The sequence below is a fragment of the Oncorhynchus gorbuscha genome, linkage group LG11 (assembly GCF_021184085.1).
Source record: "Oncorhynchus gorbuscha isolate QuinsamMale2020 ecotype Even-year linkage group LG11, OgorEven_v1.0, whole genome shotgun sequence".
In the NCBI taxonomy this organism is placed as follows: Eukaryota; Metazoa; Chordata; class Actinopteri; order Salmoniformes; family Salmonidae; genus Oncorhynchus; species Oncorhynchus gorbuscha.
In genome coordinates this window covers 44,117,152-44,174,645 of record NC_060183.1, presented here as the reverse complement: position 1 = coordinate 44,174,645, position 57,494 = coordinate 44,117,152, and the positions used below count along the sequence as shown (strand labels likewise).

The 57,494-nt window shown below is 42.3% G+C and overlaps 3 protein-coding genes across 10 annotated transcripts in view; 2 read left to right on the top strand and 1 right to left on the bottom strand.

The window, feature by feature from the left end:
- The first annotated feature begins 8,826 nt into the window (after positions 1–8,826).
- LOC124048712 (protein PBDC1-like) lies at positions 8,827–12,794 on the top strand. Its single transcript, XM_046369748.1, has 6 exons — positions 8,827–8,921; positions 9,217–9,282; positions 9,480–9,539; positions 10,432–10,572; positions 10,668–10,779; positions 10,915–12,794. Exons 1-6 carry the CDS (start codon positions 8,892–8,894, stop codon positions 11,004–11,006), a joined length of 501 nt encoding a protein of 166 aa, XP_046225704.1. The 5' UTR covers positions 8,827–8,891; the 3' UTR covers positions 11,007–12,794.
- A 112-nt stretch (positions 12,795–12,906) lies between these two features.
- LOC124048711 (exportin-7-like) lies at positions 12,907–44,159 on the bottom strand. 4 transcript variants are annotated; one of them, XM_046369744.1, is made up of 29 exons: positions 44,003–44,159; positions 38,146–38,292; positions 37,915–38,008; positions 37,747–37,828; positions 37,573–37,657; positions 37,398–37,466; positions 35,749–35,853; positions 35,315–35,480; positions 35,153–35,226; positions 34,950–35,069; positions 34,435–34,581; positions 34,090–34,262; positions 33,817–34,010; positions 33,197–33,302; positions 31,874–32,009; positions 28,010–28,083; positions 27,853–27,933; positions 27,698–27,761; positions 27,488–27,596; positions 27,206–27,401; positions 26,880–26,987; positions 23,556–23,638; positions 23,224–23,438; positions 22,961–23,099; positions 19,646–19,710; positions 19,447–19,539; positions 16,853–16,957; positions 14,407–14,534; positions 12,907–14,320 (listed from the first exon to the last, which is right to left on the bottom strand). In XM_046369744.1, the coding sequence occupies exons 1-29, from the start codon at positions 44,093–44,095 to the stop codon at positions 14,227–14,229; spliced, it is 3,345 nt and encodes a 1,114-aa protein (XP_046225700.1). In that variant the 5' UTR covers positions 44,096–44,159; the 3' UTR covers positions 12,907–14,226. The 4 variants fall into 4 exon arrangements, with proteins under 4 accessions (XP_046225700.1, XP_046225701.1, XP_046225702.1 ...); XM_046369745.1 differs by having other exon boundaries at positions 37,398–37,463; XM_046369746.1 differs by having other exon boundaries at positions 16,859–16,957; positions 44,003–44,158.
- An 11,802-nt stretch (positions 44,160–55,961) lies between these two features.
- The window catches only part of rasgrf2a (Ras protein-specific guanine nucleotide-releasing factor 2a), a 73,758-nt gene continuing 72,225 nt past the window's right edge, over positions 55,962–57,494 (top strand). For 2 of the 5 annotated variants that reach the window (XM_046369742.1, XM_046369739.1), the window contains exon 1: positions 55,963–56,658. In XM_046369742.1, coding sequence (XP_046225698.1) covers positions 56,380–56,658 — 279 coding nt within the window. In that variant the 5' untranslated portion in view covers positions 55,963–56,379. Of the gene's footprint in view, positions 56,659–57,494 lie in introns of all 5 variants that reach the window. The other 3 variants (XM_046369743.1, XM_046369740.1, XM_046369741.1) reach the window with 2 other exon arrangements.

Genomic DNA, 57,494 nt, shown 5'->3' with positions numbered 1-57,494 from the left:
TCCCAGTACGAAAAAATATTACAAATGTATGCACTCACTACTGTAAGTCACTCTGGATAAGAGTGTCTACTAAATTACTAAAATGTAAAACATAAAATTCCTATTCCCAAGAAATCTAAGACTTCATGCCACAATAACTATCACCCCATAGCACTCACATTTGTAATCATTAAGTGCTTTGAGAGGCTGATTATGGCACACATCAACTCCATTATCCCAGACACCCTAGGCCCATTCAAATGTACATACCACCCTAACAGATCACTAGACGACATAATCTCAATTGCACTGCCCTCAACCACCTAGAAAAGAGGAATACCCATGTGAAAATGCTGTTCATTGATTACAGCTCAGCGTTCAACACCATTGTCTCCTCCAACCTCGTCACCAAGCTTAGGACCCCCGGACTAAACACCTCCCTCTGCAACTGGATCCTGGACTTCCTGACGGGCCGCCCCCAGGAGGTGAGGATAGGCAACATCATCTCCGCCACACTGACCCTCAACACGGGGGCCCCACAGGGGTGTGTGCTTAGTCCCCTCCTGTACTCCCTGTTCACCCACGACTGCGTGGCCATGCACGATTCCAACACCATCATCAAGTTTGCTGACGACACGGCGGTGATAGGCCTGATCAACAACCTCTCCCTCATCGTCAGTAAGACGAAGGAGCTGATCGTGGACTACAGGAAAAGGGGGAGGGCAGCGCCTCTTCCCCCTCAGGAGGTTGAAAAGGTTTTGGCATGGGCCCCCAAATTGTCAAAAAGGTCTACAGCTGTACCATTGAGAGCATCTTGACTGGCTGCATCACTGCTTGGTATGACTATAGCACCACCCTCGATCGCATTGGTGTAACAGAGGGTGGTGCGGACCGCCCTGTACATCACTGGGGCCGAGCTCCCTGCCATGCAGGATCTCTATATCAGCCGTTCTGAAAGAAGGCCCGAAAAATCTTTAAAGACTCCAACAACCCAAGCCATAGACTGTTCTCTCTGCTTCCTCACGGCAAGTGGTACCAGTGCATCAAGTCTGACACCAACAGGCTCCTGAACAGCTTCTATCTCCATGTCATAATACTGCTAAATAGATAACTATATAGCTAACAAAATGGCTACACAGACTATCTGTATTTTATTCCTATTTTTGCCTCAGCTTCATGCACACTCACAGAGCCCTTACACACTACGGACACTGATACTCCAACACACATACAAACACTCACATAATATGCACATACAATCATCCTATATGCTGCTGCTACTCTGTTTCTTTTTACCTTTATTTAACCAGGCAAGTCAGTTAAGAACAAATTCTTATTTTCAATGTACCTTGTCAGCTCAGGGGTTTGAACTCACAACCTTCCGGTTACTAGTCCAACGCTCTAACCACTAGGCTACGCTGCCGCCCCTATCATATACAGTTGTAGTCGGAAGTTTCAACCACTCCACAAATTCCTTGTAAACAAACTATAGTTTTGGCAAGTCGGTTAGGACATCTACTTTGGGCAGGACACATGTCATTTTCCAACAATTGTTCATAGACAGATTATTTCACTTATAATTCACTGTATCACAATTCCAGTGGACCAGAAGTTTACATACACTAAGTTGACTGTGCCTTTAAACAGCTTGGACAATGACAGAAAATTATGTCATGGCTTTAGAAGCTTCTGATAGGCTAATTGACATCATTTGAGTCAATTGGAGGTGTACCTGTGGATGTATTACAAGGCCTACCTTCAAACTCAGTGCCTCGTTGCTTGACATCATGGGAAAATCAAAATAAATGAGCTAAGACCTCACAAGTCTGGTTCGTCCTTGGGAGTAATTTCCAAATGCACCACGTTCATCTGTACAAACAATAGTACGCAAGTATAAACACCATGGGACCACGCAGCCGTCATACCGCTCAGGAAGTAGACGCGTTCTGTCTATTAGAGATGACTGTACTTTGGTACGAAAAGTGCAAATCAATCCCAGATCAACAGCAAAAGACCTTGTGAAGATGCTGGAGGAAACAGGCACAAACGTATCTATATCCCAAAGTAAAAACGAGTCCTATACCGACATAACCTGAAAGGCCGCTCACCAAGGAGGAAGCCACTGCTCCAAAACTGCCCTAAAAAAGCCAGACTACGGTTTGCAACTGCACATGGGGACAAAGATGGTACTTTTTGGAGAAATGTCCTCTGGTCTGATGAACCAAAAATAGAACTGTTTGGCCATAATGACCCTTGTTATGTTTGGAGGAAAAAGGGGGAAGCTTGCAAACCCAAGAACCGTGAATCACGGGGGTGTCAGCATCATGTTGTGGGGGTGCTTTGCAGCAGGACGGACTGGTGCACTTCACAAAATAGATGGCATGATGAGAAGGAACATTATGTGGATATTTTGAAGCAACATCTCAAGACATCAGTCAGGAAGTTAAAGCTTGGTCGCAAATGGGTCTTCCAAATGGACACTGACCCCAAGCATACATCCAAAGTTGTGGCAAAATGTCTTAAGGACAACACGGTCAAGGTATTGGAGTGGCCATCACATCCTATATATAATTTGTGGGCTGAACTGAAAACGCGTGTGTGAGCAAAAAGCCTACAACCCTCACTCAGTTACACCAGCACTGTCAGGAGGAATGGTCCAACATTCACCCAACTTATTGTGGAAAGTTTGCGGAAGGCTACCTGAAACATTTGACCCAAGTTAAACAATTTAAAGGCAATGCTACCAAATACTGATTGAGTGTATGTAAACTTCTGACCCACTGGGAATGTGATGAAAGAAATAAAATCTGAAATAAATCATTCTCTGTACTATTATTCTTAATTTTCACATTCTTAAAATAAAGTGGTGATCCTAACTGACCTAAGACAGGGGATTTTTACTAGGATTAAATGTCAGGAATTGTGAAAAATTTAGTTTAAATGTGTTTGGCTAAGATTTATGTCAACTTCCGGTTTCAACTGTATCCTCAACTCAAGCCACCTTAGTACTGTACAGTTGTAAGGGAAATGTTAATGTTTGTGATTTTCTTATAACTATTTTCTGTCTTCTATTCATGTGCTGTTCAAATAACCTATAACCAATTTCTGTGTTCATGCAAGTGGCTGACTGGAACAAATCCTCACTTGCAGCAGTAGCTGCAATTTGGTAGTACGCCCAGACCTTGTATTGAGAACGAACAAAAAATATCTCAGTTTCAAGGTCTCAGTTTACAGAGAAAGAAGCCTCGTGAGGTGTTGGTCTCTCACATGTTATGAAACAGTATTGGTCGGTCACATGAATTAAACAAAATGGTAATGAATAATGAATTATGCTAAATCATGCAAATATGACTTGTCTATGTATAGCCGTATATAAGACAACTGCTGGGTCTACAGGGAGAGCTCCTTATTGACATGTGTACTATGGTGCATTGAGTTGGTTGGAACCTCTCCAATGCGCTGACAGTAAACAATGATTCATTTAAGATTGACTTCGAGTGTCCCCGTGTAAGAATTTCCACGACACAGTGCCTTCGGAAAGTTTCAAGACCACTTGACTTTTTCCACATTTTGTTACGTTACAGCCTTATTCTAAAATATATAGATTTTTAAATAAAAAACTCAGCAATCTACACACACAACCCCATAATGACAAAGAAAAAATGTTTTTATCATTTTTTGCAAACCCTTTGCTATGACACTCGAAATTGAGCTCAGGTGCATCCTGTTTCCATTGGTCATCCTTGAGATGTTTCTACAACTTGATTGGAATCCACTTGTTGTAAATTCAATTGATTGGACATGATTTGGAACGGCACACACCTGTCTATATAAGGTCCCATGGTTGAAAGTGCATGTCAGAGCAACAACCACTCCATGAGATCAAAGGAATTTTCTGTAGAGCTCTGAGACAGGATTGTGTCGAGGCACAGATCTGGGGAAGGGTACCAAAAAATGTCTGCAGCATTGAAGGTCCCCAATAACGCAGTGGCCTCCATCATTCTTAAATGGATGAAGTTTGGAACCACCAAGACTCTTCCTAGCGCTGGCCGCCCAGCTAAACTGAGAAATCGGAGAAGGGCCTTGGTCAGGGAGGTGACCAAGAACCCAATGGTCTCTCTGAAGGAGCTCCAGAGTTTCTCTGTGGAGATGGGAGAATCTTCCAGAAGGACAACCATCTCTGCAGCACTCCACCAATCAGGCCTTTATGGTAGAATGGCCAGACGGAAGCCACACCTCAGTAAAAGGCACATGACAGCCCACTTGGAGTTTGCCAAAAGGCACCTAAAGGACTCTCAGACCATGAGAAACAAGATTCTCTGGTCTGATGAAACCAAGATTGAACTCTTTGGCCTGAATGCCAAGCGTCATGTCTGGAGGAAACCTGGTATTGTCCCTACGGTGAAGCATGTTGTTGGCAGAATCATGGAGTGGGGATGTTTTTCAGGATCAAGGGAAGGATGAACGGAGCAAAGTACAGAGAGATCCTTGATGAAAACCTGCTCCAGAGCGATCAGGACCTCAGACTTGGGGGAAGGTTCTCCTTCCAACACAACAATGACCCGAAGCACACAGCCAAGATAACACAGAAGGGGCTTCGGGACGAGTCCCTGAATGTCCTTGAGTGACCCAGCCAGAGTCAGTGGCAAGAAAAACATTGTGAATCCTTTGGAATTATCTGTACTTCTGCATAAATTGGTCATAAAATTAGATCTGATCTTCATCTAAGTCACAACAACAGACAAACACAGTCTGCTTAAACTAATAACACACAAATTATTGTATTTTTCTTGTCTATATTGAATACATTGTTTAAACAATCACAGTGTAGGTTGGGAAAAGTATGTGGACCCCTGGGCTAATGATTTCTCCAAAAGCTAATTGGAGTCAGGAGTCAGCTAACCTGGAGTACAATCATTGAGACGAGATTGGCGATGTTGGTTAGAGCTGCCCTGCCCTATAAAAAACATTTACAAAATTTGTGTTTGCTATTCATAAGACACATTGCCTGATGTGAACCATGCCTCAAGCAAAAGAGATCTCAGAAGATCCAAGATTAAGAATTGTTGACTTGCAAAAATCTGGAAAGGGTTACAAAGGTTTCTCTAAAAGCCTTTATGTTCATCAATCCATGGGAGAAACTTCAGCACTGTTGAGTTGTTTGGAAGGAAGGAACATACAACACTATGTGTGGAGGAAATAAAGGCACAACACACCAACATCAAAACCTAATCCCAACTGTAAAGTATGGTGGAGGGAGCATCATGGTTTGGAGCTGTTTTGTTGCCTCAGGGCCTGGACAGCTTGCTATCATCAACGGAAAAATGTATTCCCAAGTTTATCAAGACATTTTGCAGGAGAATGTAAGGCTATCTGTCCGCTAATTGAAGCTCAACAGAAGTTGGGTGATGCAACAGGACAACGACCCAAAACGCTGAAGTAAATCAACAACATAATGGCTTCAACAGAAGAAAATACGCCTTCTGGAGTGGCCCAGTCAGAGTCCTGACCTCAACCCGATTGAGATGCTGTGGCATGACCTCAAAAGAGCGGTTCACACCAGACATCCCAAGAATATTGCTAAACTGAAAAGTGTTTTGTAAAGAGGAATGGCCCAAAATTCCTCCTTACTGTTGTGCAGTTCTGATCTGCAACTACAGAAAACATTTGGTTGAGGTTGGTGCTGCCAGAGGAGGGTCAACCAGTTATTAAATCCAAGGTTTCACATACTTTTAGTATGCACTATAGCCTTTTTCAACACTGCTCAAATAAGTTTTACTTTTCATATCCGTTTTGGAATACTGACTGTCCACAAGTGACAAGTGACAAAATCGGATTTGTGTGTTCAGACAGCAATCATTTGCTGACATGGCTACACTAGGTGTCATAGTAACAACCCATGTGTGCGCAGTGGTGTAGGCTGATAGAAGCTGGTAGAAGTGCTTGCTATCACTCAGAAGTTATGTAGCAGGGTAAGGTGACAATGCCTGCCATGTACGTTCCCCAGTTGTTTTAAATGTTCAAAATCACAGTATAAGAACACTTAAAGCTTCAATGGATAAGACGGTCCAACTTTCAAAACGAGTCATTTTTGGCTAGCCACAGCAGTCAACTATACTGAGCAAAAACATAAACGCAACATGTAAAGTGTTAAAAGATCCCAGAATTTTTACATTATGCACAGAAATCTTATTTCTCTCCAATATTGTGCACAAATTTGTTTATATCCCCGTTAGTCAGCATTTCTCCTATACCAAGATAATATGTCACAACAATGTCACAACACAATGCCATAGATGTCTCAAGTTTTGAGGGAGCATGCAATTGGTATGCTGACTGCAGGAATGTCCACTAGAGCTGTTGCCAGAGAATGCAATGTTCATTTCTCTACCATAAGCCGCCTCCAACGTCATTTTAGAGAATTTTTCAGGAAGTCCAAACTGCCTCACAACTGCAGACCACGTGAAACCATGCCAACCCAGGAACTCCACATCCGGCTTCTTGACCTTCGGGATTGTCTGAGACCAGCCACCTGGATAGTGGATGAAACTGTGGCTTTGTACAATCCAATAATTTCTGCAAAAACTGTCAGAATACATCTCAGGGAAGCTAATCTGTGTGCTCATCATCCTCACCAGGGTCTGGACCTAAATGCAGTTCAGCGTGGTAACTGACTTCAGTAGGCAAATGGCAGCCGTAGTTTGGGCGAGCGGTTTGCTGATTTCAACTTTGTGAACAGAGTGCCCCATGGTGGCAGTGGGGTTATGGTATGATAAGGCATAAGCTATGGATAATGAACCCAATTGCATTTTATCAAAGACAATTTCGAATGCACAGAGATACCGTGACAAGATCCTGAGGTCATTCATCTGCCACCATCATCTCATGATTTAGCATACACAGCCCCATTGTCAAGGACAAGATGAAGATCACTACTAGGAAAGTATTATGTACAAGAGAAGACCAAATGCATAAATAAGTCAACAAATAATTGTTAAATAAAATATGAAACAGTTAATGAAAATGTTACATTTCCTTTTGGATCAAGGTAGATACTAGCTAGCTTGCTGACAGCAAGGCTTTGACAAGATATTACATGCAAGAGCTTGCAGGGATTTGTAGTCTTGCATGATGTCTAATTTGATGTTAATTAGCATTTTCGAATATGAGAGTAAATAAAGCTGAATACATTGATAAATGTCACCTTGTCCAAGAGAGAGTTACATCTTTTTTTTGTACAGATTTGACAGTGCTACTGATAGTAGTGGTTGTGCTTGGCTTGCACTTGCAAATTCAGCATACACCACATTCTAGAATAGAATTGTGTTATTTGACGTGTCAAATTAAAATCTTATTTCACACGTCAAATAGTGCTTTTTTTTACATGCAAAGACCCAAATGGCATTCAATGTGCCTCACTCTAACAATTTAGTCTATTTTCATCTCTTAATTTCGCCTAGTGTTCTAACTTGGTGGTGCACATGTAGCATATAACCTGTTTTAGAGAAATGTAATCATTGAATATTATAAGAGCTTTCATTGTCTGTTTATATGCCCCCTGTATTTATCCTACGGTTCTGACTTGTACACTGTAAGAACCGCCCATGTTCTGAATTCTGTGCTGTACATTTCAAAAGTACTGAACAAATAGTTATATTGACTTTGTCCGTCATCGCTTGCTCATTAATGTCTTAATTGAAATTACAGATAGCCTCTTACCCGGTTGTCCTCCCCATATGCCATAGTTTGTACATCTCAATTGGCAGTATAAACCACATTTGTTTAAGCAAGACTGCCATATCAGCTGTGTTTTTTTAAAGGCAGTAAATGAGACTGAATTAACTGTTTCGCTGTCAGACAAGGCTCCGCTGATAGCCAGGTGTAGCAGTGGTAACTCATGAATCAATAGAATTACAAGGACCGTAATCTTCAATGCAAACGTTTTCAATGTTACCGAACAAATATGGCTAACATTAAATGACGAACCTCATTGTTGGGGCAGCTTTATGTAGGCCCTAATAGTTTGTGTGCACCGTTTGACACCGTTATAGTGCAATTAATGTATTGTTTAGTGTTGTGTTGTGGCTTTGCTGGCATGTGTGGCACATTTTCTTTGTTTGCCCCACCAAGATTTACATGCTAAAATCGCCACTGGACCTACACAGTTTCTTCACTGTATACAGCTCTCTAATAATCACCAAAATTAAAGCTAAACAGTCGGAGAGTATCAAACATTCCAAAAACAATGGATAGAGGAATATCTTTTCCAAACATTGAAAAATGTGATTGACACCTCTGCTCTAAAAGTGTAACGCGTCGAGAGTCTCTGCATTTTGGTACACCAGAAATACATTACTTTCCAATGCTGCGTTGCCTTGCAGCATTGTGTTGCAGATACAGCTCGTTCGGTGTGGTTACATATGTTGGATTTACCGAACGTGTATGAGTAGATGGCTTGACAAAAATGGTATGATTAACTTTTGTTGCGCACATATCCAGATGACGCTGCATACTATTTTTCAAAGCGTTACGCTTCGATCACACCAACAGTATCATTGACTTTTGGTACACCAGAATTACATTAATTTCCAATGAAACGCCGCATTTGCCTTGCAACATTGCATTGCAGTTGCAGTGCGTTCGTTTGTTGTGCATACATTGAATTTATCGAACGTATGCCAAACTCTGTGCGTAGACGGCTTGACAGAAATAGTAGCAGAAGGTGAATGTTGATGATGCTGCGTACTATTTAGCGCAAATTCGCTATCGTAGTGTTCGAAGCGTTATTACATTTTGGTACACCAGAATTACATTCATTTCCAATGAAACGCTGCGTTTGCCTTGCAGCATTGCAGAGGCGTAGACAGCTTGCGCTAGAACGACGTGACGTCATTGGGTCAAAGTTTACAGCTATGGCGTCGGGAAATGGAATTGCTTCTCTGGTGAGAATCCACAATATTAAATAACAGTATTTTAACTTAATGTACATGTAATATACGGGTATATTGTAGCTGCATATATAAGTGAACTGTTAAAGTATATGATGCATGTTTTATTTGGACTGATGCCGGCCTGCTGTTTAAAATGCCGCTGGTTAAACGAGGACAACGTTGATTGAGTTAAACATGTGCTTGTCATTACACTGCAGCAATATTGAATTACTAATGACATTTTGACGTTATATAGGGCGTGATATCAATTGTAATACTTTTCTTTTGTAATGGTTATGTTATTCAGGGCGTGGAGGGAGCTACAGCAGCCGCCCAGGCTCTGTCTCTACCAGCTGAGGCTTATGGGAACGATGTGAGTAACACACCGGTGCTATTTAGGTTTCCTCTCTGACACAAACTCACAACACAATAGTTTTCTAGTGTGTTAGTTTCCAAGTTTATTCGCCACGTGCACAGGATACAACAGGTGTAAAACAGTCAAATTAAATTCTTACCTAGATAATTCTTTCCCAACATTGCAACTAACCTGTGTGTGTGTGTGTGCCTCAGCCTCAACTGGAGGTGATGTGGGCGATGAAGGCTTACAATCATGCAGAGATCTACTTTAATGTGAGTATCTCTCTCACAAGCACCTGAAATCAGGTAAACTACCCACATGGAAGAAATACTAGTTTACTATAGAATAGTACAGTATTATCCACAAAAACTGTAGTAAATACTACAGTATTTATATACAAAAACACTACAGTATTTAATTTGCATATACTCTGCCCATTTCCCTCCCCCAATATCCCAATTTTGCCACCCATAAGTGAGAAACCTACATGCTAAGTATAACCATATTGTGTGCCATACAGGTTATAGACAACACTACAATAAATACTACAGTATATTATTAGTCCTCAAAAACACTACAGTAAATACTACAGCAGTGGATCTACAGGTTTTGCCTCAGGACCAAAATTGAACCAGGTTTCCTCAGTCGCGACCCAATATACAATCTGGGAAACTATATTTAATGTTATATTGATTGTAAATGTGGCAATTATGACAAGGGAACAACATTCTCACCTCATTTTCAATAAACACATTTTGCCCATATTCTTCAAGAATGTTAAACTTACTGGCTTGAGACCACAAAATCAACCAAAATAGTGCTGCTAATAGATCTATTTTGAAACATTGATAGTTCATATATTCTTCCAGGTTTGTAGTTTTCATTAAAATATAAACTGTATGTATATATTCAAAACCTCCCCGGACACGAACTGGGGTCACGACCCACCAGTTGAGAATAGCTGTACTACAGTATAAAACAGTCCACAAAAACACTACATTAAATACTGTAGTAAACAGTAAAGTCTGCAAACGCACTATAATACTACAGTATTTAGACCATAGTATGTTTTATGTGGGTAGGTGGAGCATAATACCAATACTAGCAGCCACATTGCACTGATCTAGTCCTTCCCTCCAGCTAATCGTGTCTGTGTGTGTGTAGCTGATCTCGTCGGTAGACCCCAGTAATCTGAAGCTGACCAAGGTGGATGACCACATCTATACGTCCTTCAGAGAATCCTTCTCAGACCTCAACATCAAGAACTTGGACCCAGACATGCTCAAAACGGCTGATGCCAAAGAGGTAGGGGACTGGGTGTGTTATAGGTGTCAGAAATACAAAAAGGGACTGCGGAAGAGTGAGAGAGAAACTAACTTAGTCTCTGTGTTTGTGTCTAGAAGTGGCGCCCGTTCTGTAACCAGTTCGACGGGGTGGTGGAGGACTTTAACTACGGGACTTTGCTACGACTTGACTGTGAGAAGGACTACACAGAGGAAAACACCATATTTGGTATGTTCAGCGAGTCACTATTACACATACAAAACGTTGTCACTGTTAAAGTGGCATTAGGAGCATAGCAGTGTAAGGGTCCTCTGTAGCCGAGTGACTACACCAGTGTTAACCTCGATCATGTTGTTCCTGCAGCCACCAGGATCCAGTTCTTTGCCATCGAGATCGCTAGGAACAGAGAAGGATTCAACACCCCTGTATTTCAGGCCAAAAAACAGCCTTCTTAACCCATACCCTATAACCTTCTTAGCCGTCTCCAACACCCTTGTAAACCCAACCAAGGAAGAGTTTCAACAGCCCTGGTTTGACACCCTACCTTTTGACCTCTGTATGGGATACTCTGAACCCCACATCACCTACAACCTCTAACCCAGGAACAGATAACATTTCAACAGCCCTGGTTACCAGGCTTAACATCCCCATTGCTTGACATCCATCTCCTTACACTTTTCCTGTGATCGTCGACTGGATACTAGACCAGTGGCACGTTCAGCAGGGCACCACGTTGTGGAACGTTCATAGATATAAAGGACAATGACTTATCTGCAACGTTTGGTTACTGAGTGTGGCCCAGAGGTCCACACTGCAGCCTGCATCACACTGTGCATGAGTGCGTGTACTGATGTCCAAACTGAGCATGGTAGCTACAGAGCCTTCAGAAAGTATTCACACCCCTCGATTTTCCACATCTTGTTACAGCCTGAATTTAAAGTGGAAGTTGTGATTGTGTCACTGGCCTACACAATACCCCATAATGTCAGTGGAATGTTTTTAGAAAATCTAAAGCCTTGAGTCAAGTATTCAACCCCTTATATGGCCAGCCTAAATAGGTTCAGGAGTAGAAATGTGTTTAACGACTACCTCATCTCTGTAACCCACAGATAATTGTAAGGTCCCTCAGACGAGCAGTGAATTTAAACTCAGATTTATCCAGACCAGGGAGGTTTTCCAATGTCTCAAAGGGTAGATGAGTAAAAAATAAAGACATTGAATATCCATTTGAACATGGTTAAGTTATTACACTTTGGCTGGTGAATTGATACACCCAGTCACTACAAGGATAAATGCATCCTTCCTAACTCAGTTGCCAGAGAGGAAGGAAACCGCTCAGGGATTTCACCATGAGGCCAATAGTGAATTTAAAACCGTTCGTTTAATGGCTGTGATAGAAAATTGAGGATGGATCAACATTGTAGTTACTCCACAACAACTGAAATGACAGTGAAAACACATTCTCCCAAAAATGTATACAGTTTGCAATAAGGCACCAACGTAAAATTGCAAACAATTGGCTAAGAAATTAACTTGGTCCTGAAATCAAAGCATTGTTTGAGGCAAATCCAACATCACTGAGTACCACTTAATATTTATGACTAGGGAGTTTGGGATACAAATAAACAGAATAGAGCTAAGCACAGGTGAAAACCTGGTTGTCTGCTTTCCAACATACACTGGGAGACATTCACCTTTCAGCAGGACAATAACTTAAAACAAGGCTAAATATGGTTGCTTACCAAGACGACATTGAATGTTCCTGAGTGGCATAGTTGACTTAAATGGCTGTCTAACAATGACCAACTTGACAGAGCTTGAAGAATTTAAGAGAATGTGCATATTACAATCCAGGTGTGCAAAGATGATTCTAACATGAATTGACTCAGGGTGTTGAATACTTGTCTAAAAAATATAAATTTTCCCACTTTGACATGAGTATTGTGTAGATTGTTCACACAAGGACCTTTTATCCCACGGTGTGAATACTTTAAGGCGTTGTATATGTAATTAGGTTCTCTAATTTGTGGCAATAATTTCTGGGTATGTTCTTGTATAGCTTGTTTCAAATGACATTCTTTATAGTGAACCACTTTGACCAGTGTGCTGGCTAAAAGTAGTGCACTATATTGGAAAATGGGGTGTCCTTTTTTATTTGCCCGGTGTGTGTATCCAACCACATTCACTGACTGGTTGCGTGAATGGTAAAAATACAAATCTGAATAAATGGATGTCTGGAATCAGCATGTAGCCTGTGTTTGTTTAATCCTTATGACGACATTTTCTTGCTAGTCTGCACCACACACTAAAAGACATTACCACATGTTGTGCAGTGGAAGAACTGACAGCGCGGTATACAAACCAAATGACGTTTATTTGCAGTCAATGATGTCACTATAATATGTAGCCGACATCCACACAACTCAACCAAGCTACCGATCCAACACACACTCACATCAGAGAACCAAGCTACTGATCCAACACACACACACACAAAACTTCAGGGAACCAAAACAATAGAAACCAGAAGTCAAATCAACATGGTTAGAGATGAGCTAGTCGTCACAAACAGTTAGCAGCAACATCTGTAGAGTAGCACAAGTTGCTAATGAACTCTGAACCCCCATCTCCTCTAATACACAGTTCTGTATTCTTATTCCTATCATCCATATCCCTGTAATACACAGCTCTGTTCTACTAAAGGTTGCATTCTTCATTTAATCATTTAGAAATAAACAATCCTTCAGGGAGCTTAGAGACGAGTGCTTAAAGTTCTAGAATTTCCTGGTAGATCCTGGCTGGAGCTCATCGCTCCTTCACAGCACCCTAGGAGGCCACACACACACACCTCACACTAACACACCAGAGACTGCAGTGACGCTCCTATCCGTTGAGTTATCAGATCTGTGACCCCTACACACTAGCCTGCTCAGACACTTCACCCCTCCCCTAACCCAACGAACTCCCTTAAGGTTAGTGTCAGCTCCAACCAGCCTACCAGAGGGTAAAGTGGAGCATAACCTTAACCCATTTAACCCTGCCCCATACCCAAATCCTAATGGAACAAGTAATCATTTTCTAGGCAAAGTGTCTCGGTGCTAGGGTTAGTGTCTAGGGAGTAAGGGGGGGGGGTATTTACAGCGCTCCAACTAAAAGGCCAGAGGAAATGTACAACACAGCCACTCTTTCTCTGCCCCTTTGCAGCTCTAGTGCTCTCTCATCCCCTGTAGAAAGTTTGCTCCCCACAGACAAACAGGTGCACTGACTCACTACACTGTAAAAAGTTCAATCACACGTTTCTCATTTTGTTTTAAATTCAATCAATATAAACATTGTTCAAAATGTTATGAAAAAAAATGTACACTTGTTTTGTTGTTTCTATACAAGGCAGGCAGAAGCAGAGAACTACATTTACCAGCTTCCCCCTTTTCACCCGCTCTCCTCTTTCATCTCCCGCCAGAACGTGTAGAGGTATCCTCCGTCCATCCTCCTCCTCTCCTCCCAGCAGAGCGACCTGCGGTGACCTCTACAAACTGGCTTTAAAATAGATCTGTATATTTATAGGCTTCTATAAAAAGGAGGGGGGAACCAAAAGGGGGAGGAGAGGAAGGGTGAGAGGAGGGGTTGAATTGGGAGGGGGAAGCTGCTCTGTGTGGAGCAGGAGTGCGTGGAAGGTCAGCTCATCATGTCATTGCTGTTGACGCCGTAAGAAGAGTTCTTCATGCTGTCGTTCACCTCCCTCCGGAACACCGACAGATTCTGGGTGAACCTGCACAGATTAATACAGAGAGAATTAACAGTGACTGTGCACACCGATAACATGTGTGGAGAGAGGGTCGCTGGGATTGTGTGTACCTGTCTCGGTTCTTGGTTAGCAGGTTGCGTTCTATCCCCTCCATCAGGTTTTCAAAGCAGAGATGCATGGCCTGCTGCTTCTCTGGAGGCTGGCTGTTCACAATACTGTTTCTCAAGTCTGCAAAATACTACACACCCAGACAAAAATTCAGCTTCTCTGATCGGACAAATACTGCAGGAATGGAGGTATATACACACACACACACACACACACACACACACAGGTAGAAGCTGTGTCAGGATTTTGTCTTTTTTTTTTTACCAGGATTGTCCACTCTGCAACAAGCAAAAAAAATCCCATGACAAACGTAACTCGATCTCAGATTGATTGTCTGGGACCAAGTTAACCCCCCCTTTCATGTAAGATAGTAATTAGCATAATGCTTTTAGGGAAAGGGGTTCATTTTGAACATGTATTTTCACTTGCTTAGGGGGTCTGGGGTCTTCCCCGGGATCATTTTTATGTAGGACAGAAGCTAAAAAAGACAATCTAAAAATAATGACACCATCTAAAATATAATTTCCACCTCCAGAAATGAGCCCAATAACATACTGGACCATACACTGCCTACACATGGTCTATATTATCATCAAAGGCGTTATAAGCAATAAGCCTGATCACCTGTAGCCCAACTAATGCAGCATAATGGTAAAAAATAAATGTACATAGGCTGAAGCATGGGGTTTGTTCTTCTGCATTTGTAAAATGTCACACGCGCAATTGAAGGAGTAGAAGAGAATTAAACGTGGTATGGTGGTAGCAATGGAAAACTGGGATCAACAGTTTATTTATTTTTTAAACAAAGGTCAAAAATCCTTCTTTAACCCGTTTCCTCCCCTTCATCTACACTGGGATCATTGCTTTCACCTGGTCAGTCATGGAATGAGACTAACCAGGTGTTCCTAATGTTTTGTATGTCAGTTCAGTGCACACAAGAGAAAATATACACTATCGTTCAAAAGTTTGTGGTCACTTAGAAAATGTCCTTGTTTTTGAAAGAAAAGCAATTTTTTTGTCCGTTAAAATAACATCAAATTGATCATATACAGTGTAGACATTGTTAATGTTGTAAATGACTATTGTAGCTGGAAACGGCATATTTTTTCTGGAATATTTACACAGGCTCATTATCAGCAACCATTGCTCCTGTGTTCCAATGGCACGTTGTGTTAACTAATTCAAGTTTATAATTTTAACAAGGCTAATTGATCATTAGAAAACCCTTTTGCAGTTATGTTAGCACAGCTGAAGACTTATAAAGAAGCAATGGCCTTCTTTAGACTAGTTGAGCATCTGTAGCATCAGCATTTGTGGGTTCTATTCCATGCAAGAAATTTCCAAGAAACTGAAGATCTCGTACAGCGCTGTGTGCTACTCCCTTCACAAAACAGCTCAAACTGGCTCTAACCAGAATAGAAAGAGGAGTGGGAGGCCCCGGTGCACAACTGAGCAAAAGGACAAGTACATTAGAGTGTCTAGTTAGAGAAACAGACACCTCAGGTACTCAACTGGCAGCTTCATCAAATAGTAGTCTCAATGTCAACAGTGAAGAGACGACTCCGGGATGCTGGCCTTCTAGGCAGAGTTGCAAAGAAAAAGCCATCTCAGACTGGCCAATAAAAATAAAATATTAAGATGGGCAAAAGAACAGACACTGGATAGAGGAAGATTAGAAAAAAGTGATATGGACAGACGAATCTGCTTTGGTGGTGGTAAAGTGGGAAATTTAAGGGTATCACTCCATTTTGCAACGCCATGCCATACCTTGCACTTAATTGGAGCCAATTTCCTCCTTCAACAGGACAATGAAAGCACAGCTCCAAATTATACAATAACTATGTAGGGAAGAAGCAGTCAGCTGGTATTCTGTCTATAATGGAGTGGCCAGCAGTCACCGGATCTCAACCCTATTGAGCTGTAGTGGGAGCAGCTTGACCGTATGGTACGTAAGAAGAACCCATCAAGCCAATCCAACTCATGGGAGGTGCTTCAGAAAGCATGGGGTGAAATTTCTTCAGATTATCTCAACAAATTGACAACTAGAATGCCAAAGGTCTGCAAGGCTGTAATTGCTGAAAATGGAGGATTCTTTGACGAAAGCAAAGTTTGAAGGACATAATTATTATTTCAATGAAAAATAATTATTTATAACCTTGTCAATGTCTTGACTATATTTCCTATTCATTTTGGAACTCATTTCGTGTATGTTTTCATGGACAACAAGGACATTGCTAAGTGACCCCAAACTTTTGAACGGTAGTATAGTGTATTTCATAAAACAGACATGATTCTGATTTAGGCCATGTCATTTTCAAACAAGCCCCACAGAGATTTTTTCTTGCCGATCTCAAAAATAGCCTCTCCAGAATCCATATGACGAAAAATCCTTTAACCCCTGCACATGTGTTCCAGGGAGTGGTGGGATAGGGGTGTGTGGTTGTGTACCTGTACCTTCTCGTTGAGCAGGATGAGGCCCAGGAGGGGTCTGGACATGGACCACTGGTTCCTGCAATCCTCAAAGATGATTATGTTCAACACTGTGGACAGCATCTGAAGGACAAACACACAGATTGATTAGTGTGTGTTTGTGTTAGTGATGCGTGGGTCAGCTGTTTGTTCACCAGCACCCACCCGTAATTACTAATAACCCATCTGTCCAACTATGTGATAGTGAAATCCTGAGGCCTGACCCTAACCCGCAAATATAGAAATGGCACTGTAGTTAGTTCCCTTTTTGTCTCTTCAACAATGACATTTTTAACTCAACATTTTTGTATTGAACAGTAGCCAAATGTTTGCTGAAACCCCCAAAAAATGGTAAACAAAAGCCTAAACCAGGGATGGGAAACTGGCAGCCCGCTCAGATCATTGATTTTGTTAGTCTCACTCAGATACACTACATGATGAAAAGTATGCTCGTCAAACATCCCATTCCAAAATCATTGGCATTAATATTAAGATGGTCCCACCTTTCCTGCTATAACAGCCTCTACTGTTCTGGGAACATCACTGCGGGGACTTGTTTCCATTCAGTCACAAGAGCATTAGTGAGGTCGGGCACTGATGTTGGCCGATTATGCCTGGCTTGCAGTCGGTGTTCTAATTGGTGTTGAGGTCAGGGCTCTGTGCAGGCTAGTCAAGTTGCTCCACACCGATTGACAAACCATTTCTGTATGGACCTCCCTTTATGCACTGGGGCATTCTCATGCTAAAAAAGGAAACGGCCTTCCCCAACCTGTTGCCACAAAGTCTTCAGCACTCGACGGTCCTGTTCTGTGAGCTTGTGTGGCCTACCATTTCACGGCTCACCCGTTGTTGCTCCTAGATGTTTCCACTTCACAATAAAAGCACTTACAGTTGAACAGGGCAGCACTTGCAGGGCAGACACTTGTTGGAAAAGGGACATTCTATGACGGTGCAACGTTGAAAGTCACTGAGCTCTTCAGTAAGGCCATTCTACTGTCAATGTTTGTCTATGAAGATTGCATGGCTGGTGGGCTCGATTTTATACACCTGTCAGCAACAGGTGTGGCTGAAATAGCAGAATCCACTCATTTGAAAGAGTGTCCACATACTTCTGTATATATATAGTGTATCATATTAAAACCTGCAAACATCTCTCTCCACCCTATGGAACAATTTGTAGAATTGCAGCAAACATGCTTTAAAAAAAGCTACTTTTTCTCTATGCCCCAAGGCAAAATGTGTAGAATTGCACAGAATTAACTCTCTGGATCCCACCCCCAAAGTTGCCCATCCATCCCTGGCCTAAACTGACACCATGTGCATGCCTTTGTGAAAATGCACTGTACAATGAGGCGATTTGCCTACTTTGTCTTCCTTTCTTTTGCAGCACAGTTGAGAAACAGAATAGCACCCATTAGAGGTCTTCACAGGTCCAAAATGTTGGACCAGTGGCTTTCCCACCTAACCCAATATGCATAAATAGAAAGAAATAAAACTGGGGCCTGTTCCGAATGGACTCTAGGACAGTCAGACCAGTTTGGAAAAAGGACTGTGGAAAAACAGACCCAGATCGTCTACTACTGCTACAAAGAGATAGGCGTACAGAAGGAGACTAAATAGTTCATTTAAATCAGAATATTTTTGATAAAGATGAGCATTATATATTGTTACATTAAAGGAGTTACTCTGGTAGGCCTAAAACATTCTTCCTCACACATCAAGGTAGTTGGAGCACCACAGGCCTTTAGTCATTTAGCAGACGCTTCAATCCAGTGGAACAACCACTTTACAATAGTGCTGTCGGTAGGTAGTTGGAGCACTGTACTTCCTCAGTGTTTACAGGGCCTGATCAGGCCTGCTGTAGCTAAAGCCTATCATAGCCACAACACACCAAATGTTCACAAAAGTTTCCAAACTTTATTTGGGTAATAACTAAAGCCATTGTTTATAGGGAAAATATGAACAGGTTATTAAATTGCAGCATTACATTGTTAATTTTCTCATCTCGGTCTACTTGTTTTTTTTCTTTTCATGGTTTGAGTGCGATTAACAATCGTCATTCCATTATACTGCTGCAAACACAACATTAAAGTTATAACTTAATTTAGCCAAAGAAAATGGCTCAACAGAATGAAAAGAATACTTGTTGCATATTTAATGAAACTGGTTTAAACCTTCACAAAAGTTTTGAACAGCCTATATTGCAGCAATTAGGTACCAACAGAAGGTGAGTGAGTGCCTGTACTATAGGCTAGCCAACAAAATGACAGCAATAGGCCAATGATATTTCTTTTACAACTGGCCTACATGTTAATTTTCTCATCTCGGTCTACTTGTTTCTTTTCATGGTTTGAAACCTTCCATTATACTGCTGCAAACACAACATTAAAAAGTGACAGTGCATTCGGAAAGTATTCCGGCCCCCGGGACTTTTCCCCAAATATTGTTATTCTAAAATGGAATCCATTTTAATCTACACACAATACCCCATAATGACAAGGCAAAAGCCAGTTCTTTGATATTTTTGTAAATGTATTGAAAATAAAAAAGTGAAATATCATGTGTGTTTGTACCTGTTGGATCATCTCTGGGTGTTGCTGCATGATGTGTAGGAAGCGGTCATCTGTTGCCATAGCTGCAGGTCGTTTCTTAGTGGAGCGAGACAGCTGAATAGAAATGACAAGACATTTTATTTACATTCATATCAACACAGAACATACAGGTATAATGTCATATGAATAGATTATAGATCTACATGGAGGCAGTTGTTACCTGTTTGAACAGGTAGGTGACGATGTGGTCCAGACTGGAACAACACCCAGTACACACCATGGTATCTATAACAAAACACACACGTTAGTCACACACGTCTTTCAACCACTCCACAAATTTCTTGTTAAACTATAGTTTTGGCAAGTCGGTTAGGACATCTACTTTGTGCATTACATGTAATTTTTCCAACAATTTTTTACAGACAGATTATTTCACAATTCCAGTGGGTCAGAAGTTTACATACACTAAGTTGACTGTGCCTTTAAACAGCTTGGAAAATTACAGAAAATATAAAGCCATGGCTACAAGCTTCTGATAGGCTAATTGACATCATTTCAGTCAATTGGAGGTGTACCTGTGGATGTATTTCAATGCTTACCTTCACACTCAGTGAAGTGCTTAACATCATGGGAAAATCAAAAGTCAGCCAAGACCTCAGGAAAAAAAATTGTAGACCTTCACAAGTCTTGTTCATCATTGGGAGCAATTTCCAAACGCCTGAAGGCACCACGTTCATCTGTACAAACAATATTACGCAAGCATAAACACCATGGGACCAGGCAGCTGTCATACCGCTCAGGAAGGAGACGCGTTCTGTCTCCTAGAGATGAACGTACTTTGGTCGAAAAGTGCAAATCAATCCCAGAACAGCGAAGGACCTTGTGAAGATGCTGGAGGAAACAGGTACAAAAATATCTATATCCACAGTAAAACGAGTCCTATATCGACATTACCTGAAAGGCCACTCAGCAAGGAAGAAGCCACTGCTCCAAAATTGCCATAAAAAAGCCAGACTACGGTTTGCAACTGCACATGAGGACAAAGATTGTACTTTTTGGAGAAATGTCCTCTGGTCTGATGAACCAAAAATGGAACTCGTCGGCCATTATGACCATCGTTATGTTTGGAGGAAAAAGGGGGATGCTTGCAAGCCGAAGAACACCATCCCAACCGTGAAGCACGGGGGTGGCAGCATCATGTTGTGGGGGTGCTTTTCTGCAGGAGGGACTGGTGCACTTCACAAAATAGATGGCATCATGAGGCAGGAAAATTAGGTGGATATATTGAAGCATCATCTCAAGACATCAGTCAGGAAGTTAAACCTTGGTCGCAAATGGGTCTTCCAAATGGACAATGACCCCAAACATACTTCCAAAGTTGTGGCAAAACGGCTTCAGGACAACAAAGTCAAGGTATCGGAGTAGCCATCACAAAGCCCTGACCTCAATCCCATAGAATATTTGTGGGCAGAACTGAAAAGTATGTGCGAGCAAGGAGGCCTACAAACCTGACTCAGTTACACCAACTCTGTCAAGAGGAATGTTCCAAAATTCACCCAACCTATTGTGGGAAGCTTGTGGAAGGCTACCCGAAACATTTGACCCAAGTTAAACAATTTAAAGGCAATGCTACAGAATACTAATTGAGTGTATGTAAACTTCTGACCCGCTGGGAATGTGATGAAATAATTCAAACCTGAAATAAATCATTCTCTCTACTATTATTCTGACATTTCACATTCTTAAAATAAAGTGAAAAACCTAACTGACCTAAAACAGGGAATTTTTACTAGGATTAAATGTTAGGAATTGTGAAAAACTGAATTTAAATGTATTTGGCTAAGGTGTATGTAAACCTCCAACTTCAACTGTATACAGTGGGGTAAAAAAGTATTTAGTCAGCCACCAATTGTGCAAGTTCTCCCACTTAAAAAGATGAGGCCTGTAATTTTCATCATAGGTAAGCTTAAACTATGACAGACAAATTGAGAAGAAAAATCACATTGTAGAATTTTTAATGAATTTATTTGCAAATTATGGTGGAAAATAATATTTGGTCACCTACAAACAAGCAATATTTCTGGCTCTCACAGACCTGTAACTTCTTCTTTAAGAGGCTCCTCTGTCCTCCACTCGTTACCTGTATTAATGGCACCTGTTTGAACTTGTTATCAGTATAAAAGACACCTGTCCACAACCTCAAACAGTCACACTCCAAACTCCACTATGGCCAAGACCAAAGAGCTGTCAAAGGCACCAGAAGGACACCAGAAACAAAATTGTAGACCTGCTCCAGGCTGGGAAGACTGAATCTGCAATAGGTAAGCAGCTTGGTTTGAAGAAATCAACTGTGGGAGCAATTATTAGGAAATGGAAGACATACAAGACCACTGATAATCTCCCTCGATCTGGGACTCCACGCAAGATCTTACCCCGTGGGGTCAAAATGATCACAAGAACGGTGAGCAAAAATCCCAGAACCACACGGGGGGGATCTAGTTAATGACCTGCATAGAGCTGGGACCAAAGTACAAAGCCTACCATCAGTAACACGCTACGCTGCCAGGAACTCAAATCCTGCAGTGTCAGACGTGTCCCCCTGCTTAAGCCAGTACATGTCCAGGCCCGTCTGAAGTTTGCTAGAGAGCATTTGGATGATCCAGAAGAAGATTGGGAGAATGTCATATGGTCAGATGAAACCAAAATATAACTTTTTGGTAAAAACTCAACTCGTCGTGTTTGGAGGACAAAGAATGCTGAGTTCCATCCAAAGAACACCATACCTACTGTGAAGCATGGGGGTGGAAACATCATGCTTTGGGGCTGTTTCTCTGCAAAGGGACCAGGACGACTGATCCGTGTAAAGGAAAGAATGAATGGGGCAATGTATCGTCAGATTGAGTGAAAACCTCCTTCCATCAGCAAGGACATTGAAGATTAAACTTTGCTGAGTCTTTCAGCATGAAAATGATCCCAAACACACCGCCTGGGCAACGAAGGAGTGGCTTCGTAAGAAGCATTTCAAGGTCCTGGAGTGGCCTAGCCAGTCTCCAGATCTCAACCCCATAGAAAATCTTTGGAGGGAGTTGAAAGTCCATGTTGCCCAGCAACAGCCCCAGAATATCACTGCTCTAGAGGAGATGGAGGAATGGGCCAAAAATACCAGCAACAGTATATGAAAACCTTGTCAAATGTTTTCTGTAAGTCTTCACCTCTGTTATATACCCTTTTTGTTGGTATTGAGATAAACTTTTGTTATTGACCAAATACTTACTTTCCACCATAATTTGCAAATAAATTCATTAACAAATCCTACAATGTGATTTTCTGGATTCCCCCCCCCCATTTTGTCTGTCATAGTTTAAGTGTACCTATGATAAATTACAGGCCTCTCATCTTTTTAAGTGGGAGAACTTGCACAATTGGTGGCTGACTAAATATTTTTTTGCCACACTGTAAACTACCCAGTACAGTGTGGTGCGTGTGTCTGTGTGTCTGTGTGTGTGTGTATATATATATATATATATATTATTACCCAGTGCAGTGAGTCCCTCGGAGATAGATGACAGTATGTACATGACGACATGCGGCTCTAGAGAAGCAATGAAGTTCATGTGATCCTGAGTCAACACCTCCAACAGACTGTAGAACGACTGGCTCAACTTGGGATAGTCCTGGAGGGAGGGATGCGGACAGGAGAGCAAAGGAGAGTTGGTGCAAGTTTTGCTGGAACTGCCATTGTCAGATTGTAAATATACAATGTTCAGAGAAATAAATCACTGTTATTTATGCATCTACCAGCAGGTCACTGTGTGGTATGGACAGCAGCAGTTTGATGAAGGTTTGTAGTGCGTTGTCCAGTGCGTCATCTCCATAGAGACGGAACACCCCGAAATTGACGTAGTTCCCAGAAAGCACAGCCTTCAGCATAGAGAAGCACACACTGACACCCTTCAGCTTCACACTGTACACCTGGTCCTTAGGCACCTCTCCGATGGTCAGGATACGATTACCTGGAGCAGGGGAGAGGGAGAACCAAGGAAATGAACATAAATTTGTGTGGCTGACCAACCAAATTACAATGCTCCAGTGAACAGCAACTGTTGCAATAAGACACTTAAATGTTTTACCATAGGTGGTGATCATCTTGCTGGTTTCTCTAAACAGCAGGATTCCGTTGGGCGACGACACGTCAAACTGTAACCTCTGTGACCTGGAAACAAACAGAGTTCGGGATTCCCATTTTACAGAAAAATCTAACAAAATGTTCCATCCCAAGACTTTCCCAGACATCCTGAGATTCTAGTTCAAACCGGAAATGGTATCTAAAAGCATATAATACCAGCAAGGGGAAAATGGACAATTATACCACTGTAAATTGAGAAATACACAGAGGAATCTAACGGTTTCTTGTTGTGTTGCAATTGAATCAACTCAAAGTTCAAAGTCATCCTACTACTTAGTTGCTGTAGCTTAGTTTGAATGTAGGCCTATGACCCACTGTTGGCCAAATGGTCAAATAATTGTAGGTTATTACAGCTAGTGAAAATGGTAATTTTACCGTCGACAGAAAGATGTCACCCAGCTTGTATGCTCTCTCCTCTCCCCTTTAAGAGCAGCTGCCTGGCCATCAGGGCAATTGGTTAGATTCTGACTATATATACTATGATAAGCGAGTTATGTAGGGACTTTGTTTAGCGCATTAGATACACCATATATACACCCCTTCAAAATGAGTGAATTCAGGTATTTCGGCCACACCCGTTGCTGACAGGTGTATAGAATTGAGCACATAGCCATGAAATCTCCATAGACAAACATTGGCAGTAGAATGACCTTACTGAAAAGCTCAGTGACTTCCAACATGGCACAGTCATAGGATGCCAACAGGTTTGTCAAATCTCTGCCCTGTTAGAGCTGCCCCGGTCAACTTTAAGTGCTGTTATTGTGAAGTGGAAACGTCTAGGACTAGGCTAGGGCCCTTAGTTCCAGTGACGCGAAATCTCAACGCTACAGCATACAATGACATCGATCGTTCTGGAAGACCATGACTAGCCTGCACAGAGCCCTGATCTCAACCCCATCGAACACCTTTGGGATGAATTAGAACACTGACTGCGAGCCAGGCATAATCGTCCAACATCAGTGCCCGACCTCACTAATGCTTGTGGCTGAATGGAAGCAAGTCCCCGCAGAAATGTTTCAACATCTAGTGGAAAGCCTTCCCAAAAGAGTGGAGGCTATCAAAGCAGCATAGGGGGGACCAATACCATAATAATGCCCATGATATTGGAATGAGAAGTTCGACGAGCAGGTGTCAACATACAAACAGTTGAAATCGGAATTTTACATACAGTGACGTTTTTCAACCACTCCACAAATATCTTGTTAACTAACTATAGTTTTGGCAAGTCGGTTAAGACATCTACTTTGTGCATGACAATTTTTCCAACGATTGTTTACAGACCAATTTTTAACTGTATCACAATTCCAATGGTCAGAAGCAAACATGCACTCAATTAGTATTTGGTAGCATTGCCTTTAAAATGTTTAACCTGGGTCAAACATTTCAGGTAGCTTCCACAAGCTTCCCACAAGATTTTGGACCATTCCTCCTGACAGAGCTGGTGTAACAAACCAGACTTGGAGGTCTATACATTTTTGCTGAGCTCTTGGCTGATTCCTTTTGATTTTCCCATGACGTCAAGCAATGAGGCACTGAGTTTGAAGGTAGGCCTTAAAATACATCCACAGGTACACCTCCAATTGACTCAAATGATGTCAGTTAGCCTATCAGAAGCTTTAAGGCCATGACATAATTTTGTGGAATTTTCCAAGCTGTTTAAAGGCTGTCATCTTAGTGTATGTAAACTTCTGACCCACTGGAATTGTGATTGTTTATTTCACTTATAATTCACTGTCTGTAAACAATTATTGGAAAAATTACTTGCGTCATGCACAAAGTAGATGTCCTAACAGACTTGCCAAAACTTTAGTTTGTTAACAAGAAATTTGTGGAGTGGTTGAAAAACGGGTTTTAATGACGCCAACCTAAGTGTATGTAAACTTCCGACTTCAACTGTATGTTCACTGTGACAGACAAGCAAACCGAGTCAAATAGTACTGTTGGGTTCTGAAAATATGGAATATATTTATTAATGTCCCTGAGGGAGAGAGGGGAATGTATAACGTTTACATTCTGTCCGTATGCATTATTGTTAGCCAGAAGGGACAATATGGTAGGAAGAGACACACATTCTGGGAGGAGTCAACATGACAACCGTGAGTAGGAATGAGTGAGCACTTTGGGGCAGAGGGCAGAGGTCAGGTCAGCTGAAGTGAGGAACAACAGATATCATTAAGGTTCTATCTAGCAACAGAGATGCATTGGCTGTTCAGATGTGTAGGAGGAGACTCAGCATAGGAAAAAGGGTAAAAAAAAAAGTTTATTTTTTTTTGTAACTTTAATTTAACTAGGCCAGTCAGTTATTAAGAACAAATTCTTATTTTCAATGACGGCCTCGGAACAGTGGGTTAACTGCCTTGTTCAGGGGCAGAACAACAGATCTTTCAGCTCAGGGATTTTTACCTATCAGCTCAGGGATTCGATATTGCAACCTTTCGGTGACTTGTCAAACGCTCTAACCACTAAGCTACATGCCTCCCCATATGAGTGCTTGTGTGAATATGTTTGTCTTATGCAGCTGTATTGACCCAATGGGTGAACAAACTTGGTTTAAGCTTTAATAGGTTCATTTAGAACCTAACAGTACTAATAGCATAAAATCAGCACCATGGACAGCTTTCGGTCAATTCCCAGTAAATCTGACCCATCGCTTTTGTTAGTGTAACATGGAACATTTTTGCGAATGTCTATTTCTTTGAGCGCTTTTGCAGACAATGTATTAGGCGTTTTGTTAGCAGCCGCTGTTTATATTTTGGTGCAACCAGCGTTGCACTACAGTGAAACCGGTGTTGAAGATGGAATCCGCAGTAGGTAAACCCCCCCCCCCCCCCCCCATGGCCGTTATTGTTTTGTTGACGAAGAATAATATAATAATAATAATAATAATATAGAAGAGTTGGGGAGAGTCGCACATTGTGATGAAAAAGAAATTGCAGTACACCGATGTTCTATTGCACATGCAATGATGTCAGAGGGGAATAAACAGTGTTTGTTGTCTACAGAAACCTCATTGTCATATCACAAATGGACATTGCAGTTTCACCATTAAGAATTCCAGCTTTTAACCACAACACAGGGTTAAAGGTCAAGGGAGAAGTGTCAGGGTTCTGGTAGCATTGCATATTTTGTATTTCCACATTAGTGCGACATCGAAAATTGTACATATTTGTTCCAGTTGCCAAAAACAATTTCCCCTCGGGAATCGGGGACGCACTTGGTCAGAAAAAAAACCTAAATCAGGGCTAGAAGTGTGTGCATGTTTGTGTACCTGTTGTGGACGAGCTCAGCCATGAGCTTTAGGACAGGAGTGGTGCATGCTGGTACGTGGTACCAGAGTTCTATTGCTCTCTGCAGAATGGGCATGTAGGCTGGGTAGCTGGTGGACGGGTTAAGAACAAAACTGTCAACCAATCACATCTCCGCTGCTACAGCGATTCCCTATTCTGCGACAGACAGTCTTATTTCCTCTAGACAACGCATTCCTAACATTCTGTAACCTTGCAACCTCCTAAACCCTGGTCAGTAAAGGTCAGGGGTTACAGGTCAGAGGACAGGATTGAGGATGTATAGAGGTCTGGGGTCAGTGAAGGATACATCCAGTCGAAGAGCATCATGAAGCTGGTCTTGGCGTTGAAGGCAAAGGCGATACCTCTCAGGTCTCTGACCAGCCCCACCAACGTCCTCTTGGCCTCCTGCTCGTTGAACGTGTTGGTGCTGAACATCTGAGCAACCGCTTCAAACGCTGCCGTCAGGGGCAGCATGAACTGTTCAAACTGGTCCTCATCCTCACCTACACACACGAAAAGGTGAAAGAATTAAAAGTCATCCAAATAAGAAATATTACTGATAATTGTGTAGATAGGTGTGTGTGTCTACCTAGGTCGACCATCAGCAGACGTCCCAGCGCAGTGTAGAATGTGGTGCGGCATCTCATGTCGCTGAGGTTTGATTGGTTGTTCACACCCAGGAAGGAGAAGTGCTCGCTCTGACATGGGAGAAAAGCAAAAAGGCATTACCGAAAAATAACTGGATCAAAAGGCATAAATTGAGTTTCAGGCAGTTAGTGGTCAGGGTAAGGGTTCTTACTGTGTGGTTGTTCAGCATGAACTGAACAGCGCTGAGTTTCACCAACTTCCTCACACTACTGTATGTACACACACACCGTCAAGGAGACAACACAGGAGCTGGAATATAACAGAAAACGAAACCCCACCCCTTTTCACACACGCAGTAAAGGATATCCTATGGAAAGGTCGTTGAGTAACTGAAGTGTCTTGGAGGTGATCGGTTCACACTGGCCCCAGTACTTCAGATTGGTGATGCTGCAATTACAAATGGTAATCAATCAATCGTTACTTCATAGTACCAGTACTAGTACCAATACCACAGTAAACTCACATTTTTCCGATGAAGACGCTCAGTACCATGGTCTCGTCATTTAGCCCCAGAACCTCTGACAGCCGCCGGTACAGCTGGGACACACACAGACACACGTCATTAACCATTGGAACACCCCCTAGAGACAGAGCAGCTACACAGCTAAAGTAGGAGAAACTAGGATATAATCATCTGCTAGCAGCGTGACACCAGCCATACATCTCCACAGGGTTGAAGACAACACACACCCATCAACTCTGCTCTCATCTCCCCAGCATGGCCGTATATTCCTCCACAACTCGGAGGTATATTATTGTGTGTGAGCAAAATGCCTTTTGTGAACGAACATGCGCACTTCACCCCCCCCCCCTCTTACTAGCTCTGACTTTGCTGATAGTAAACTAGTTCATTTAGGAAAAGTGTACTATTAATGAGAACGTGCATACGGAAAGTATTCAGACCCCTTCTCCACATTGTTACATTACAGCCTTGTTCTAAAATGGATTTAACCGTGTGTGTCCCCTCAATCTACACACAATACCCCATAATGGCAAAGCAAAAAAAACAGGTTGACATTGTTGCTAATATATATCAAATAAAAAAATAATATTACATTTCCATAATTATTCAGACCCTTTAATATATGCCATTTTGCAGACGCTTTTATCCAAAGCGACTTACAGTCATGTGTGCATACATTCTACGTGTGGGTGGTCCCGGGGATCGAACCCACTACCCTGGCGTTACAAGCGCCATGCTCTACCAACTGAGCTACACTTAGTTGAAGCATCTTCGGCAGTGATTACAGCCAAGTCTTCTTGGGTATTTTTACATTTTTTATTTGACCTTTAATTTAACTAGGCAAGTCAGTTAAGAACAAATTCTTATTTTCAATGACTGCCTAGGAACAGTGGGTTAACTGCCTTGTTCAGGGGCAGAATGACAGATTTTTACCTTGTCAGCTCGGGGATTCGATCCGGCAACCTTTCGGTTACTAGTCCAACGCTCTAACCACTAGGCTACCTGATGCTACAAGCTCGGCACACCTGTATTTGGGGAGTTGTCCCATTCTTCTCTGCAGATCCTCGTAAGTGCTGTCAAGTTGGATGGGGAGGGTAGCTGCACAGCTATTTTCAGGCCTCTCCAGAGATGTTCGATCGGGTTCAAGTCTGTGCTCTGGCTGGGCCACTCGAGATTCAGAGATTTGTCCGGAAACAGGTTTTCATCAAGGATGTCTCTGTACTTTGCTCCGTTCATCTTTCCCTTGATCCTGACTAGTCTCCCAGTCCCTGAAAAACATCCCTGCAGCATAATGCTGCCACCACCATGTTTCACCGTAGGGATGGTGGCAGGATTCCTCCAGATGTGACGCTTGGCATTCAGGCCAAAAAGTTCAATCTTGGTTTCATCAGAACAGATAATCTTGTTTCACATAGAGTTCTTTAGATTACTTTTAGAAAACTCCAAGCGGGCTGCTATGTGGCTTCCGTCTGGCCACTAACATAAAAGGCCTGATTAGTGGAGTTCTGCAGATATGGTTGTCCTTCTAGAAGGTTCTCCCATCTCCACAGAGAAACTCTGAAGCTCTGTCAGAGTGACGGGTTCTTTGTCACCTCCCTGACCAAGGCCCTTCTCCCCCGATTGCTCAGTTTGGCCGGACGGACATCTTTAGGAAGAGGTGGTTCCAAACTTCTTTCATTTCACTATGATGGAGGCAAGTGTTCTTGAGGACCTTCAATGCTGCATACATTTTTTGGTACCATTCCCCACATCTGTGCCTTGACACAATCCTGTCTCGGAGCTCTATGGACTATTCATTTGACCTCATGGCTTGGGTTTTGCTCTGACATGCACTGTCAACTGTGGGACCTTATTTAGACAGATGTGCCTTTCCAAATCATGTCCAATCAATTGAAATTTACACAGGTGGACTCCAATCAAGTTGTAGAAACATCTCAAGAATGATGGAAACAGGATGCACCTGGGCTCAATTTCCAGTCTCATAACAAAAGTTCTTAAGACTTATGTAAATAAGGTATTTCTGTTTTGCCATTATGGGGTAGTGTGTGTAGATTGATCCATTTTAGAATAAGGCTGTAACGTAACAAAATATGGAAAAGGGGAAGGGTCTGTATACTTTCCGAATGCACTGTATGTGGTTTTCCAACCTAGCTATCTTCAGATAAAATCTCTAAGTCGCTAAATGTTTAAAATGCCAAATGAAAATGTGAGGTAGTGTGTGTGGTAGAGTGTTAAATTGAGCAGAGCTGAGGGTGATTTGCCTAAGTAGCGGGAGGGAGGGGGGATTAGAGTGAGGGGTATTATAGAGGGGTATGCATGTATCATCTGCTGGTCTTTATTGTTCTTTAATCTGACAGGTCAGACTCATACGGTCCATCTCACACATTCACATAAATATCAGACATTCCAGAGCCCTCATCATACAAATTATTCTAGAACTCCCCTGCCTCCACCCCACTTCCATTGGGCTCTTTCTGGCTAGCCATGTTAGCAGTAACACTGACCATGTCACTAGGAAGGGGTAGGAGAGGATTACTATAACACCAAACAGACATGTAGCGTGGGGGGGGCTGCTCTCTCTACTGTCGCCACTTATCTGGGCTGTTCACATTTTGCAGCCTCTGCCCAGCACAAAGAAAACGCAGTCAGTCAGCCCAAGTTGTATTGTAGAAAGGCTGTGTCTGCTCTAACACACCCACAGACAATGGAGTCTGGGACAAAAGAGCTGCTAGTTAAAATATAACACATAACTCTCACTAGTAACAGTCTAAAAGAGAGAAGGAGAGAGAGAGAGGGAGGGAGGGAAAGGGAGAGAGATTAACAGAGTTAGTCAGACATTTAATAGGATAAACTGTATTGTCTAGGCTTGGGCGCTATCCAGATTTTCATATCGTCCTTCTCTCATCCCGGGATTTATGGTATTACTGGCATAGCACACAAGGGGGTGCTAAAAACACAAGAAAAGTCCATTGGGCATCCATTACCAGAATGCTAACAAATTTAGCACGAACAAATAGCGAAATCACAGATGCTGTTAGCTAAATGCTAACAAGCAAAAACAATCATAAAATAATTGCAAAGACAGGAAAATCCAGATTATAAAGTTATACAATAATGGCTAGTAGCTACCAAATATCATTTTTGGCAAATGTGGCCATTTACAAAAGAAATTGTGTAAATGAACAAAGGGGATGCAGCATGTGTACACGGAGCAGATGGGAGAACAGAGGGGATTTAAAAAAAATAATCATTTATAAAAAATAAATAAAGTAAAATCGCTAGTAAGAAGCAAAGGAAAACAAAATGGTAGCTGTACAGACAACTCATCCAGAGCTCTAACTTCTGGCAGCAAACCATTACAAAATATCTGATGGCAAACACTTAGTAGTTTCATACATGTTTAACTTCACCTTATGTGCCCTGTACAGACAGAGACTCGCCAATAGATACAGAACACCATCAGCTCGCTTTCTCCCATTGTGCTATTTACTGTACTAACACGTGACTGGCTCAACTGTTTCCCGGGGAACTACGGTAAGCTTCATAATGTGATAGGCGAAATGAAGAACGCGAAATGAAGAACGCAATCGGCTTAATCTCCAAACGTATTGCACAAGTTGATTGAAGGCATTCACTTAAAAAGTAGCTACAACTATTCAAGTGTATTGAAAAACTGCAAAGAAAAACCATCCTGTGGCTTTTTCCAAACACCCTGGTATACGGTATACCGCTCAAGCCTAGCATTGTCCTTGGTGGGGGAAATTGTCCTAGACACAACATTGCTGTGGATCATCTCAACATTAGATCACATTTCAGGTCTGAAGCATAACAGTGTGTGTGTGTGGTAACAGTAAAAGTACTTACCTTGGAGGACTTTTGCACCTGGTCACCGATGTAGATTTTCCTGAACTGTTCGAAGAAGCTGAGCATGGCCAACTCCAACCGCTCGTTACCCGCCTGGGCCAGCCGCGAGTCTGTTAGGTTCATCAGCTGGAGCACCCTGAGATGACACACACACACACTGATCAATTCATCTGCTGCAGCATCCATAGCAGGGCTGTCCCAGACAACAACAAATCTTCGACCGAGAGCAGTCCTGTTCTTTCCACTGATCGAAATGTTTCTTTCCATTTATTGACAGACACACCCCCCTATGTGTTTGAATAAAAATGACATATGCAATGAGCTTGTCTGATGCTTTAAGCACACCGTTTGATTACATCATTACGATACAGATGACTCAAAAGAGCCCGATGGTCACACCTTTTTTTTTTTTAAATGACAGTGAATGCCTGTGTGACTGGCGCACGTGGTCTCGCTCTCCTCCCTACTGCAGCGAAAAGGTACCCCAGCAACTGTTTATTGCGCTGTCCGTGCTGATGCTGCACCATCATTACAGCCATTTAGTTGTTTTACTTGTTTCTAACTGAAAAGTTTTGGTTACCGAAATCCCTAAATTGTTTCGGAAAAACATTCCCATTCCCTCAACCCTTGCTCTCTTACGTGAAACATGTAAGCATCGCATCCGACCAATATGGCCTGACCTATAGCCCATCACATAAACACTGGTAATAAACTCAGAACACTGCTGGTCGATTACAATATCATTTTTCTGACCATTTAGAAGTGTAAACAAAGTGTCCGTTCGAACAAAAATACCAGTTTATTCTAATGAAAAATAAATGTGAAGCCTTTAAAGCAATGAAAAGCGTAAAGAAAAACAGACGAATCTGTGAAATTGCTTCATGCAACATTTTGTTGTTGCATGAGGCTTGGTGCACACGGAATCAGTAAGCTATTAAGCACATTTAACAGTTAGGCTATTGATTATAGACCCAATTTTCTTAGACAATGAGGCAAGGGCTGTTTCCTCGTCTGCTTCCTCCGCCGCAATGTCCTCAATCCCCATATATTATGCACATAGCAACATAGGGAAAAGAGCCAATTCTACAGCGCACTAAAGACAATGTTTCAGAACCGTTGACAACGACCGTATCCAACGTGGGAGAAAGCGCATGTTATAAAATAATATTTGATTTATTAGTGTTGCAACATTTTTTACAGCCTATCGACCAATCAATGGGCCAGTCGACTAAATGGGGTCAGCCCTAATCCGGACAAATATTTCCAATAGGACATGTAGGTGGCGGTATTGGTTAGGGTGAGGTTGCTTGTGTGCGGACATACCGGCAGACTAGTTCTCCGTCCATGGCATCTTGTTCATCTGTGGAGGCGAAGGACACTCTTCCTCCAATGACCGCCCCGATTATATACACCAACCATGTTAACCTTCCTGTAGAGATATAATTATATACGTTAACCTTCCTGTAGAGATATAATTATATACGTTAACCTTCCTGTAGAGATATAATTATATACGTTAACCTTCCTGTAGAGATATAATTATATACACCAACCATGTTAACCTTCCTGTAGAGATATAATTATATACGCCAACCATGTTAACCTTCCTGTAGAGATATAATTATATACACCAACCATGTTAACCTTCCTGTAGAGATATAATTATATACGCCAACCATGTTAACCTTCCTGTAGAGATATAATTATATACGTAGAGATATAATTATAACCATGTTAACCTTCCTGTAGAAATATAATTATATACGCCAACCATGTTAACCTTCCTGTAGAGATATAATTATATACGCCAACCATGTTAACCTTCCTGTAGAGATATAATTATATACACCAACAACAACAACCTGCCAGGTAACAAAAACATGTTTGTTTAAAGCTCTATTTTGTCACATATTTCTTTGATTGATTGAGAGGGAGAGACTCACCCTCCTGGACAGTGATGTCAATGGTACTAGAGTTGGTAGACTGCAGTAATTCCTGGTAGGTCTGTGCTGATTGGTCAAAGAGCTGGACCAATAGGGCACAGGTCTTCTCGTATTCACAGCGACCAATGGTGGAGAGCTGGTCTAACTGCTGCTGGACTAAACCTGCGTCATCAAGAGGGTCCTCAAGCCCATCCCTACACACACACACACACACACACACGTGAAAATGGTTTCAAAGTTCCACAATTTGACCTGCGAGTTTGAGACAGTTACCTGAGGATGATGCAGACAGACTCGAGGCGGGAGGTGATGTAGGCCTTGGTGACTTCAGGTGTGTATGTCTCTAGCAGGTGAGGCTCGGTGGCTTTAACGTAAGGGACCGACGCTGCCAGGCGCTGCCACAGGCTCAACAGGTAGTGGACAGAGTTAGGGGCAAACTCCCAGTGCTGAAACACACACAATATAAAAAGGTTAACATACAACAACGACAATCTTTTTCTGATACATCAATAAGGAGGAAAAAGGTTTCAGCAGAACATTAACGCTTGCGTCTAACATACCATCCCACCCCACGCACAAGTGACATGACTAAGGCATAGGAGCTCACACACACAGTACCTGTAAACTGGTGACAGTAAAGTTGGCTATAAGCCTGATGACTTCTGGGTAGTTTTCTACTTTGACCAGCTCTCCTAGCTGGTAGTTACTCTTCAGCCGCGCCAACAGACGACAAAACTCATGGTAGTTGTTAGGGTCTGACAGGCTCTGGAACACAAGCACAGCAGCGCTGGTTGAGGCACATGTGGTATCAGAGAGATACGGGTCAGCAAGAAAAAGAACCCAAAAAGCAAGGATGGATCTGAAGGGAGAACATCATTTCACACAGCACAGGGGCATGTAGCCTAGTGGTTAGAGCGTTGGACAGGTAACTGAAAGGTTGCAAGACTGAATCCCCGAGCTGACATGGTAAAAATCTGTCGTTCTGCCCCTGAACAAGGCAGTTAACCCACTGTTCCTAGGCCGTCATTGAAAATAAGAATTTGTTCTTTACTGACTTGTCTAGTTAAATAAAGGTAAAAAACAAAAATAAATGTTTTACATGTAACACGCAACAGTGTGTGTGTGTGTAATACCTGCGGGTTCTCTAGTATCCTCTTGACTCCGTCCACCAGGTGAGAGAGGAACTTGGCTCGCTCTGCGTTGTTGAACAGAGACCTCCGCACCGACGCTATCTGGACTAGACACGACAACACCTACACACACACACACACATTAAACACTACATCCATTATGCTCTGAAGTGAATATACCAGACACACGTTCAGCTTTTACTCACCAACGGGGAGAGGGAGGGAGGGATGGAATGATACAAATCAAAAAAGAGCTGGAGAGTGGAGGAATCCAAAAACGCTGCGAGAGAAAGAGAGACCGGTTACTTACTACACAGTAATGGGTGGCACAGCACAGCTATTTTACAGAATTGTTCAAAAGGTGTCACCTGATCTCCAGGAGGTGGGGATCTGAACAGTGCAGAGGTCATCAGAGGACTCGTCTGTGGATGTTCCGATGAAGTCATAGTTCAGACAGTTGTGGCTGAGCTTCAGCAGCTGCATCAGCAGACCATGCTGACTCTCATCATTCAGGTTCAGGTTCTTACCCGACGCCTACACACACACACACACACACACACACACACACACACACACACACACACACACACACACACACACACACACACACACACACACACACACACACACACACACACACACACACACACACACACACACACACACACACACACACACACACACACACACACACACACAGGTCACAAGAACGACTGGAAATGTCAATACGTTACGACAATCTCTAACACACGGGCTGCTGCTACTACGACTATTGCTACTGCCACCACCACTAAACACACACCTGTTTGAGGAGATTGCAGGACAGGGTGAATATGTCGAAGAGGGACGAGTCTCTGAACGACGATGCAATCTTCCTGTGTTTGGTCAGTGGGTGGCTGGTGTCTGCCTGTACACGCAAACACAGATTTAACTCACACACACTTTCAAAAACACATACAACACCACCATTTTAAATGAGAGGAAAGAAGGGAAAATAAGAGTAGCTCATTGTCCCCCAACATCGGACACCCCCTAACATCGGACACCCCCTAACATCGGACACCCCCTAGCGGTTGGAGGATTAAAATCCCCTCGAGCTCAACATTCAAACGGCCTGGAAAATAAGTGCGTTTTGCGACTAAAGACACCCTTCTAGCTAGCTGACCACCGATTTCCATTGCAGTTTATGCAAGTTAGGTTTTGAGAAAAAAAAAAATCACATTGTGGGACACGCTGTATATTGTCAAATTCGACTGCGAGACAGACCACACATTTAATATCAAACTTTTATCTACATTATTCATGCTCATGTATATGTGAATATTAAACCGTTATCTACTTTCTCAAAACATAAGATGAATGTGTAAAACACTGAAGAAAAGACGTTGGTGAAGAACCATTAAGAGTCTACAGGAGGGCGCACCGGGCTGCGCAATGGAAAGTTGACAGGCAAGCCATTGGTTTTTTACTGGAAGGCTAGCCAACTAGCCAACTATCTAGTAAACACTTCAGATACGAGGTTGTCGTCTCTTTTTTAAAACAAAATTTAAAACAGACAGATCTTGTAATTTAACAAAATAGTACGGTGGCCAATAACTGGGGACTGCATGCCGATAATACGGGATGTATTATTTTTTTTTAGCTAATTGCTAACCTGTTAGCTAACATTTTTACTAGACTAATGATCACAAAACATTAAATGGCTTGATCACAAGACACCTTCAACTGTGTTAATAGATTTCTTAAACTCTTTTGAATATGCCAATAACACGAGGTACTAGGACTACCTGACATGAGGACTCCTTGCTGTCCCCAGTCCACCTGGCCATGCTCCTGCTCCAATTTCAACTGTTCTGCCTTACTATTATTCAACCATGCTGGTCATTTATGAACATTTGAACATCTTGGCCACGTTCTGTTATAATCTCCACCCGGCACAGCCAGTAGAGGACTGGCCACCCCACATATGCTCTCTCTAATTCTCTCTTTCTTTCTCTCTCTCGGAGGACCTGAGCCCTAGGACTGTGCCCCAGGACTACCTGACATGATGGCTCCTTGCTGTCCCCAGTCCACCTGACTGTGCTGCTGCTCCAGTTTCAACTGTTCTGCCTTATTATTATTTGACCATGCTGGTCATTTATGAACATTTGAACATCTTGGTCATGTTCTGTTATAATCTCTACCCGGCACAGCCAGAAGAGGACTGGCCACCCCACATAGCCCGGTTCCTCTCTAGGTTTCTTCCTAGGTTTTGGCCTCTCTAGGGAGTTTTTCCTAGCCACCGTGCTTTTACACCTGCATTGTTTGCTGTTTGGGGTTTTAGGCTGAGTTTCTGTACAGCACTTTGAGATATCAGCTGATGTACGAAGGGCTATATAAATAAATTTGATTTGATTTGATTTACTATGCTAGAGAGGTGTGGAGGAGAGGAAAGAGGGAGAGGTAGTGTACCTGGTTGATCTCATTGGTCAGTTGGGATAGGATTGTGACGCCTATGATGCAGTGTTCTACACTGTCCTGCTGACAGACAGACAGATACAGGCAGATTCCATCAGCTCACTTCCTGTTTCAAGAAAACACATTCTATTGGCTTAAACCACATTCTATTGGCGACACACGGTTGTACCTGTAGGAAGCGTGTGACGTCCGCGATGACGTTTCTGAAGACATAGTCGTCTTTCTGACAGTCGAACCAGCCAAGCTTGGTGATCCTGGAGGAGAAAAACACGGAGAGAATTACTCACATGGAGGAGAGACTGATGAGGAGGAGGAGGAGAGAGGACAGCGAAGAGACGTTTACCTGGAGTACAGCTGGATCAGAGCCTGGGTAACAAACTCGGCCAACTTCGGCCGCGTCGCCAGATAGTTTAGCACATAGTTCCCTGCACACACACACAGATATGAGCCTTATGGACTGACTTGTGGAGCATGAATATAGACTGGTGGGATGTGTGTGACTGAGTCTTACGGATGTCAATGCGATGCTCCAAAGGAAGAGGGTTGCTTGTACGCGATACCAGTTTAGACAGACAGGTAGCTGCAAGGAGTTGAGAGTAGGAAGACTGGAGAGAGAGAGAGAGGGGGGAATATGGGGATACAGGCATAGACAGGAGACACCGCAACATCAGCGGAGCTTTTTTCAAGATCAAGTAATATCAACAGTTTATTGATATAGCATCAGTGTGTGTATACTACTCACGCTGCCTCTCTCCAGTAGTAGCTGACACTTGCTGAGACAGTCGGGGCTGTTAGTGAACTCCACCAGGGCTTTCTCTGCCTGCAGCCTCACCCCCGTCTCGGTTGTCTCGTACAGCTGCTTACATAGGATCTCTAACTGGGCTAGGCTCTACACACACACACACACACACACACACACACACACACACACACACACACACACACACACACACACACACACACACACACACACACACACACACACACACACACACACACACACGAGAGAGAGAGAGACATGAAGTGAGTAGAGCACTAAAAGCATTCCGTGTCAACCGCCAGGAGACGGGTGTATAGGTGTATTGGGCTGTGTTCAGTACGGCACAACGATGTAGACCTTTTAGACAGAAATATGACAAGACCACAGCCCATTTTACACAACACACATGCCTCGCTCTCATTTCTACAACGCGGAGAAAGTTAACCAAAATAAACATTCAGCAGCACCCTACTGAACGCGCCCCTCGTTAGATAGAAACACAGGGGCGAGACAGACAGAGAGACGGGTGCAGTAGTGGTTAAAGGGGCTGGATGGGACTAGTCACCAGATAGTGTGTTGTACTGGGGTAATGGTTAGTTAACTTACTAACATACCAACTAAACCCATCCACCTAACTGACACCAAATCCACCAGTAACACTGCTGCCGACTATTCACCTCAGCTCACGTCAGTAACACCATTGTTGTAAAGAACGATTTACCTAATCACACACCTCCCTCCCAGCTAGCCTGACCGACACCATATTGTTTCAAGGACTAGTCAGCAGAATCCCAAAGATAGTGTGACGCTAGCTGCTGATATAGTACAGTATGTACTAGTATAGATAGGGTGGGAGCCACATAGCTGGTGAGAAGGGGACTGCCATGCATAGATAACAGCTCAATACCCCCAACACTACTGCTGACACACACACACTAATATGGCTCCTATGAATACACAGTCCTGATGCTGTGTAGTCCATAGCTGGCTAAGGATGTGGGCTACCTAGAACATGTCATACCAGGTTCCTGAGAACAGTGTCAAGATCTAATGGTTTGAGCAGGCCAAAATAGAATGTGCGTGTCTAGAGCGTGCAGTGTGTGTGTGTCGTGCATGATGACTTCGCAATAAGAGACTGTTACATCACACGGCCAGGCATCCTGACCAGAAAGCGCATCTCTCAGTGCAAATGCACCTGCAGTAATTATTGATAAGCTATCTATCCGGGTCTCTCACGAGTCCGCTAAGCTAAAGTTACCTCAATACTGACACTGCAGATCTCTAATATTGTGCATTTCTATGCACAGAATTAACATGGGAGGGGTGAAGACAATTTAATCAACACATAGGTGTTGCTACATAGCTACATGTCCGACTTAGCTATCAACAAAATGATTAGCCAGATACTGTTGCATCAGCAGTGTAGCTGGCTCAGTTAAGTAGTCACCGACAGCTTGAGGTTACTACAAACACAAAAAGGAGCTATGGACAGCATGAGGCAGATATACACAAAGACTTTGTCATTTCAACAGAAACACCGTAGAAAGCACAGTAAATGTGCTTTACAGCATTAAACACTGACTCCATTGTGGTAAAAATTATGAAAAATATTTGACTAATTGGAAGCCTATGGTAAAAATTACTTTAACATAATGTATTTATTTTCAGTAATAGATTATGCCTACTGTAGATTAAAATGATCTGTTCCAGGCAACAATCTCATGCTGTCGGGTGAGACATGATGCTCAGACTATTTTAGTAAAGTGGGTGTGAAGTGGAATAACATTTTCAACAGCTGCTGGATTGACTTGCTTATAAGTATCTTTATTGCTAGCCAACTTTGAATTACTGCATGTTTTCTAACCTAACCGAACTAGCTAGCTGGCTAACGTTGCCACAAGCCATTTCGGTCTTCACTAAATTGCTCTGCAAAATATTGACATACAACCTAGGAAAACGTCACACAAAAATAAATGTTGTGATGATGATAGGCCTCGCTGTACAACAGCTTCTGAATGCCATAAAGAACACACTTGAGGTCAGATACATAACCGTTTGCAGACCAGGAGTGTCTGTATAGCCTCTCCCCACTAACCATTTGTTTAATTTAAACATTGTTCCATAATGTTACAGTATTAGCTAAACCTGTTCACTTTACCAGTAGTGCGCAAACATTCGGTGGCACAGAAAGAAGAAAAAAAAGGTTGTGAGTCTGGTAAAAAATAAATCAGTGGTATTGTGTAGGCCAGGGCTTCCAACCCTGTTCCTGGAGAGCTACCGTCCAGTAGGTTTTCATTACAGCCCTAATCTAGCGCACCTGACTGGGTTCGCTTAGGAAAATTTGGCACTGGACAAAGTGACCGGCAAGATTTCAATTTACTGGACATTTGAGAAACTTACCAGACATCCATATGCATTGGGTGCGTAATGCCTTAGCTTAGGGCGTCCACACACAGTGCTCAAAATCACATTCAGATTATTGCAATTCATCTGAATAGAAATTAGCCTGTAAAGTTTTTATAAAGTATGCCAACATGATGTGCTTTTCAATAAAAACCTAACATTGTCTGTTGCGTCTTCATCCCTGCTATAAATCATAAACTAATATAATTTAAAACACTTAGCCTTGAAGAACAAGTTGCCTACACAGTAATAAAACAATGTCAAAATATATCTGTAAAATATCATTTCCAAACGACCTGTCCTATAGGCTATTTGTATGAACATTTTAATTAATAAATAACAAAACACGTTTTCAAATACAATCTAGGCCTCTCCAATTTAATTTAGCCTAGGCATGAACATTTTAATGAGGCCTAATAAATAACAAAAACATGGCTCTCTAGTAACACCTGGGCCGGCCCGCCCCAGTCCCACTGCGATTCAGCACCACAGCAGTGGAAGGAGGCCACTCCAGACAGTCACGAAATGAAAACATAAAACTGATGTTGGACAGACAAATTCGATATGTAAATAAACATAATTTGTTAAGACTGGTTCATTGAAAGAAAGCTTATTTTACAATGCTCATGTGAAACAAAGACAGAGCCATGTATTTATGAAAGCACTTGTTTCCAAAGCTCAAATGATACCTCTTTTTACACTTCTACTGGGTGATGTTAAATTTATTGTAATTTAAACCAACGTGGGCTCTTGACTCGTGTCATGTGTGATATAAATGGCTTACTGATAACTCTGTCTCCTACTAAAAGGCAGTTGGCTGCCTAGTGACTGCAAAACGAACTCACCGATGTGAATAGTTGGCAACGATATTTTGTTTACAAGTTGCGCTACTGAATAAGCACAACTAAAATGAACCAATTGCGCATGATACACATCACTCTACTCAAGCCATTCCAAATTTTTATACTATACATGACACAGGGGCAGCATATGCAGAACAGCTAGGACCAGGCCTGACCAACACAATCATTTGCCTCTAATTTACTTGCGTTTGCGGCGGGCCTTGGCCTGCTCAAAGGTAGTCGCTGCTGTTGGGAAGCTTGCAGCCTTGTTACTAAGTCCTCAAGAAGGCGTGATCTCGACTCTGTCTCTGGTGTTTACTCTGTTTTGGAGAAAGAATCCCCTCTCAGCATGTACACTGGAAACAGGGATAATCAACAAAATCTTTGCCAATTTTGGAGCACAACTGGTATTTCCATCTCCCAGACAATTTGGCAGGAAATTTTATTTACCAACTTTTCATTTAATAAATATTTTTTTTTAAATAGGTCAAAAGCAGGCATTTCCCAGCTAACAGAAACCCTGGCATCTGATTTGAATAATTAGCTGGTTGATCAGCTGCATCAAGTTAGTTACAACTGGGGTTGGATAGAAAACAAACTACAGGAGAATAGCTCTCCAGGAACAAGGTTGGAGAGCCTTGGTGTAGGCTATAGCAATGTTTTATCTAGCCATCTTATTTTAATTTGTTCAATGCCTCAATTGATTTCATAAACTATATTGGATATATGCTGTAGGTTCAAATCAACCCAAGATGAACACTGAAGATGGAACTCAACCTGTTCTCAACCACTACTTTGACCCATTCTTCCAAGAGCTCACAGAGTTTGAATGAAGACCTCTGGTGAGGTACATGTACACACACAACTTGACATGTCCCTTGTCATCGGTCTTGTAACCCACAGAGCTGTCATTCAATTGATTTATTTTTCTATGCTTGTCCTAGGGGTGAGAAGAGCTGACAAATCCAAACTGATGATGATTGTTCCGGAGCCCCATGAGGAACACCTGACACTTTGTGGACTTCTCGCTTCTGTCCAAATGGTCCCGTTGTGGGTTTCACTGCCTCTACCCCTTACCCCAAATAGAGTTGCCTCTGATAGATCTAGGATTGTACCCAATCCCAATTGTAACTCTGTCTCTCCCTCCACAGCACACCCCAAATATAATTTTTAAATTAGTGTGGTAATGATGCTCCTATTTGGTTAAATGTGTAAACTGCTGTTACTTTTGCCAATTCTGTTCATTTGCTGTTACCAATTTGACTAAATGCATATACAAATGTATTGTTTGTCTTACATTTAGATTAAGACACCAGATTTGCCAGCTTAATACTGTCATTTTAATTTACAGCAAAGATGTAATACATTTCATAGTACTATTTTTTTTTACTGTAAAATATTACAGCATCTCTAAATGCACAGCAGGGTTGAGAAAAAAATGTTTTATTTAAATAGACAAATCAGCTAAGAACAAATTCTTATTTACAATGACGGCCTAGGAACAGTGGGTTAACTGCCTTCTTCAGGGGCAGAACGAAAGATGTGTACCTTGTCAGCTCGGGGATTCGATCCAGCAACCTTTCGGGCAACTGGCCCAACGCTCTAATCACCAGGCTACCTATTAGGCTGGCAACTCCGGTGCCAGTATAATGCTGTACATTTACAGGTAAACATTTTTCAATGTAGTTTCGAAATTCATTGCTTGAGGTGACAGCTGTAAGTGCTACCTAATGTCAATGGTACAATGTGCCCACATGACAGCTCGACATAGCTAGCTTGTAGCTGGAAAGCTGGCTAACGTTAACGTTAGTTGATTTGCTAATGCTATGCTAGCTAACTATGCGTGTCAGTTTCGCAATGGAACATTGTTCTGGTTGCATAATGTGCACGGTGAGCTGTCGAGCTAGCGACATTGCTGCTCACAGCGTGTAAAAACGCAATGATATTTCGAAAGGGGTAGCGCGGGAGAAATGTATTGTGCTGCTTGTAAGCTAGCAACAGCCAACTCCTTCGCTAACCAATAGCACAACATTGAGGTCTGACCAAGCAAGCCAATCACAATCCAACAATTACATTTGCACATTAGATACATTTTAGTTCAGAGCGGCGAATGCGGTCTTGAGTTGCTAACCAATTAGTGCTAGCTAACAACTTAGCTAGCGTTACTGTAGCAAGTTAGCCCCCCTCCATCTTCTCCTAGCTAGCAGATAGGCCTACCCATTGAACATATCTGTTGAAGGGTTTGTTTGGTGTTACTTCCTTAAATAGGCAAGGTATAAAACACAGTAACTAGCCGGTACAAGCGATTACAATCGCCCAGTTGAAACCGTCCTCTTTCATAAACAAAAATGTGTTCTGTCCGCATCTCTAGGTAGTTAGCGAGCTAAACGGCGAAAGTTAACGTTACACGATGACAGGCCACAAGTCAACACTGCAGCCCGCATCCTATACATATATCCCACACAACCTGTACGGCGACTGCTTAATGGATGCATTCACTCTATATATCAAATAACGTATCGAAATATATATTACAGCTCATTCAAATAGTTATTGTGGATTTATATACTACAAAAACATAAAGCTGTGGTTACCTGCACATGATCCGCCATTTTGCTCCATTCATGCTCCTCTCTCACTCCCCCTAACAAAGTGCATGCGCGCAGATTTTCACATTCAGTAAGCATTTACGCTCGCGAGTCGCGCAATCCTTACGAAAGTTGCCCCGTGCAACTTTACAGAATTTTAAAATCCGTAAAATAAAATACCGCTCACATAAAACAAACCCAGCTCGTTTGTTTACCTCGCTCTTAAAGGGAAACTGCTTAATTGCGTTATTTTTTGTTCTGAAATTAGTTTAATCAAACACTATAGAAATGTTTATGAGTGTGGCACTGCTTGCTAAACAGTAGTTAAATACGGTTAAATATGTGGTCTTCCTGTCCTATGTGTCTGCTTTGGGGATTGGGGACATACATGTTGTAAACCTTTGCTTTCTTTAATAATGCTTTGTTTCACAGTCTAGATGAGCCAACAGAAGTCTTCAGGTCTCATGTGGCCACACATCATGGAAGGCTGGTTTCAAACTACTTTTACACTACACCACATTTTGACCTAATTATTCTTGCAGATATCCAGCTGAGTTACAGGCCCAATTTGACTGACAGGATTTGAACTTGGGTCTCCAGGTTCCAAAAAAAAGCACACAACCCCCTAAACCAAAACCTGTGCATTCGCTCAGTGAATCATTGGGGAGCCAAAACAAGTCCTCAGGTCTCAGCTAACGTACTGTTACACGTTTACATGATCACAGATGGACCAGTAGGCCGTAAAAGACGATTCTCAGTGAGGTCATGCCAGGGCCATTCTCATGAATATGGATTTCTAGGACAGTTCCATGTTTTACCACCAGATGACACCCCCCTCTAACAGTCTATGGTTGAATCGTTTGGTTGAAAAAACATAATAAAAAGTGTCTGCATTATGACTACAGGATAATATATTGTAAATGTCATCATGTCTCAATGGGAAGGTCTGCTGGTGAGATGAGAGGTATACCCTGGTGTTGTCCAGTCACAGTCTGACCTAACCTGTCTGCAGCAGGAGACTGGTTGGGGAGGGAGAAAGATCAAATCATATTTGTCACATGCACAGAATACAATAGGTGTAGACCTTACTGTGAAATGCTTACATTACAACCCCTTAAACAATAATGCAGTTCAAGAAATAGAGTTAAGAAAATATTTAGAGGCCTGTTTGGTGGAGTGCTGCAGAGATGGTTGCCCTTCTGGAAGGTTCTCCCATCTCCACAGTAGAACTCTAGAGCTCTGTCAGTGACCATCGGGTTCTTGGTCATCTTGCTGACCAAGGCCCTTCTCCCCGATTGCTCATTTTGCCTGGGCAGACAGCTCTAGGAAGAGTATTGGTGGTTCCAAACTTTTTCAATTTAAGAATGGCCACTGTGTTCCAGGGGAACTTCAATGCTGCAGAAATGCTTTGGTACCCTTCCCCAAATCTGTGCCTCGACACAATCCTGCCTCGGAGCTCTACAGACAATTCCTTTGACCTCATGGCTTGGTTTTTGCTCTGATAACTGTGGGCCTTATATAGTGTTGTGAAAATACTTAAACAGGGGCACTCAATGTCAATATTAAATTGCAGGGAAGATTTGTTCAATCAGTGACTTGCACAAACACAGAAATTGGTTTATAGAAAAGCACAAACAGAGCACAGAAATGTGTTATCAGAAAAGCACAAACATAAAAATGGCCATCGCATTCCATCCTCTTATCACTTGTGTGAAAATAATCATAACATTTCAATGTAAGCATTTAGATTTTAGCTTGTATATCATATTTCTATTTCAGTAAGGGAAATCATCACAGAAACCCAAACACTTCATCATTTCAAACCCTTCATTCTTGGTTGTACAATCCAATTAGTATGCTAATATTATTATCATAATAAAGGTTATACTTCTATTACCGGGAGTGAATTGATCAAAAACACACACACACACACACACACACACACACACACACACACACACACACACACACACACACACACACACACACACACACACACACACACACACACACACACACACACACACACACACACACACACACACACACACACACACACACACACACACACATACATACAGCATGTTAAATATCACAATTCGGACAAACTAAGAAAAAAACACGCTGCAGCCCATTTTGCAACTTAGGATCCCCAACTTCCAAACAGGAATTCCAACCAAGTTGCAGACATCCAGTCTGGTTGTGGGGAATTTAGATATCTTCCGAATTTGGTCTAGGGCACATGCATATTGACTTTCACAGGGAAGAGAGAGAACACATGTTATAACAGTTCCACACCAACATTGATAAGAATGAGATTGGGGCAAGGTTAGCCCAAGCTAAAATCTAGTGTCTCTCCTCACATTGTAGGGGCATAGCTCTGTCTCAAGAAGCCTCGCATTTCCAAATCATAATTATAACTATTGATAAATTATCCCCCCCAAATGTAGAATGACAGTCCTTAGTGCTTCACATTGGTTCTATCACTTTAATTTAAGACCCTCAACTTAGCACACACTGACACATCGATACTGGCAGAATATACATTTACATTGACAGACAGTATATTCAAAAATGTCCTATACCGGAGCTTGAGTAAATTACATTACTAAGCTGCTCCCGATTGTACTACGTCAGGACATGGAAATCGATTCTATTGTAGTTCGTGTGGGTTTTAATACCATTATGAAGGCAGCTCTGAACAGTTGAAACTGGATTTTAAAGAGCTGATTGACTCTCTGCTAGACACTAACAAAAGACCCATCATATCTGGCCATGTGCCCTTTCTGAATCGTGGCATTGAACGCTTTAGCAGGATTATTTCTCTTCACAACTGGCTTCGTGATTATTGCAGCTCATTGATTGTAACTTTTGTTAATCATTTGGATACCTTTTGGCAACAAAACACGTTTTTTAAGGAGGATGGGATCCACCCAAATCATTTGGGTTCCTGGATCCTTTCACAGCATTATAAGGCTACGTTAAGACAATGACTTATCAATGACCCAAAGCCCAGCTCAGCTAATCCCTACCATTGTGACGCAGAGTTGTCATAATGCTTCAGCCAATGTACATTACACCAGGGGCATTGGTAGACACAATGTAAGTAAACTAATTTATGTCCCTCTAACTGCCCTGAATGCCTCTGCTGATCCTACAGCTATTGTATGTAGTAATCACGTGCATATGAATCAGATTTATACTGTTAGCACTGAGGCGGTGTGCCCTAGGAGGAAGTCCACTGTGTGCAGTTCACCCTGCACTAACATAAATAACATGAGCATATCTACTTCTGCTAAGCTTCCCAGTAAAGCAATGAAAACAAGTAAGCATCCCAGAAGAAAAGTGCTCAAAATAGCTCACGTTAACATATGTAGCTGAAGAAACAAGGTCCCTGAAAACAATAATTTGCTAGTAACTGATGACATTCATATTCTAACCATCTCTGAAACTCACTTAGATAATACCCTTGATGATACAGTGGTAGTAATACATGGTCAAATTACTGAAGATAATAGCGGACGATATTGCCACATTTTCAATTTAATCCTACTAGAAGGTGTGTGCCCCCAGGCTTGGAGGGAAGTAAAAGTACTTCCGCTACCTAAGAACAGTAAAGCCCCCTTCACTGTCTCAAATAGCCGACCAATCAGCCTGTTACCAACCCTTAGTTACCTTTTGGAAAAAATTGTGTTTGACCAGATTCAATGCTATTTTACAGTAAACAAATTGACAACAGACTTTCAGCATGTTTATAGGGAAGGATATTCAACAAGCACAGCACTTACACAAATGTCTGATGATTGGCTGAAATAAATTGATGATAAAAATATGGTGGTGGCTGTTTTGTTTGACTTCAGTGCGGCTTTTGACATTGTCGATCTAAGATTGCTGGTGGAAAAATGTTCAGTACCAGTCAAAGGTTTGGACACACCTACTCATTCAAGGGTTTTTCTTACATTTTTTACCATTTTCTACATTGTAGAATAATAGTGGAGACATCAAAACTGTGAAATAACACATACGGAATCATGTAGTAACCAACATTTAAAAAATATGTATATTTTATATTTGAGATTCTTCCAAGTAGCCACCCTTTGCTTTGATGACAGCTTTACACACTCTTGGTATTCTCTCAACCACCCCCTTCCTATTGGCACTCATCCTTCTGGCATTTCTACATTTTCCTCTTCAGATAGTGTTTCAGTTCGTCCTAGAGTGATGGAGGCTATTTTGTAAATGACATCGCCGAAGTCAAGGATCAATAGGATAGTCAGTTTTACTAGGGTATGTTTGGCAGCGTGAGTGAAGAAGGCTTTGTTGCGAAGTAGGAAGCCAATTCTAGATTTAATTTTGGATTGGAGATGCTTAATATGAGCCTGGAAGGAGAGTTTACAATCTAGTCAGACACCTAGGTATTTATAGTTGTTCACATATTCTAAGTCAGAACCGCTCAGATTAGTGGGTGTGGGCAGCGATCGGTTGAAAAGCGTGCATTTCATTTTACTAGCATTTAAGAGCAGTTGGAGGCCACGGAAGGAATGTTGTATGGCATTGAAGCTTGTTTGGAGGTTTGGTAACACAGTGTCCAAAGAAGGGCCAGATGTATACAGAATGGTGTTGTCTGCATAGAGGTGGATCAAGAAATCTTTAATCTTTTTTATATATATATTATTTATATATATATTATATATATATATATATATATATATATATATATTTTTTTTTAAATCACCCGCAGCAAGAGCAACATCGTTGATCGTCCATCATGCCGACACAATGTCTGTGCTCACTTGGGCATGGTTACTGACTGAGAAAAGGTTTATATAAAACAATTATTTCATTAAAATAGTAAAATCACATTGCTATCTTCACAAAAGTACTCTCATACTTAATCATATATGTTATACTACATTTAGATGTAAACTTGATAAATAGAACATGTCCACTTTCAGAGATACTCTTATTTCATTATACCATCCTTAATGACATCACAAAATAATAACATTACATGATTATTCTTTAGACCCCCACTAATCATTCCAAACATTTGGATGTCAGGAATAATGTTCTAACATGTACTTTTTTTTAGAAAACGTTTTTGGCAACAAGACTCTGTAGCAAAGGAGATTTCAGTCTTCCAATACTAGAGACCAAAAGGAGTCCTTTTCTGCAAACTGTTTATGACCGGTTGTTAAGAGTCATAAAACCGTCCCAACTCCCCCCTCTCCACTCCTGTGGGAGATGGGGAGGGGGAGGTCTGGCTATCTGTCAGCCATTTGTCAAGCTGATCTGGCACCTTTGATCCTCACCAAGGAGAGCAAGTCATGACAATGTTACTCTATATATTTATTTCAAATTTATGTTGGATACTCATTTTCTGCTTCACACTTATTAAATGTCCAATATTTTAGTAACATGTATTGCTGGGCTGTAACATGTAATGCTTTGGAGGGATCAATATGTATTACTGGGCTGGCACTGTCTATCAGTCCCCCATAGATGGCATGCTCTGCCCATAATAAGCCTCTACCAAGAATGTAAAACAGTTGAGTAGGTGAATACAGAAAACCGTTGGTTCTATTTAACAGGGAATGGGGTTTATTTCAAAATGTATTACCAGGGTGGAAGAAATCTCTAAGTGTTTATAGTTTTATTGGTTTAGGGGTAAGTCAAGTCCCGTACAATGCGTTAACCTTATTTTTCTCAAATGATCCACTCTGAACATTCCTCAGAATACTTTTACACCGCTTACGTACATCTGCATGTGCAAGTTGTATATTATTATACTTTTTCTATTGTTACTTCATCAGATCTCTAGTAACCGATTATACTCACTATTATGTTCCTATTATGTTCCTTTACATTTGTGTTACATCACAAATTTCTCCTCTACACCAGTGTTCTATTCATACAGGAGTTTAAATCTTCGCTCTAGTGTTCTATTTAACAGCATATTCGGAAATAGTACTTATATTCTTTCATATCTTAACATTCACTTTTCCCATTATAACTTCTATACTTAGGTATTCACATCCACACCACTCATATAAAACAACACCCCGTGCTCAATAACACCACATGCTATTATTAGTAGTCTCAGACTATGATGGGGCAGTGGTGGACGGAACCCCTAGATAACGTTATAGATTTTTTTAAAACTCAGCCACACAGAACTGGAAAACTCAGCTCACACTTCACTCCACATTCACACTGGAGGTAGTCTCCTTACAGCTCTCTTAACATGTCCTTTCCACACTGACACAACCATACACAACTTTCACATCCATATTCACTTAGTACTATTCCCAAACAGACTCAGCAATCTCCCTTATTACCCCATGTGTATCTTCAACAATTCTTTGTCTTTACTTCCTATGCACCATATGTATCTTCTGTCATGTTTTGTCTTATATTGTCTTGTCATTTTGCTTTCCCTTTTGTTCGTTTTCCCCCTGCTGGTCTTTTTAGGTTCGTTCCCTTTTTTCTCTCTCCCTCCCTCTCTCTCTTCTCTCTATCGTTCCGTTCCTGCTCCCAGCTGTTCCTATTCCCCTAATCAATCATCTAATCTTTCCACACCTGTTCCCTATCTTGTCCTCTGATTAGAGTCCCTATTTCTCCCCTTGTTTTCCGTTTCTGTCCTGTCGGATCCTTGTATATTGTTCGCCGTGCTGTGTCTTGTTTCCCTCAGATGCTGCGTGTGAGCAGGTGTCTGAGTCTGCTACGGTCGGTGCCTTCCCGAGGCAACCTACAGTTTATGGTCGAGTCTCCAGTCTGTCCTCGTCACTACGAGTGGAATTAGTTTTTTATGTTTTGTTTTCTGCTCCGATTTGTCTAGGAGTATTGCCTATTTTCCTTTACTGGAATAAAGACTCTGTTTTCGCCAAGTCGCTTTTGGGTCCTCATTCACCTGCATAACATCTTCACTATACATATAGAATAGCACGTAGTACACATTATGCTATTCTCTACCAGTGGCAGCAGACCACGTAGACACTTATAAATGCCTACAGACCGAAATTGTTACACAGGGACACTCTGTCAATATTATTTTGTATTATTATTTGTAAAAAAATTTGCTATATATTTTTTATTTGATCTCAATTTTGTGTTTACATATTTTTCTCCCCAAATTTGTGGTATCCAATTGGTAGTTACAGTCCTGTCTCATCGCTGCAACTCCCATACGGACTCGGGAGAGGCAAAGGTTGAGAGCAGTGCATCCCCCAAAACACAACCCAACCAAGCCGCACTGCTTCTTGACACAATGCCCACTTGACCAGGAAGCCAGCAGCACCAATGTGTCAGAGGATACACTGTACACCTGGCGACCGTGTCAACATGCACTGCGCTTGGCCCGCCACAGGAGTTGCTAGTGCGCGATGGGACAAGGACATCCCTGCCAGCCAAACCCTCCCCTAAACTGGACGATGCTGGGCGTAGTGCACCGCCCCATGGGTCTCTCGGTCTTGACAGAGTCTGGACTCAAACCCAGAATCTCTCGTGGCACAGCTAGCGCTGTGATGCAGTGCCATAGACCACTGCGCCACTCGGAAGGCCCCGAAGTCAATATTAAATTAATCATTGTTCACTGTCAGCACGCTGGAGAGGTTCCAACAAACTTGATGCACCATAGTGAACATCTGTCAGGAGCCCTAATAGGGCAGTCCCGTTAGTTCCCTTATATACTGACAATTTATATTTGCATGATTTAGCTTATTCATCATTCAAAATGTATGTTTGCTTCAGTCATGTGATGACCAATACTGGGTCATGCACATGACAGACCAATACCTCACAATGCTTTTCTCTCTAAGCTGAGACCTGGAAAACTGAGATATCCCTTTCTCTAAACAAGGTTCTGGGCGTACTGCCAAATTGCAGATACTGATAGTGAGGATTCGTTCAATCAGTCACTTGCATGAACACAGAAATTGGTTTATAGAAAAGCACAAACAGAACATAGAATTTTTTTTTTGTGTCCTCCTCCCAGAGCGCTAAGAACCTTGGCGTGATCCTGGACAACACCCTGTCGTTCTCAACTAACATCAAGGCGGTGGCCCGTTCCTGTAGGTTCATGCTCTACAACATCCGCAGAGTACGACCCTGCCTCACACAGGAAGCGGCACAGGTCCTAATCCAGGCACTTGTCATCTCCCGTCTGGATTACTGCAACTCGCTGTTGGCTGGGCTCCCTGCCTGTGCCATTAAACCCCTACAACTCATCCAGAACGCCGCAGCCCGTCTGGTGTTCAACCTTCCCAAGTTCTCTCACGTCACCCCGCTCCTCCGCTCTCTCCACTGGCTTCCAGTTGAAGCTCGCATCCGCTACAAGACCATGGTGCTTGCCTACGGAGCTGTGAGGGGAACGGCACCTCAGTACCTCCAGGCTCTGATCAGGCCCTACACCCAAATAAGGGCACTGCGTTCATCCACCTCTGGCCTGCTCGCCTCCCTACCACTGAGGAAGTACAGTTCCCGCTCAGCCCAGTCAAAACTGTTCGCTGCTCTGGCTCCCCAATGGTGGAACAAACTCCCTCACGATGCCAGGACAGCGGAGTCAATCACCACCTTCCGGAGACACCTGAAACCCCACCTCTTTAAGGAATACCTAGGATAGGATAAAGTAATCCTTCTCACCCCCCTTAAAATATGTAGATGCACTATTGTAAAGTGGCTGTTCCACTGGATGTCATAAGGTGAATGCACCAATTTGTAAGTCGCTCTGGATAAGAGCGTCTGCTAAATGACTTAAATGTAATGTAATGTAAATGTAAAGAAATTGGTTATTAGAAAAGTACAAATGTAAAAATGTCCATCACAATAGACATGTGTGTGCCTTTCCAAATCATGTCCAATCAGTTGAATTTACCACAGGTGGATTCCAATCAAGTTGTAGAAACATCTCAAGGATTACCAATGGAAACAGGAAGCACTTGAGCTCAATTTCAGGTTCCATAACAAAGGGTCTGAATACTTATGTAAATAAGGTATTTTCAGTTTTTCTGTTGTCACTATATGGTATTGTGTGTAGATTGCTGAGGATTTTTATTTATTTAATCGATTTTAGATCAAGGCTGTAACGTAACAACATTTTGAAAAAGTCAAGGCGTCTTAATACTTTCTGAAGGCATAGTATTTGTACATATAAAATAGATGACGAGGAAATAATCTCTCTTTCTCACCATCCCTTTCTCGCTGTTGCCGTTAAGGGTTTGTTTATACTCCAAACATCAACAAAACAGATTGTGGTGTGTGGTATGGTCATTTTAGGGACTAATGGCCTGGGTGGGGGTTATTTTAGGATTGACGGACATACAGTATTGGTAATCCCCCATAATCCTTCAGTGCTCCCTCTGTCGACTGAGGAGAGAGAGGTTTTTAATACCCCTACAGGACCACTATCTATGTCTCTCCCCTTTTCTAAGGGATAGTTCGACATTTACTGGGATAGGGGGGCTGGTCCAAAATAGGGGAGGGCTGTCTAACTTTTTTTGCTTTGGTGAGGGTAGTATATTTTGTCCCTGATTAACATTCACCATTTTGCAGGTTTGACTATATAATGTCTTCCATATAGCCACATTTACTAATTCACTTGCATGCTCCTCCCCTATCAAAGTGTTTTGGTACTTCCCTTATGCACTGTGCTTTTCCACCAAATTCTTCAAAGTAGCCACCTTTTGCCTTGATGACAGCTTTGCACACTCTTGGCATTCTCTCAACCAGCTTCATGAGGTAGTCGCCTGGAATGCATTTCAAATACCAGGTGTGCCTTCTTAAAAGTTCATTTGTGGAATTTCTTTCCTTCTTAATGCGTTTGAGCCAATCATTTGTGTTGTGACAAGGTAGGGTTGGTATACAGAAGATAGCCCTCTGCCTGTCTCCAATCTCTCTCAACTCTACAGTCGTATCCTTGTCCCGCTGGTCCTGACCCCGCTCTCCCTCTGACAGTCTCTCCCACTGTCACTTGTCCCCTTTTCCTCTCCCCTTGTCACCATTTCCCTATAGTCCCCCCCCCCCTCGCCCCCTGTCTAGCTGTAGCTAGTTCCCTGTGGTGATGCAACAGAAGCATGTCCTTGCCTCTCCTCTAACCTCAGTGAAATTATTTGCCTCTCTGTCCCCCCTCAACCTCTGTTATAGGATTTTAAGCCGCTATGAGACTTTTTTTCAAATCTGGCTGCTGTTGTAAGTTGTTTAGCTGGTGGATGGCGTGTCAGCTCAGGGCAATACAGTACAGTAAGATGAGGTGGAACAAGTCTGTATAGGAGAGTGCTTGCGTTATTCTCATCTGGGGTTATCGTCTTTGTTCCTCCATGCATGGCCTTCCTTCACTTAGAGTCTGTATAAGAACATTAGTCAGCAGCTTTGAGCTGTTCTTAGTGGCGCTAGAGGCCACCTGAAGAAACACTTGGTGTGTGTGTTTTCGCAGAGGAGCTGCTGAGCGTAGGACGGTTGCGTTGTGAGTGGGCAACGCTGGGGATCTCTGGAACACTTTATCGTGTCTTTCCATATTATACACTTGATTCTAGGTGGTTCGTTTTTTCTCATGAAATGTTTTTTTGCTTGCTTGAATGAATCCTAAAGAAGCAAAATAGTATGAATTAAGTAAGTATTACATAATAACACATTTACAACATGTACATGTAGCAAAATAAATTCAAAGTAAATATTCTACTATACTCTGTTGTACTGTACTGTGTGTGCTCTCCCACCTTTGGTCGCTTCAGAAGTCTGTTTGGAAACAAGTCCAAAAAAAAGTTAACCATCCCTCTCTTTAGCTCCCTCCCTCCATCCCTCCACCCCCTGCTGTGGGTATTTACAATATCACATAACTATACTGGCATCTGGTAATGCAAAGGGAGGCATACATCATACACAAACACACACACACAGACTAAAGCATAGGAACATCTGTTGTTTTCTCTCAAGCTGGCTGGCAGTTTCAAAACAAACAACTGCATTTTGAAATCACCCGTTGATCTGCATATGCTTTTTTTTGTGTCAAATTCTGATCTGAAATCAGGACAGGGTGAAACTATACCACCCTGCGCCAGCAGCCTTCCATCATTGCCTCTGAAGCTTGGGTTGGTCCTGGTCTGTCCCTGGATGGGAGAACAGATACTGCTGGAAGTGGTGTTGGAGGTCCAGTAGTGGGTACTCTTCCTCTGGTCTAAGGAGACCCCAATGCAGTGAAGGGGACATTGCCCTGCGTAGGGTGCCGTCTTCCGGATGGGACGTTAAAACGGGTGTCCTGACTGTGGTCACTAAAGTTTGATCGTTTCTAGTCAGGTATTTCTCAACTCCACCATGACTCAGCGTGAAGTCGATACTTAAAAAATATATATATTTGTAGAAATCCACACCTTCTCATTTAACGTTAATCAAATACAACCACTGACCGTTTCCTTGTAGCTGTTGCTCGAAGAGGTAACTCGGTGCAAATGCCCATGTGCCAATTGAATCTCAACGAGGAAACAGTCAGGGGTTGTATTTGATAAACGTTTATTAAAAAGTATAGATTTCAGCAAACAAAGAAAGGCAGGCAACAACAAAGGCCAAACATAGATATAAAGTACAAGTTTAAGAATTGACATTTTATAAGTAACGACTTCACAGCGACACGAAGCAACATGAAGGAGTTGCAGGTTCACTCTAAAAACACTTTTCACTCAACGCCACGGATTTGGTATAGTGGCGTTAAAATATATTCGTCCATATACTTTCCATTCCATTGGTCAGCAACACTGCTGGTCCAGCATAGTAAAACCTACAGTTTCACCGTTTACAGTGAATGAGAGCGAGGGAAGCGCAAACCCTTGTCTAGACTGTACAGAAGACCTTCCGTCGGCCCGCCCCGCCCCGGCAGACAGGCAGACAGACAGTAGCCAGGCTATGCTACAGTGGATTAGACAGAGACAAACAGTAGCTCTAGTCCGGTGGAATACATTACAGCGACCTGTCTCTTTAAATTACTGTCAAAGCCGATTAGCGCTGTTTTCACCGTCTGTTCTCCTCAATCTATTTTGGTCTTACGCTGCTACAGCCTGGACGATAAGTCTTTTGCGATTTTCCACTTGTATAGGCTATATTTTTCTCGCCATTTGGGATGATTTGGATCCCCTTTCTAAAAAGTTTGAGGCATGAGATGTGGTATTATTTATTTATTTCTGGCTTCTTCGCGGCGCACAGAGTGGACCGGACTCAAATTCCCCCCTGCGCGTCTGTGGTGAACTTGGATTAGCGCGCTCTCTCCTCTGCATCTACTTTCTCTCTCCTATCCTGTCCAACTCTCTCCGAAAATATGATAGATATGTCACAGATATGACATCAAAAACAACGACCACTTTCTGAAATCGACTGAACGAGAAGGGGTCTCACGGAAAATGCAGAAGAGCGTGCGCTATAATGAGGGGCACGCTCTATATCTGTCGCTTGTCGCGCGCAAAGAGGGCACGAAACGCGGCATCCTGAGCAAGAAGACGACGGAGAACAGTCGGTGGAATGACAAGTACTTTGCTCTCTACCAGAATGTGCTCTTTTACTTCGAGAACGACCAGAGCACTCGGCCCTCCGGGATTTACTTGCTGGAGGGGTGCACGTGCGAGAGGGTTCCCGCGCCCAAAGGCGCCACGGTCAGTAAGGACATGGTGGACAAGCAGCAGGTGGGTTAGGTACCCTAGTGACCATGGTAGTGCACCACCTGACATGGTTGTGCTTTGGTTTTGGTCTCTTCTGGCTGTGTTGACACTGAGGTTTGGCACCCTACCCTCACCCTGGTTTCTTACGTAAAACAGATTAAGGATTTGCAGCACAGACGGGGATTACGCATAGAAAGTGCACTTTAGTTGGGAGGAGAGGAGGGATGGAGGGATGACAATTGATTTCCTCCGTAGCATACTGTGTCTGTCCCAGACAGAACCAGAGGCCTGGGATGTTGAGGGACAGCATGGGCAGTTAGATATTACACAGCTAGCTACCTAGAATACATGTAGAATATTTCAAAATGTGGCTTTACACTTTTAGAATGAAGCAGCACATACTACTACCAGTATGCCATATCCTCATGACAGTTGCTGTAGTTAATATATTCTCATGTACACTCTTAGAAGAAAAAGGTGCTATCTGGAACCTAAAAGGGTTCTTCGGCTGTCCTCATTGGAGAACGCTTTGAAGAACCCTTTTGAGTTCCATGTAGAACCTTTTACGCAGAAAAGTGTTCTCCTATGGGGACCACTAAAGAACCCTTTAGGAACCCTTTTTTTTCTAAGAGTGTAGTGAATGGAAGCTAAATATGTAAATACAAGTCTAATAGTCCCTATGAAGAGCTCCATTACTGGCTGACATCTTTGTTATTGTGATGAGCTGCATGGAGCCAGTGACTGGGTACAGATGTTTTCTTGTTGACCTATTACATCTTCACAGTTGGAGGGTGGAGACATTCACTGGCTCTGTGTACACTACAGTAGTCTACTAGCTTTGTGTTAGCACATTTATACAA

Bases quoted from the DNA above. Each gene is read 5' to 3' on its own strand.
- LOC124048712 (XM_046369748.1), top strand. From the start codon at position 8,892: ATGGCGTCGGGAAATGGAATTGCTTCTCTG. The intron at 10,573-10,667 runs GTAGGGGACTGG...GTTTGTGTCTAG, and splicing joins AAACGGCTGATGCCAAAGAG to AAGTGGCGCCCGTTCTGTAA. The intron at 10,780-10,914 runs GTATGTTCAGCG...TTGTTCCTGCAG, and splicing joins AGAGGAAAACACCATATTTG to CCACCAGGATCCAGTTCTTT.
- LOC124048711 (XM_046369744.1), bottom strand. From the start codon at position 44,095: ATGCTTACTGAATGTGAAAATCTGCGCGCATGCACTTTGTTAGGGGGA. The intron at 33,303-33,816 runs GTGAGTCTCTCC...ATATCTCTACAG, and splicing joins TGACATCACTGTCCAGGAGG to GAAGGTTAACATGGTTGGTG. The intron at 14,321-14,406 runs GTACACACAATC...TAATCTGTGCAG, and splicing joins CTAACCAAGAACCGAGACAG to GTTCACCCAGAATCTGTCGG.